The sequence below is a fragment of the Camelus dromedarius genome, chromosome 7 (assembly GCF_036321535.1).
Source record: "Camelus dromedarius isolate mCamDro1 chromosome 7, mCamDro1.pat, whole genome shotgun sequence".
Taxonomy (NCBI): Eukaryota; Metazoa; Chordata; class Mammalia; order Artiodactyla; family Camelidae; genus Camelus; species Camelus dromedarius.
The window spans coordinates 10,118,367-10,190,455 of record NC_087442.1 but is presented as its reverse complement, the minus strand read 5'-3'; the positions used below and the strand labels follow the sequence as shown (position 1 = coordinate 10,190,455).

General features: G+C 43.4%; 2 protein-coding genes across 2 annotated transcripts; both read right to left on the bottom strand.

Annotated features, from left to right (window-relative positions):
* Window positions 1-30,651: 30,651 nt before the first annotated feature.
* Window positions 30,652-31,279, bottom strand: LOC105105578 (TRPM8 channel-associated factor 2). The gene is given in 2 exon segments (XM_010999381.3): window positions 30,652-30,969; window positions 30,971-31,279. Coding segments are annotated over 2 exon segments (627 nt in total).
* A 6,334-nt stretch (window positions 31,280-37,613) lies between these two features.
* On the bottom strand, window positions 37,614-62,397 carry LOC105105500 (TRPM8 channel-associated factor 2). Its single transcript, XM_031455536.2, has 8 exons — window positions 62,325-62,397; window positions 60,206-60,839; window positions 44,759-45,750; window positions 44,389-44,486; window positions 43,188-43,401; window positions 42,609-42,848; window positions 40,707-41,044; window positions 37,614-38,151 (listed from the first exon to the last, which is right to left on the bottom strand). The coding sequence occupies exons 2-8, from the start codon at window positions 60,826-60,828 to the stop codon at window positions 37,873-37,875; spliced, it is 2,784 nt and encodes a 927-aa protein (XP_031311396.1). The 5' UTR covers window positions 60,829-60,839; window positions 62,325-62,397; the 3' UTR covers window positions 37,614-37,872.
* Between the last annotated feature and the right edge of the window lie 9,692 nt (window positions 62,398-72,089).

The following is a 72,089-nucleotide window of genomic DNA, read 5'->3' as shown; positions in this document are numbered from 1 at the left end:
CCCACTTCTGGGACCGTGGAGGTCCGTTTTACCACACAGAAATGAATGCATGATCATTGTGCTGTTAAATTTTGAAAAGTGTTCTAGGCCTGAGGGTGGGTTACTTTATCTGCTTGGGTAAATATTAGCATTTTTACTCTATAAAAAATATAATTGTTTTCAAAATTTATTTTTAAAATCAACATTTCCCATGAAGTCGGTTTTAGTAGGTTTGAAAACACTTGTGCTACAACATAGTAAGAGGGTTCCCTCAAAGGCCCAGAAGACTCTGCTTCTTGTGGGCCACAGACAGAGCAGGAACTCAGCAATGGGGCAAGGCAGCTGCATGGATGAGCAATCAAGGCTACCGCAGTTTTGTCAGGGTATTTTCATGGTTCATTAAAATGAAAAAAGAAAAAAACACTAGTAAGGAAAAAACGTTGGTTTCTTGGGCCAGCTACCTTCCAGGAGAGAGAGCTGCCGATATCTTTGGAACATTGTCTCAGAAAGCCAGAGGCACCTCAGAAAACCCGTCACCTGTAAGAGTTGTGTGCATAATTTTGGCTTCAGGACCTTCTTCCAGTGGGACCCTCCCCCAACGCACCATCCTACTGCTTATCCCTGAGTCTCCAGAAGGGACTCCTGTTTGCTGAGAAGAGAACAACACATTACTAGATGAAGTAAGAGAGAATGCACAGGGTTCAGCCAGCCCAAGGCTGGGCTCTGACGGGGGCCTGGGTCTTCTTCGAGGGGAGGCCTTGCAGTTGGTGTATCTGGGGCCTGGGGGTTTAGATGGCCAGGATGGGAGGCATAAATGGAGCCTCTCCTGTCATGTCCCCTTGTTGCTGGGCAAGTTTTTAAGTCCTGTGAAGCAGAATCATTATCACAGGTAACATCCTCTTGAATGGACTTTCTCTTCTGCCTCTGAGAGTTGACAAGATCATATTTCCTTCAATTCTATGCTTATATATTATTCTACAGAAACAAGATATCATTGGATGCTTCTCACCATGAAGACCTCTGTTCACTTGAGACAGAACTCTCCCATTTTTGGATGGGAAAGCTGAGGCAGAAGAGACGCATTGGGACAAATTCATTCAATAAAAATAGAAGCAGAACCAAACAGTCCCGGCCCCTGGAGCTGCCTCACATTTCTCACTCCCCACCCTACCTCAGTGCACCGAAGATCAGAGGGTTCCACAGGTTACAGCACCGTGAATACTGTGTATCCGTGAGTGCTGTGGGGCAACGGATCAGAGCTAAGGAGGGCGGTGTTGTGGGTATAAATGCGTCTCTCACAAGCAGGTGTTGCTTTTGGGCAAACCTACTTGGGGAGCATTTTGATTTCCTTATTTCCTCATTTCCATGCTTTGCTCTTGGTGTTTCCTTCTCTTCCTTTGCCCCTCTACCCTACAAATGCCAGGCTTCTCCTTACCTGGGCTCAGAAAGAGGGAGCTGGACTTGGAGACGGATGGAGAGATTCAGATCATGGTGATCGGAGGTTAGAGAGATGACGGGCAAAATGAAAAACGGCAGACTTCAGAGCTGCAGTGGGCAGATGTAGAGAAGGAGGGCTTGAGGGGAGAAGAATGAGAGACGGAGACGCTGCAGAGCAGAGGGCACCTGGAGGGGGTTTTCAAGGAGTTTCTGATTAGCTGCGTCTGGTCGCCTCTATAACCTTGGCTTGCTTTCTGTCCCTGGAGAGTTGGGGAGGTAGGGAGGAGAGGGTTACCAGAGGGAGGGCAAGAGCAAAAGCATCCTGTGATTAATTCTCTCGCCACAGAATCCCTCCTTGAGGTTGGAGAGCTAGGAGGGCTTGGCACCTATACAACGACTCTGCAGCTGTTCAAAGAGAAACCACTCTTTCCATTTCATACCAACTGCCTGCCCAGAATGCTGTCTGTCCCGCTCTTCCCCTAGAGTATTCCACGCTCCTCTGTCATCACAGCAATTCCCATATGTGCGTGCTGGACCAGGAGGTAGTTCTGGAGCCTGTGGTGAAGTGTCAGGTACCTGACAGGTCTAAGATGCATTAGTTTGTCCAATGTCTAGAGCAGGGAGCTGGCTGCTGAGATGCATGAATGAATCGCATTTTAAGAAAGGCGTGTGTGCAAGGACCCCAAGAAGCTGCACTAGGAAGCTTCCACCAAGGATACTCTTGACCCTGGAGTATGAACTTGACAACTCTGGCAGGTGCCTCTAAATTTGGGAGCTGAAGACTTGCCCTTGATTTTTTGGTTATTATCCTGTGAGTCCATGTGTGTATGTGCACAATATCATAGGCCAGTAGAGGCCACCTGCTCCAATTCATGTACTCATTCATTTATACTTTGATTTACCAATTTCAACGCATGTATATTTAGTATTTACTACGTGCCAGGCTTTGATCTAAATACTAGGGTATAGATCAAGGAGCAAAATGGATAAAAATTTCTGCCTTCATGGAGCTTACGTCCTAGGGAGAAGAGATGGACAATAGCCAATTCGGGTAAACTATAGGGCATATTTGAAAGTAAGTCCAATGGGGAAAAATAAAGGAGGAGAGGAAATGTGAGGCGATGACATGCAATTTTAAACAGGGTATTTGAAGAAGGCTTTAGTGAGTAGGAGATATTTGATGCAAAAGTCAAAGGAGGTAAAGAAGAGAATTGTGTGGATATCTGGGGTAAGAACATTCCAGGAAGAAGAATTAGCCAGTCAGAGGTCCTGAATGAGGAGCAGGTCTGGTGTGTTTGAGTCACAGTGAGGAGGCCAGGGTGGCCAGGGTGCAGTGAGTGAGGACAGTGGCAGACGAGGTTAGAAAAGTGGGCGGCCAGTAGCATGTGCCTTGCAGGAGATTGTGAGAAATTGTCTTTTACTCTGTGTGAGATGAGGAACCATTTGAGGTGTTAAGGACTGAAATGATATAAAAAGATCACTCTGGCTGCTGTGTTGAGACCAGGCTCAGGGAGCCAAGGTGGAAGCAAAGAGATCAGCAGTACAATAGTCCGGGTGAGGGAAAACACGATTTAGATGAGATTAGCGGTAGCTGTAGTGAGATGTGGTTGGATTCTGAATATATTTTAAATGTAGAGCCAGCAGATCTTCCAGCTGGGTTGGATATGGGATGTGAAAGGAAGAGTGGGGCCAGAATGAGTTTATTTTTTGCCTGATCAACAGGAAGGGTAGAGGTGTCATTACCTGAGATGAGGAAGGCTTCAGGTGGGGCAGGGGTGGAGAGGAGTGATCCGAAGTTCAACGTGGGGCATATTAAGTTTGAGATGTCTGTTTGATGTCCACATGGGTCTGTCTGATTGGCAGCTGGACATATGATCTGCAGTTCACGAGGGAGGTTCAAGTTAGAGGTAGGTATAAATCTGAAGTCATCAATTACGGTGATATTTAAAATCATGAAACTGGGTGAGATCATTATGGGAATGAGTACAGTTAGAGAAAAGAAAGGGTCCCCAAACTGAGCCCAGGGAGGCTGCACAGTTAGGAATATGAGAGGAAACCAGAAAGGCAGACTGTGGGGGAGTCTACAGTCTCCAGTTGCAGCTGAGTAAACCATATACTTGTGTCTGCTTGTTGCTCAGTTTGTGCGTTTTCATCATAGAGTATTTACCTGGAAGCTGATGTCGTGGTGTAGTAGGATGACTTCCCCCATTGAAAACAAACAACTATTTCAGTCCCTATGTAATTTCTTCTGTTAAAGGTAATGTGGAGGGTTGAATGATGGTCTTAGCGGGAGCAGTAGACCTTACTCCTCCCAATTCCTCTTCATCCAGAGGGAGTGAAGGCAGAACCCAAACCCCATGGAGACAGAACTGGAAGCAAAAAATTCTGGGTTCTAAAATACCAGGTTCCTATACCAAATTTGCCTTTCTTTTTTTTAAACTACAGTTACTTTAGGAAGTAATTTACTTTGTCTGAGCCTTAGTTCTCATGACTTAAATATAAGAATAATGATAAACCCTGTGTCTAATTAGCAGATTTTGTTTTGACATTTAATTTTTAACAGCTTTACTGAGGTGTAATTGAAATACAAAGAACCATACTCATTTAATGTGTGTAATTTCATTAGTTTGGACATAATGCAAACACCCATGACACCATCACCAGGACTGAGGAAATGGACGGACCGGACACTTCCCGGAGTTTTCCTGGGCCTCGCTCTCTCTTTCTCTCCCTTTTCCTGGGTTGGGGAGGAATACTTAACATGAGATCTGCCCTCTTAACAAATTGTGAAGGGCACAACGTTGTACTGTGACCTGTGAGCATGATGTTGTACAACAAATCTCTAAAATTGATTACCAGGCGTAACTGAAACTTTTTACCCTTTGAATAACAACTCCCCTTTCCCCACGTCCCTCAGCCCCTGGCAACCAATATTGTATTTCTTCTTCTGTGAGTTAGACTCCTTCAGATTCCTCATGTATGTGGAATGAAACAAACTGATCTCTCTCCCATCTTAAAGAAAATCTTTCTTGATCCCATTTTTTTTCATCTAGTTACCTTTTTTTGTGCACTTGGAAAAATACCCTCAAGAGAGTGATTATACTTTCTGTCTGTATTTCTTCTTCTCTTACTCTCTTTTTTTAAAAATAACACTTTACTGAGGTGTGATTTGACATGTAAAATGCTGTTTGGCGATTTTCAATGAGATCTTACTTATGAAAACATTTTACACATTCTAAAGTACTTCGTAAATGTCACTTATAATTTGCACATGTTGAAGAGCCATGGTCGATGTACTTTCCAGTGCAGAACTCCATCCTGCCTTTCCTTGCCACTGAGCTTTCAGCAGGTAGAGAGCCCTCTCATTCTCACTCTTTGTATGCACATAGTTTCCCTGTAAGGTGAGAAGCAATTGGGAAGAGACTCCGTCTGGACAGGCCTCCTTGGTGATGAGGACTCACGGATGTGATGATATCATTCAGAAACAGCAGTGTAGTCATGGTTCAGAAGTTTGGAAACAGTGCCAAGAGGATCTTGGACATAATTTCAGGATGTATAAGCCCTGACCTAAAGCAAAATGTACCAGTGACAGGAGTTTGGAGTTTTATACATAACATTTTCTTTGGCTGGAGTCTGGCTTTAATTGAAGAGTTGTGTCAACACAGGCAATTGTCTCCTTGGGCCCAGGGATTCCTCAGAGTGCTGGTGCCTCTGTTCCCTCTTGGAGGGTTGGAGTGAGTGTTCTCAGACTTGGAATCATGTGGGGTCCGTGTTTGAACAGAGACTGGAAATACTTACATCATCTCCACATTCTTTAACCATTTGTCACCAGATTGCAAATTGACTGGAGGGATGCCTGCTTCTAGGGAGAAAAGATAATGCTTCTCTCTGACTTCAGCAGAGAAGCAGTCACTTAAGTCATAGGATTTGATGAGTATCTATGGCCCTAAGGAGGAAAAGTTAATTTCTTTTTGGGCTTTGCTTTTTTTTTTTTTTTTTTGTAAATTTATTGAAATATAGATGATAGAAAAAGAGCATTAAACTTAAAGTATCAAAAATAAATAAAATTATAATGCTATATAAGGAAATCAAGAGCATACGAAAGAAAACAGATCATAACCAAAACCTTAAGTTGATTTTCTGAAAATTCTAAGAAGATGGATAAATGTCTGGAATTTTCACCAAGGAAAAGTGAGAAAAGATATAAATGAACTAAAAAATGAAAAAGCAAAAGTTAAAATAGATAACAGCAGGGATTAAAAATAATAAAGTAATATTATTGAAAAGTATTTATGGATGCAGTAGACACGTATCTGAAAATAAAAGCCTAACTGGCCCAAGAACACTAAAAAAAGATAACAAATTTTATTTACAAACCGGAAATGAGAGTCACAGACAGAAAACAAACTGTGGTGGTTACCAGGGAGGGCGGGGGGGTGGGGTGAGGAGGGGTAGACCAGGAGTTTGAGAGTAACAGATACACACTCTATACATAAAACAGATAAACAAGAACCTACTTACAGCACAGGGAACTAAATTCTATTTCTCGCAATGAGCTGTAATGGAAAATATTCTGATAAAAGAAATATATGTATGTATATGTACAACTGAATCATTTTGCTGTACACCTGAAACTAACATTGTAAACTGACTACACTTCAATAAAAGGTAAGAATTTAAAAAGAAAAAAAAGCCTAATTGGCCAAAGAACAAAAATAAAACTTGGATAGAATTATAATCATTAATGACATTGAGTTGCTGCTAAAAAGATGACCTAGAGATCATTCTAAGTGAAGTCAGCCAGAAAGAGGAAGAAAAATACCGTATGATATCACTCATATGTGGAATCTAAAAAAAAAAAAGGATGTTATGAACTCATCTACAGAACAAAAACAGACTGGTAGACATAGTAAACAGTCTTAAGGTTACTGGGGAAAGGGGGTGGGAAGGGATAAATTTGGGAGTTTGAGGTTTACACATGTAGCCACTATATATTAAAAAAAAGTTTCTGCTGTATACCAGAGGGAACTATGTTCAATATCTTATAATAACCTTTAATGAAAAAAATATGAAAATGAATATGTGTATGTATATGCATGACTGGGACGTTGTGCTGTACACCAGAAATTGACACATTGTAACTGATAGTACTCCAATTAAAAAAAAAAGGTAACATCTCAGTCCTTCTCAATCTCCCATGGAAAATAATTTTACTGGTGGATTTTACCTAAGTTTCAAGGTGAATATATAACAAAGTATAAATATAATAATAACTATAAAAATATTATATAGATATACTATTAAGTATATAATCCCTATATATTACATTTTTCCAGAAAATGAAAAAAACAAAGAAAAATTGCCCAACTCATTTTATGAGGTTTGTATAATCTAGGTTAAAATAACTCTCATAGGTATATTATGTAAAAATATGTATACTAATTTTATAGATGGAAACCTTTTTTAGTATTATCCAAGGAAATTTAATATTTTTTAAGAACAGCATTTTTATGAAGTGATACTTTTCCCAGGAATACATAGATGATTCAACATTAGAAAAATCTATAAATTTACTATCGCATTGGTTGACTAAAGGAAAACAGAGTCATCTAAACATACACGGAAAAAATGATGAGAATTCTTAGAAAGCAGAAATAGAGAGGAACTTTGTAACCTAATAAAAACTATACTTAAAAAGTCTACAACAAATGTTATGTTTAATAGATAAATCTGAGGCGTGTCTTCTAAAGTCAAGAACAGGATGCCAAGTGTCAATGACATGTAGCTGCACAGTGCGTATAATTCTAGCCAGCACAAGGAGGAGGAAGATAATCGTTGATATGGAGGGGAACACATTAGAATTATTTGCTGATGATATGATCATTTACATTTAAAGTCCGAGAGAATTAATGAGCAAATTGGTCACACCAATAAGAAAGTTTAGCAAGATTTCCTGATAGAAGATTAACATATAAAAATAAATAAGGTTTCTCTAAAGCAGCAATAATCGATTCGAAAATATAATTAAAAAAAGATGCCATTACAGTAGCAACATAAATAAAAAAATGTATAGGACTTAAATTAACAAAATGCACATAAACTTTGTAAAGAAAAATATAAGACTCTAGTAAAGGACTAAAAAGAAAATCCAAATAAAGGTAGACATATACCATGATTAGGAATGGATAAAAATGCTCCATTTCCTTGTAAAAATGCTAACTTTTCCAAGTTTGAGATATATTAAGTACATTTCCAATAATAAGTACCATAGGAATCATGAGGCAAATTAGTATATTGTTTTAAAAATATATATAGAAAAAATAGACCCTAAAATAACTTTAAAAGATTAAAATTTCAAACTAAGGTGAAGAGGAGAGATACTGACATACTGTAAAGCAACAATTAATAAAACACACTAATTTTTGTGTAAGAAAAACAGGCATTTGGTAAAGGATTGGCACTTTGGAAACAGACCCATATTTTTATGTGATCTTGTTAAAAAAAATTGATGGATTTGACTAATTAAAAATAAATATTTTGGTTAACAAAGGACAACCAACATAAGTAGAAATAATAGTCCAGGAAGTGGTACTTGTATCATCAATGACAAAATGGTCTTGAGCTATACAAGGAAGTATCACTAATTTTAAAAAACAAGAATAAAAATGGACAAAAGATGTGATTAAGCTGCTCAAGAAGAGGTCTGTGAATGAATGAGAAGTCATTGAAGAGACTGTCACCATTGTTTTTAGCCAGAGATAATAACATTTAAACAGCCACACTGTCCCTCTGTTTTCTTTCTCCACAGTCGCTGCTACAACGTGGGTACTTAGCCTTCATTTTATATCTTCACATTAGCCTTTCAGGATCCAGTTATCTTTTGTCAAGAAACAAAAGCAAAATTGTCCTATTTCTCAATGGATTTAAATAAAAGTTACTTATCATATCAGTTACAATGCAGAATGAGACATGGAGAGTAAGAAGCTGGATTTTCGGGAGAATGGTGGCTCACGTGCACATATTGCTTGATTCCACACGTTCTCACCGGGCAGGTCTGAGCCAAGGACCGTTTACGGTAACTACTTGCAATTTGTTGGAAAACATAACCCACTGAATTTTTTTCCCCTGGTTTTTTGACGTTTAAAAATAAATATATGTGATACTTTTTGAACTACTGTTATACCTTAGTTTGTGAAATAACATATTCACCAAATGTGAGTTTGAGGCTACAACCCAGCCCCAGCCAGATGGTGTAATACATTGAGCGTCATGCCTGACACTTATGAGATGCTAAACAAACAATTAAATGAAACAAGTAAGCAAGAAACAAAAAACAAGCAAGAACAAATGAGAAACCCATTTATAACCATATATTAGCAAAAATTAAAGTGCCATATAATATAAAGTGCTGATGAGATTGCGGAGAAATAGGAACCCTCTTGTATGTGAGTGGAAGTTATTATGGAAAACAATTCAAAATATTTCTCAAAATATAATGATGAGTAAAAGTAGTAAGAAAAAAATGTAGCATAATGCCAGGTATCTTAATTAAACACATAAGTGGGTACCTGAATAGAATATGAAAAGAAGAACCACACATGACTGACAATGTTATTGTGCCACAAAGTGAATATGGGCAGGTTAGCTTTTTGCCTCACTCCCTGAGGCTTAGTTTTTCCCCTTCTCCCCTGCAATCAGTGGGAATGAGAAAGGGTATAATTGGTTATAGTTAATTAATATCAGATTGTGATAGATCCTTCTCTTATTATCCAGTCTACTCATCTGAGGTCTATGGTATCATCAGTTCATGTCACCATTGTTAACAAATTTCTGAGATTACTTAGAAAACCCAAAATCACCTTTGATGATTTCTTACAATAAAGACTGAGCAATGTGGGGGTCAGGGCAGTATTTTCAACCTCCTTGCAGTCACATAATTAGTTCCCTTAAAGGAAGTAGTACTGCCAAACCTTGTCCCTATTTTCCTGTCCTCTCCTTTTCTGCTGCGTTTTCAATGGCTTTAGCACTTACATTACAATGTACTAACCGTATTTCCCATCCTTGACTGTTTCCACTCCTTTGTTTAACTAGTGGCAAGGAGATGATTGAGCTTCATGACTGAGAATCACTAACACTCCTCTAAGACATGATTTACTAAACCTTTTAACTAGTTGTACCCTTGTTTATGTAGTATGATGTATTTTTTATTCCAGTTTCACCCGTTCCACTAGCTTACTTTCTGACAAGACGTCTACTAACCTTTCCCAATACCAATGCCTGACCAAACTTCAGCTGGGTTCCTACAGCTGCTTGATAATAGTTGGCTCATTTGCTGATAAAACCTAAGAGTTTCTCTGTCAACCAACCTACTTCTGTTTTTCTTAAGCTTACTTCTGCTCACTTTATTCTTAAACAGATATTTCTTATTAATTACTACTATTGTTGCTCCCTCTAATTCCATTGCTACATACAATAGCTTAGAAAAGTTCCTGGGATGTAGCAAACACTCCATAAATACTTGCTGCTATTCTTACTACCACCACTCCTACCAACCACTACTAGAAAGTCTCCTAGAATCGCCATATGTCAAACGATTGTTACATGTTAAGCCTGGTGTCACATATTTTACGTATGTTGTCTCAACTTAATGCATCTTCACTGAAAACATTGAAATCATTCAAGAAAAAATCTTTAGCCTTTTCAAAGTCAGTGACTTTAAATTTTGAGCCCTCCATTATCCTTTTTATCTCAGAAAGGAGGGGTACTCTTCCTCTCCAAGGCCAACACTTCAGTAAGTATTTTATCTTCAGTCCTGTCCGTCACTCCCAGTACCGTGTTCTCTTGACTCCGTAGATTCTCCAGTCTCTCTCTTTCCACTGTCTCCTTTCTCAGCTTTCAAATATGCCTGGGTCTACCTAACTAGTCTTGAAACCCCTCAGGTTTGAACTTTTTTCTGTATAAGATTTTATCATATTTTTCTCCTTCCCATCATTGTACTCTTTCTTACGTAAGTTTTCAGTCTGTCCTACACCTTCATCTTGCCTGCATTCTATGTTCCTGGAACCCACCTCTATCTATTTCTGATCTAATCATAGTTGGTAATGATTTCCTAGTTACCAAAACCCTCTTCTAACTATTTATTCTCACAGATCTTTTTAGTGCATTTGCCCCTTTGACCACTGTACCCTTGAAACTCTTCTTTGGTTTGTATGATAGGACAGATTCTTATTCTCTTGCACCTTTCTGTGCACATTCCCTGCCTCTCCCTGCCTCTTTAAGGCCAGATGGTGAGCATCGTGTGAGGGCACCATCTGAGGGATCTTGGAAGCAGAGCACGCACAGAAAGTCAGGGCTGGGGCAGCAGTAGGGTCATTATTCATGTTGTCTGTTGTCAAGGGAGAAACCAAGAGTACACAGAAGGCAGAGAGAGGTGGAAGGTTCATATCCCTGGCATCCACTGAAAGCTGAGACAGCTGCAGTTTTAGGTGAAATATTACGAATGTCCGGGCATGGTTGAGTAAAAGGTTTACAAAAACTGATGGAACTGAGCAAGGAAGGGCAGAAGGTGTGCAGTTGGCAGTTGGGTGGTTGACAAGCAAGTAGGTAGGTTGGTGGGCAGAAGAACAGATGGAGAACAGAAAAAAAAGGATAAAGAGAAGGGGCTTTGGCATCATTTACTTACCTCCTCCTGATCAAGTTAATCCTGCATTGGTCTTTCTCAGGGGCCTGGGGTTAATGACGGTGTGAAGCAGCAGACTGAGTGATTGTGAGTGTGGGGCGAGGACGTGGTAGGGCAGCCTGATTATTGGCAGTGGAAAGAGTAGGACCTTGTAGAGGTTCAGATCCTATAAGCAAGACTTGGACCATCATCTTCCTTCTTCTTTAATAAACATCCACACATCTTAATAGCTTTTTATTGTAGAAATTTTCATATGTACATAAAAATAGGATAGTATCATAAGCCTTCATGTGTTTATCACATTCAGCAGTTGTCAACATTTCCCCAATCTTGTTTAATCTATCTTTATACCCTTTGGATATTTGTTTTTGCTGCAATGTTTTAAAGCAAATCCAGAACATCCTATTATTTCACCCACAAATAATTTAGTGCATTCACTTGTTTTGTATCTAAACGCCTGCATACTATTACATTTTTCGCTTCTGTGCTACTATTCATGTAGCTCTTCTGATATGATATTTGAGTACCATGTGAGTCTTAAAAAGGAGCAGTAGTCTAAAAGCCCATGTAATAAGGACTCTGGAACTAGTATCTTCTGTCTCCTTTAAATTTTGTGGCTTTGAGGCCCCACTAAGGACTAGCCCTCATTCCTTAAACTAAAGCAAAGTATTCCTTTCTTAAGCAGTCAGCTTGGTTTTTCGCGTGGATATTTGTATTTTGGGTAAAAAGGGCGTCGCCATTTAAAGGTCAGGAAGGATTTGTATAGGTTTCTAGCGGAAGGTAAGTTCAGAAAAGGACATAGAGGTGAGGTGGTGCATGTCATAAACTGTGTTTTGTGGAACATTAGTGCTGAGCAGATGTTCTTAGGTTTTTGTTGAAAAGATGTTGTGTGGTCAAATGCATTTTGAAAATGCCAATTGAAAAAAAATTCGTCTTGATTATATATTCAGACTCTGCTAACGTGCATGTCAATGAAGAAGGGGGGTTAGTAGGTAGTATTTCATTTTCTTAAAATGAAGCATCTGTTAATATCTAAAGAGCATGTGTTTCTCAGCACACAGTTTAGAAACACCAAGTTAAGAGTTGATCTTAAAGGATATGGAGAGTCACAGAAGGTTTTTCTGCAGGAGACGAAGTGACATGTCACCAGCATTAATCTGTGTGGTTTTAAGATGGAATAAAAAAGGAGAAAAGGGGAACAAGGAGAAGGTGAAAGGTGGAGTCCTGAGAGCCTGGTTTTGAGCGGTGGGTGTGTGAATGGGAAAAAAAGAGCTCACATTTGGGAGATAACACAAAGAAAGAATCTTCAGTTTCAGTAGAAAACTGAACGGGACCGGTGAGGGTGAGGGATAAGTCAAGGGCTTATTCTGAGGTTTTGAGTGTGGGCAAAATCTGTGACCGTTGACAGAAATGGAGGCATACGCAGAGAGAGCTAGCGAGCTGGAAAGGATGCTGAGGTCAGGACTGAGCTCACTGAGCTGCACGTGGCTGTTCAGGTGCTGGTGCACAGCAGCTGCTGGTGTGGGTTTAAATGTTTAGGAGAGAGAGGGCAAGGCAGGATGTGGAGGCTTGGAAATTTTTGTGGCAGGATGGAAGGCTGGTGTTGGCTCTGTGTAGACTTTATAGGCAGTGGGGTGTGCTGGAAAGAATAGTGTCTGGAGTCAGAAGATCTGGTTTCTAGTTCTGCCTCTGCCACTAATCCTTTGCACTTTGGGCAGATTATTTATCTTGCGTAACCCTCTCTCTCTCAACAGATAGATAGATTAGAAGATGATAGGTAGATAGATAGACATGCAATTAAAGATGCCTATCTCAAAGGACTGCCCTGAAGGTTGAACTAGATAATGTTTGCGCAGTATGAACTGTAAAGGGCTTTAACAGTGCTAGTTACTGCTATGAATGACAGGTCCAGGGAGTTAGGAACCTAAAATGTAAACCCCAGATTCAGAGGTCAGTCCCACACCGTTATAGTTCATGTCTACACAAGTGCCAAGATCTGTGGAACTGAACTCGCTTTGGGGAAGGTAACGCAGGGCACAAGTGGGCAGAGAATAGAGAATAGGTCGTAGCAAGGGATTCTGATGGCAACGATTAGAGATCTGCTCACTGGGAATCTGGGGCATGAGGGGGAAGGAGCCAGGGTGCCCTGTATGAGGGAAGAAATCCAGGCAGCAGGCCTTCTTTCTTGGAGGAAGTGAAAGATAAGGACACCCACTCCCCTGGAATGCAAGAGCAAGCCTGGTGATGCCAGGCAGGTAGGTGACTGACAGCCAGAATTCGTCTCAGAGTCGGGGGCAGAGCACACTTAAGGAGGTCCTTCAGTAATAAAAATAAAATAATAATAATTACCACTAGCGCTTACTGTGTGCAGGCACTGTTACAAGCTCTCCCCTCATACTGACTGAATGACTCAGTCCTCAGACAACCCTCTCATTAGCCTTTTGCAGATGAGGCAACTGAAGCCCAGAGGCGTGAAGTAAGTGTCCAGGTTCACACAGCTGGTAAGTTGCCGGGGCAGGATTTTCCGGGAGCGGGCTGGCTTGAGAGCCTCCCCTTTACCTCGGGCCACAGCTACAGTGTTGGGAGGGAGAAAGGACTCCCTGAGGGGTGGCTACCCCATGGCACACCACGTTCCCGGAGTCTGGGGATTCTTTTTTTTTTTTTTTTTTAACATTTTTTATTGATTTATAATCATTTTACAATGTTGTGTCAAATTCCAGTGTTCAGCACAATTTTTCAGTTATTCATGGACATATACACACTCATTGTCACATTTTTTCTCTGTGAGTTATCATAACATTTTGTGTATATTTCCCTGTGCTATACAGTGTAGTCTATCCCTGTTTTTCGTGTCTCTAGAATCTCCATACCCCTTTCTGACGTTGGTCAGTGTATTCACGATCACCGTGAGTGTTAATCCTGCGACAAACGGTGGCTGGCTTTCCTCACTCTAGTGGAGTCTCTGTTATGGATGCAGCGTGACAGAGCAATGCAGAGTGGGCCCTGCGCTCCGGGGAGTCAGGGTCCGAGGCCTGGCTCCACTTGGTGGTGGCTGTGTGCCCTCAGCTGTCACTTAAATTCTCTAAGCCCCAGTGTTGTCACCTGTTGCTCTAGGCTAGTTGGGTGTGATGATTCCATGTACAGGGTTTGGAGTCAGATGCTTTGAGTCCTGACTTGGCCTTTTGTTAGCCACGTGCCATCGGGGAAATGATGGACTTCTCTGTTTCCCAGTTTCCCCCTCTATGAAATAGGCATAATAGCAGTCGTACCTCTGCTACAGGTGGGATGTAAGTGGAATATTAGCCTGATACCCGAGCACGCACAGAGGGTGCTCAGTCAGTGTTCCCTGTATGTCAGTTTACAGGTTACAGAGAGGGTGGCGCAGTGCTCAATCTGCAGTGGTGAGTCCAATGTACGGACAGAGTAAGCCCTCACTAAGTCTCATGTTAGCATCTCCTTTATCCTGATGCATTTATCGCAGAATGGCAGCAGTGAATAGTCCACGTTCTTTTCCTTGAGGGCTGACGCTCTGCATGTTCTCAGTGGGCGCCGTATGTCTTGAATTTAGACGGCCTCTAGATAGAATCGAATCTAAAATTCAGTGTTGTTACTGATTCCAAAATCCTGAGAGAAATTTTTGTCTTAGAGCTCTTGGCTGCAGGCAGCATCTTCCCAGCTCTTTTCTGTGGTCTCATCTGGAGAGCTCTCCTGTCCCTTGCAGCTCTCTGAAGGCTCCTCAGCAGGGGGCCTCAGCGCTCAGAAGCAGCCCCACTGGCCTCCCGAGTGATGGCTGGCAAGTCAGCTGCCTCTGCTTGCTGTTGGCTGAATGTCTCCTTGTGAGCCCGCTTCGTGAATCTCACCACAGTCCCTTCCTTGTCCTCAAGCTCCTGGCAGGAAAATACACTTCTCTTCCAGTTGAAGTTTTATTTTTATCAAAGTTAAAACATAATTATGTAAGGCTGAAAAAAGTATCTGTTCCTACTCTGCCCCTGCCTACCTCTGACTTTGGCTCCTCAGTCCTAGTGCTTTCCATTATTTTTTTAAGCTGGTGTATTTAAAAACAATCTTAATCTGTAATTAGTTGATTTTTTTTTCAGTTTTACATACCGTTTCTCAACTTTCTACTGTGGAAGAAGAGAATTTGGCTTTCTTACACTCCTCCCCAATACAAACGCACACAAGACAAACACACATACTTCCTTTCCCCGTAGAATAATTACGTCCTGATCTTGGTGCAGAACTGTATTCACTGTGCACGTTATTGCAATGATGTTAGTATTATTCATGCATAAGCCATAAATTACACTATTATCACCAATGTTACATTTCCTTTCTTGTAAAACTTTCCTTTCCCCTAGAGTTAATAATTACCACATTTTTGTTTGTTTGCTCAACTTTCCGTGTACCGACCACTACCTCACCTCAGAGCACTGAGCCCACAGTGTCAATCGCTGAGTACATTTAAGTAGATTAGCAATGTGTCAGTCAACCATTGTCATGGGGATGTCCCTCCTGGAGCCCCAGACGCCTGCTCCCACGGGGCTGGTCGGTCTTTGCTCACAGCACAGCTGTCCTTTGGCACCGCCCTTCTACACACCCCAGGGATCACCTTCGCTTTCTCTGGCGTCCCTGTCTCCTGCATTCTCAAGTTTTCTCTCTCTCCTGTACTGCCTTACTGGTTGGAGAATATCCCTCTAGAAACTTCCTAAATGAAAGGAATGTGGGAAAAGAAAGTTGTTGTGGTCTTTCATGTCTGATAATGCTTTACCTTTCTGGACAACGGAGCCATACTTTGAGGGGGTGTAATGTTTTGTGCTGAAAAATCCTTTCTCAGAATTGTAAAGGGTCACTCCATTGTTTCTGACTTCCAGTGTTGCTTTTGAGGAGTCTGATCGCATTCTGATCCTCAGTCATTTTCCTATAACCTATTTTCCCTTTTTCTCTCTGAAAACATTTGAGGTCTGCTCTTTGTCCAGAGTAACCTGACATATCATGGCACTGAGCCTTGGTGTGGGTCATTTTTTAAAATGAAGCATGAGTGCCTTGGTGGATTCATTCAGTCTTGAAACTCATGGCCTTTCTTTACAGGAAGTACTCATTTATTGTGTTTTAGATAATATTGTTCCCTTCTCCTTGTTCTTTCTTTTTGGAACTCCTACTCAGGCATTGAATCTTCTGGGCCACTCCTCTCTTTCTTCCTTCCTTCCTTCCTTTCCTTCTTTCCTTCCTTCCTTCCTCCCTTCCTTCCTTCCTTCCTTCCTTCCTTCCATATGTATTTTCGCTAGTTTTTTCCTCTATATCTTTTTGCTTTACTTCTATAAGTGAGATTTTTCTTGACTATCTTCCTGTACTTTTATTGAATTTTTCATGTCTACTGTCAACATTCTGATTTTAAAGAACATTTAATTCTCTGACATTTCTTTTTCTTGTGTGATGTGATGCTCTACCTGAGGGATGCCTTACCATATGTAATTTCTCTGAGGAGACACATTGTATGTTTTTCGTAATACTTCTCTTTCTCCTGAGATTTGTGTCTGTGTGTGTCTTTTCTCTAGTGTTGGAGGTTTTTAAGATGACTGGTACATCCTAGCTTTCTGTCATATTTGTGATGAGTCGATAAAGACTATTTAGAAGCACAGTATGGACAGACAAAGCTTGCTGATGGGTGGGCTTCAGCGATCGAGTGGTGCCTCTGCTGCCTCAGCAGGGGACCTCCAAGTGTCAGCGTCTGTAAATTTCTTCTGCTGACTGGTCAGTGTACTCAGAAAGAAATTCAGCCATCTCTAGCGTGTAGAGTGTAAGTCTGGGTGCCAATTGCTAGGGTGAAGGGGATCCGAGGGTGAGATGGGGAAGAAGCCTCACTCAGTGTCGCTGTTTTCAGTGTATACTCACTACCCCTGCTCTTGGATATGCAGGATGTCCCCAGGGACAGAGTTCCTAGAGTGCAACCTCCCCCGCCTTCACCTGGGGTGGAAGAGGGGCAGCTCGCTGGCTGTAGGGATCTAACTGCTTCTGTGCAGACTTTTAAACCAGCCCTTACGTTACTTAGCTTTCGAACTCCCCCTCTTCCCCAATTCCAGAGACTTTCTAATAATCTGCAGTATGAATCTAGCCTTCAGGACAACTGTGTTTTTAGCATAGGTTTCTGTTTCTGAGTCTGTGAGGTTGGTTACCCATCCATTTTGCAAAGACTAAAATTTGCTCTTGTCTCCACTCCTATTTTCTTGATCCTTGAAGATTTGTACCTTTTGTAATCCTTTAATTGTCATTTTAGTGAGGAGTGAGAGGAAGAAGAGGTGAACTAACGTGGTAAATCTCATGCATAAGTGGAAGTTTTGTGAGAAGGACTTCACCATCTTCTGTAGGAGATGTGTGACTACCCAGTGTGGAAGACAATCATTTAAAAAAAATTTTTTTTTAAAATTTTCATTCCTGACAGCAGCCAGATTTGGTTTTAGGATTTAACTCCGTCATAATCAGATGAAACAATAACAAGGACCTTTTCTCTTCTCAGGGGCTGGGCATGTGGCCCGTGCTGAGCCAGATTGTTTCTTCCTCTTGAAATGTGAATGTTCAGGAGATCTAAGACAAGTCTGAAGACATTTGCCATTCATCCATCCCATCCATGGCGTCTTAACTAGACTCCTTCATCTGTTAGCTGGTTTTCTTGCCTTCTGTGCTTCAGAAACTACCTTTATTTATGTTTATTTCAAATCTGATTCTGTCGGCTTCCAGCCAATTTTATATGCTTCTGATAATGTTTCAATAATTTCATATTTGATTTTGTCTTTGCTCCAAGGTGGTATGATAGTTTGCATACCTTTGATTGGTGAGAATCTGCTTCATTACCCAACCCTGCACATTCTCAACTGACTAAATTTCCTCTAAATTCTTGCGCACTGACCAGTTCTTTCCTCAGTTCAGCTCTTTCAGGTAGCACCTTAATAATGTAGCTAGTAGCAGTCAGTTCATCTTTCAACATTCTTCTACAAAACATCTTCGCCTAATGCTATAATTTCATTAGTGATAGTTTGAGTTACACGTCACCATAGTCAACATCTGTGCCAAATGTTTTGCCTCTGTATAATACATAACAGCATTTTTTCAAGTTTCTGCTGACAGTCTCCTTGAAGCCCAAAGCCAATGCCACATATTTCAAGTTTTTATTATGGCAGAACCCCACATCTGTGTATCAATTTGTGTTCCAGTCAGCTATTGCTGTGTAACAGACAACCATAATTCTAAATGTTACATGACAAGATCATTCTTTTTTCATCGAATTTCCTTTACACCTTTGTGTAAGTTGATCATTTATGTATGAGTCTATTATCTGGATTCTACTCTATGTGTCTGCCCTTCCACCAACACTACACTGTCTTGATTAATATACTTTTATAGTGAGCCTTGATATGAGGTAGTTTAAGTCTTCCAAGTTTGTTTTTTTCAAAATTGTTTCAGCTCTTGTAGTTCTTTTGAGTATTTTTCCTGTGTAAATTTTAGAACAACTTATCAATTTCTACAAAAAAAAATCCTGCCATGACATTTAGATTGCATAGACTCTATAAAACAATTGAGGGAGAACTGACATCATAACATTAAGACTTTCAACTCATGAATAAGTTATGTCTCATATTTTAGGTCTTTGAAGTCTCTCATCAGCTTTTTAGAGTTTTCAGTGCACAGGTCAGAAACATATTTTGCTAAATTTTTGTGTTAAAATACACCAAAGTATTTTGGTTTTTTTGGTGCCATTATAATGGTGCTATTTGAAATCTTTCAATTCCCACTATCTTAGTGGATAAAAGTAGCCAATAAATAAAATGTACATATAAGTATGTCAAGGGATAATAAGTGCAGTGACAGAAAATAAAGCCAGATGAAGGAGAAAGACATGGGGGTGCCATGCTATTTTATTTGTCATGGTCAGTGACTATTTCTCTTAAAAGGTAATATTTGAGCAAAGTGCTAAAGAAATGAGAAATAGTAGGGGAAAGAGCATTCCAAACAGAGGAAAGAGCAAGTGCAAAGGCCCTGAGGCAGTATCATGTTTGGAACTGGAGAGGAGAACACTGGGGGAGGAAGAGTGGTAGAGATGGGAGCTGGGAAGTTGCTGTGTACTGGCCATGGATTGCTTTATAGGCCTTGGTAATGACTGGATTTTATTCACAGAAAGGGGAAGCTATCGAAGTGCTTTTGCAGCTGAGTTGATTTGACTTACACTGTAAAAGACTCAGAGTGCTGTGGGGAGAACAGAGCATAGGGAGGTAAGATGGAGGTAAAGGAAGGTATTGCAAAAGTCCAGGCAAAAGTTGGCGGTAACTTGGTTTAGGGAGACAGCAACAAAGATGGTGAGAAGTGACTGAATTCTGCTTTTGTCCAGCAGGTACAGCTGGTCAAATCTGCTGATAAATTGTATGGGGGCTCTAAAGAAGGGAAGAAGCCAACCCCTACTCCCTATCATTCCATTTGGTGTATTTTTTTTTAACATTTGTAACATTTTGAACATTTATAATTATATCATGTATTTTTCTTTCCTGTTTTGTGTCTTACTTAAATACTAGAATACGTACTTCATGAGATCAGAAACTTTGTCCACCTGTTCTTGGCTATATCCCAGCTCCTAGAAGAGTGCCTGGCACTTACAGACACTCAGTACATATTTGCTTGTATGAGTCAGTGAAAGGAAAGGAATTTGACATCTACAACGAGTCCCTAATTTATTTTTGCCTATTCACTCTCTAATTTCACTCCTAGGAGTCTATTTTGAGGAAATCTTCACCAACACAGAGACTTATCCCCAGAGATAGACATCAAAGCAACTGATTTTAATAGTGGAAAATCAAATACATCCTAACTGTTCAACAAGAGGAGAACTGGGGGACACTGTCCAAAGCTTCAAGGAAGACTCTGCCCACGTTCAGGGCAGGACAGTCAATGGTGGGAAACAGCTCTGTCTGCCAGGGCTTTAGCCTCCAGAGCCCAGCAGACCCATGGGCACAGGACTGTGCCAGCTGGATGGCAGGGTTATGTCAGTTCCCTTCAAATCATGCATTCTAATTAAAATTCTTAAAGTCTCCAGGGTTTAATTTAAAAAGTTTCACGGCAGGCTTTGAACCAATTCCTGGGGCCTCATTATTGTCAACTCTCTCCACCACGGGCCTGTGCGGAGGGACTTAAGGGAACAGAGAGAAGTGACTAAGGGAAGAGAAGTGTATATGGTAAAAAAAAAAACCCAGGGAAAGTGGGGGCAGAGCTTTAATTAAAACCCAGCTGCGCAATTTGCATCAGTGAGTTTAACCCCAAGAATGCGAGGATAGCCTTAGGAAATAATGTGGGGATGTGGATTTGCTTGGCCCCTCAGAGGTAACACTTCCCATAGACCTCGAAGTACAGCTCCTGGTAGGAACGCACCTTCCTGTGGGAATTCATCCTTGTGTATGCAAGCGTGAGCTCGTTGGCATGTATGATTTTACCAATTAATGAAACCTACATTTATTCCGAGTGCTGAGTGCTCGGGAAAATAAATGAGATACAACCCCATTTTTTCTCACCAAAGAAAGAATCTTTTTTTTTTTTAACTTGCACAACAGAGTTCTGAGTCCTAGTAACCGATCTTCAGCATATTGATTCCCAAATCAAAGAATTTCTGACCTGAAAGATAATCAGAGCTATTTTGCCTCCTTATTTTACAAATAAAGAAAATGATGCCTGGAGAGTACTTCAAGGTAGTAGAGAAAGGAAGAGAATGCTTTATTTTTCTGACCTTATTTCAGCTCCCTCTCCATGATTTTGTACTGTTTTCTCATTTTTTTTTCTGGATTTATTTATTCAGTAAATATTGCCTGAAAATTTGTGTGCAATGCACTAGTTAGTCACTGGGGAAAGTGGCACACAAAGACGAAACAGGAATGAATTCTGTTTTCTAGAGCTGTGTCCTCTGGATGTATGTGTTCTCACACTCGTTCTTTCTCTCTCTTCCTTCTGCCTGACTCTAAAGCCAACTTTAGGTGGCCAAGATTTACATTATCAGGAGCCAAATAGAACCTAGTGCAAAGGAAAAAAAAATATAGTTACTGTTTGGTCTTCCAGACATTCCAAGATTTGGGTAGAATTCTTGGAGAAAGAGTCTATCAGATTGGCCTGGGGATTGTACATTTGTGTGTATATCTGGTGTAGCACTTGGGGGTCTTGGCTGGAAAGCAACAGAAAAGAAAGCCTTGGCTAACTTCTGCAGGGAAGAAATTTACTGGAAGTAATTTGGGCAGCTCTCATAACTAATGGTGTGTGTGGAGAGACGGGCCTGAATACACTAGGAACTGGATCTACATGTTCGGGAGTGCAGCAAATATTATGCTACAAGAAGAGTTTGGTTAGGACGTGGCTGCTGTGGTCACTGGCCACTGGATGTCACCAACAGAATTAACCCCATACTTTACACTCCCTTTGTGTCATCTGCTTGGTATTCGGTGTCCCAGTGGGCATGGCTGACTACTTGTGAGCTCCAGGGTTGAGGGCCTCTTCAGTCCATGTGCTTTGAAGAAGGACATTGTCTTCCACAGAGACTCAGACTGTTTGAGGAAGACCCCAAACAGAATGAGAATCCAAATGCTGAGCAGCCAAAAAAGGAAAAAAAAAAAACTTAAAAAAGCCCCTGTGTTTGTTTAAAATTAAATAGAATGAAATGAGTTGAGAGCAAAGAGGCAATCTGTATGAATCCAGTCAAATTTCCACTTTTTCACCCATACAAGGATTCTGGATATGAATTAGTAAGTACTTTGTCAATACAGATTCATCCCAAAGATACACTGAGAAGTAAGGTGCTATCATTAAGGGAAAAAAGCCCAGATGTTTTACTATTATGAAAATAATCTCTGAGTTAATTACCTACCTTTAAAAGAAAAAAAATCTTTTACGCATTAGTCTCTTAAACACCAAGCATACAACAAATTTCAAATCCAATTGAATTAATAGAAGATGACTTTGGTTGATCCATGAATCATGTTCTATTGAATCTCTTTCCTATTACTTGAAAACTTCTTTATGATTTCATATAGAACTAGATTTATCTTTTCCCCCTTTCAAGCACATAAGTCAGTTTCTCCCTTCATACTGGATTATTCACATCTTCATCTTAGAAATATTCTCTGGTATTTCATCATCTTAAAAAACAAACTTTTCTCTTAGTCCTTTATCCCTCCAGTTACCACTCTTTCTTTGCTTCCTTACTAAGAAAAATGTACCAAAAGTGCTTTGAATATGGATGTCTCAAATTCCTCACCTCCTGTTCTCCCCAACCTACCCAGGTGTTTTCTGACTCAGCCACCACCTACCCTGACAAGATCGCCAACAGCCTCCCCGAAGACTGATCCCAAAGTTCCATCTCCAAACTTCACTTTACATGACTTTTCCATAAGCATTTAACAGCAGGACTGTTGACATCTTCCCCCTCCTCTGCTATAAAAAATATCTTCTTTTCCACAGTTCTGTGATAGACTATAATAAATTTGGGCTTTCCTCTTATCTCACAAAGCTAGTCCTTCCCAGTCTCATTTTCTTGCCTCAAAATAGTGGCTTACAGCATTCTTAGTCTTCTTCTTCTCCTTAAGGAATTCAGTGTGGTCTAAAGCTTTGAATACCATCTATATTCTAATGAGTTCTAAATTTGTATCTTCAGACTTGACCTCTGCTCTGAAGTCTAGACTCATCTATCAAACTGCCTATCTAATATATCCTCTTAATTCTGTACACCAAACCTCTAAAGTCTAGACTCATATATCAAACTGCCTATTTAATATTTTCTCTTAGTCCCATACTCTCATTTCCCACTGTCTCAGTTAAAGGTACGGAAAACACTGAGGGCTCACGCCGAGAGCCCTAGGTGTCATCTTTGACTTCTTTACCTGTTTCCATCACATCCTCTTTATCAGCTTAGTCTATAGGTCCACTCTCAAAATATAGAGGGTTATATTTTCTGAAAATAATGACTATTTTCCCCTTCATTTCCAGTGTGTCTATTTTTCTTGCCGTAACGCATTAATAAGGACCTCCAAGGATATGCTGAAGGTAGCACTAAGAGTGAACGTTCTTCTCATGTTCTTGAATTTAATGTGAGTGCTTCTAACTTTTTGCCACTTAGTATAATGCTTGCTAAAGGTTTCTGGTAGATATGCTATTTGTTATAGAAAGTTTCTTTAATCATGACTAGGTCTTGAATTTTTCGAACTATTTTTTGTTATGATTATAAAGTTTTTCTCTTACAGTCTATGAATTAAGTGAATGTGCTAGATATTCTAGAATTGAATCGTCCTTGCATTTTTGAGATTTCTCTGTTCCCCCAGTCTGCCTTCTCTGGACGTGGAGAGCGTAGCCTCTCTTGCTCTGTAAACCTCTCTGTGTGGGGCAGGCTCTCGGTTTTCTTTTGCCCTGTGATACTATCTCCTTGGATCTCTTAAGGGCCGTCCGATGCTGTGCTAGAGTTTTAGAAAAGGTCTTTTCTTTCTAGTAATTAAGGGCTGGGAGTTGAGGAGGCTGGTGCCTGTGCTGAGGGTGCCACCTTGAGGACAGACAGGAGAAGACCGGAGTCATCTTGGTTGATACAGAGAGACTTGGGGTCACCCTGGTTTAGAGGAATGTCCTTGACCCAGAATTTAATAACATATAACAGGCCTGGGGGAAGTGATAATTCAGAGATAATTAACATTGTCAAGTTCAAGTGAGGAGAGAAAAGAAACAGGTGTGGGAAGAAGTGAAGACAGAGACCATAAAATGTCAAAGCCTGAGGAATTTAGTTACAAACTAATTATATGTCTTGAAAGTTTCCAACATCAGCCTCCACAAAAATTTTCCTGAAAACATTCTCCTAAGTGCTGAATCTTGAATATATAAAAAGGGTGGGTAGAAGACCAATGGAAAGTTCCCTCTTGTCCAGTCTGATCAGTAATGTAATCAAAATTGTTGTAGCTTGGTATGAGGTAGGAAAAAAAAAAGAAAAAACTGAAGTCACATTACAGCTTCCTTCTAGAATAATGGAAGAATTTCTTGGAATTTCAGTAAATATCATAGGCCTCTATGAGACACTTAATGGTGACAGGTGTTGGGAAACACCTGTCCGTCAAGTACCTGTCTATTACAAATCCCTATCCATCCAGAACTCTTGATGCGTTAGGAACTGCACTGTGCATTCAAGATAAAGCTCTGAGAAACACAGACATCAGCCCTGCCTTCATGAAATGCACGGTCTGGTGAGGTAAGAGAACATTAAACACACATTAAATGCGAACGTGATGAGAAGTATTGAGTGAAGCATGGGTGGTGTGACTGCAGGTAAACAGTGTGCACAGCCAGGACACGGCTGGGCATGGTGTTCCCTCTGAGAAAGGATTTTTAAGTTGAAACCCCAAAGAGGAGACCAAGAACCAGTGGTCAGCCTTTCTGACTAGACTCCTCTCTTTCCAAAGCTGGGGAAAAAAACCCAAAGTCTTTGTCTATCCTCTCTGTCCAAAGGTACCTTTAAAAACAAGACTGTTTGGTTTCAGAATCACGGAATTCTACAGGCGAAGGCCTTGGTGACCATTGGTTACCTTTACCATCAATGGAAAACTGGCTTGTGTTATCATTCACTGGGCTCATGTCCTGCAGCTCACCCACGATGAGTGGAGGAAAGAGATTTGAAACCAGGAGGCATGTCCCCGGTGAGGAAAGGTAGGAGTCACATTTGCTCCAACAGCAAACTGGAGAGCACTTAAGAAAGGGGAGTTTTTAGTTGGACTTTTCTGATGACAAGTTAATAGGACCTGAACTCCAACGGGTAAAAACAAAAGGAAGCCGTTTCTTGATTCAAGAAACAGAAGTCCGGCAGTTGACCTCGAGCTTGAAGCACTGCTAGATCTAGATCCTTGGACAGTATCCTTAGGGACACAGAGCTTTGATTTGTCGTTGTTTTCCTTTGTGTGGGTTTTATTGTCCATCAGGCTCCCTTTTGTGTGAAAACGATATTGCAAGGCAGCTCCTGAACTAAATGGCTCATAGAAGCTGTGATCTCATTAAAAAAATTCATTCTTCTTCTACCAGTGACTTTACTACTTATCAAAAAAGGACACGGCTTGGTTCTATTTAAGTCACGTGAACATCTGTGGCCCAGTCACTAGGTCTAGGGGGTGGAGTACTCTGGTTTTCTGTGTGGTCTTGTACTTACTTTATATTGGGAATGCTGTGGTCCCTTGATTGACAACCCCATTCCAATCATGGAGAAGGCAGAGGCAGTTCCCAAGAAGAGGGTTCATAGAACAGGTGAAAGTAAAGTCGTCCGCTGGAAAAGGGGCAAATTAATTAATTAATTAATTAATTAATTAATTAATTATTGCTCTGTCAGCTTATATCTGGCTCTTGTAGTCAGAGGAATAGTAGCTATGGTCATATGTTCTTTCAGTGAAGGACACTGCATCTGGAATCTAATAATCTGTTTCAAATTCTTGCTCTGCCATCTGTCACTTTGAAATTTAAATTTCCTTGTGTGCTAGTGAAGATGATACAGGCACACGTGGCTTAACAGTACTCCATTCAGCATGGGTTTGCAACGCTGATCCTCCAGCACGGAAACCCCTGACCAAAAAGCAGCCATGTATGCCTTACAAAGATTTCCCCTGTCTGCATGAACAAGCCAATATTTCTTTTGTTTGCTTGTCTTGGTCTATCTTTCTGGCACTGACATCAAATTTTCTCGGATAACAGACTTTAAATTGTCAGTGAATTCTCTAAATGTTCCCCAAAGGGGCCACAGTGGATGTTTGGTAGGCTGTGTGGCAGCTCCCATCTGTAGAGGTGAGATGGATGCGTGTGGTCCTCTATGCTACGGGAACAGTTCTAAAGAATGCTGTGAGGGTAAATATATAACCATACTCCCCTCCCTCCTCATGCATATGGAGTATATCTTCATGAAATTTTTAACTATTATCACGCTAGAGATTTACTTTCCAGGAACACATTCTCCTGCTTGGAATGCCTGTAATAGTTCCTTACTCATAGGGTCGCTGCAATCAGGAAATGACTTAGTCCAGTTAAAGCATTTACTGGCTGGCACACACTGAATTCTCTACCATGCAGTTGTTTTTATTCATTTGCAACAAGTTTCTGTTGACCACCTACCATGCTCAAACCATGCAAACAAAAGATATTTGTGAAATGTATGACATAATTTTAGGATAAAGAGGAGGGTGCTCTAAAGGCATCCAGAGAAAGACATTCCTGGGGTTAAGTCTCTGAGTCTGAGCAACTCTGGTCACCCGATAAAGCAAATGTAAAACACTAAACAATCAAGAAACAAATCTCAGGATTAAAAAATAAAACTAGAGAAAACATGGTTGAGTTGTACATATTACTAATTTTGAAAAATCACTGTTTAATTTAATCTCTGCCTTGCGAAAGAGTTAGTATAGTCTGAACAAGGTTGAGAAAAATATAAAGTTGGAATTTGGGTTGATTACATGAGGATTCGATCTTCTGCATCCAACGATCTATTTTAAAGTGAACAATTCTTCACTCCTTTCTAAAGATGCGTATGATTTCATGGGATTTTCTTGCCTCCCAGGCAGACAGACCAAGCTGTCAGCCACTTCCTTCTGGACCGGCCAGCTCCAGGCCTCAGAGAAAGGAACTAGTTTCTTTGCACCTTTTCAGAGAACTTCTTCACCGACAGATTCATCTTGCCAGGCTTGTCTTTGGGGATGTCAGACAGGGTCTTTACTCAGCAAAGAGCCGGATGAAGGGCTCCCACCCAAAGGCCTCCAGGAGCTGGGAAGAATGAGGTGTCTAGTCTATAGAAGCCACTCCCCCTCCACATACATGTAAAATTACACGCTATCCTTCGTTATAAGCCACCTTTAACACTGGTTTAATTCTCACCAGTGGCTCTGTCCTTCTGCATTCTCGAATATGTTCACTCTGGTGACTGGTGTCATGTCTCATTCTGCCTCCCTCCATTTTCAGAGATTCAGTCTGTGCTTGTGTATCACCTGGTCCGTGATAGGTTCTCAGTAGATGGTAGTTACTTTTAGAATTATTATTTCGCTCACTCCTAAGCTTAGTGGTAAAGATTTTAGTCTGATTTTGGTGAGGGTACTGTCTCATCTTGTGTAGCTGAGAAGTGGAACCCTTCCATTTGAAAACACACATACCACCCTGACGTAATGAGATTTTTATTCTTTGTCGAAGACTTGACTCTTGGTAAGTCTGCCATGTTGCCTTACGGAGACGGACAGTTAGGTAAGGAGAATGCATTCTTTGTGGATAGAGCTAGGATGGACTCAGATAATAAGAGAGAGAGGTGCTCAGGGACAGTTCCTGGCAGGCCCCTGACTTAGTTAGTCAGGACTGTAAACTTTAGAGCTGGAAGGGACACAGTGGCCCATCATTTAGGAACCTATGACCCTGGAGAAGCACTGCCTCGAAGACAAGCTAGTGTCTCAACCATCGCTACTGTCATCCTTTCATTGTTGCTCAGCTGCAACCACAGACTGAGCCATTAGGAGATATCTGATACTCATTGTGATCAACTTATTAAATACGTTTAATTATATTTTAATCAGTTAAGTTAAATTAACAAATAAGTGGCAATGTGGTGTCACTCGAATACAAACGAACATGGGGGAGCAAGCAGATAGTATCTCAAAGGAACATACTCAAGGAAGGCTTCTTGGAGAAGGTGACAAATGACCTGATTTTGTAAGATGAACATTTTTCCTTGTGTATAAAGAAAGCAAAACTATTTCAGGGAGAAAGAGCAATATTTGCAGATGTACGGAAACATGAACCATGGTGATGTGTTCAGAAAACTGTAAACAGTTTGGATTTGAAAGAATAAAAGGCTGGGGACCTAGAACTCGAAGCAGGAGGGTAAGGCAGGGCCAGTTACTGAAGAGTGAGGCATTCTACCTGAAGGCATCAGAGTGTTACTGAAGGGTTTTTAGCTGAAATGTGTGGTTTGGCAGCACTTTGGAAGATTGGTCAGTTGGGATTGTGGGCAGAAGCAGGGAGGCTAGAGAAGAGGCTGTTGGGATAGTTTGGATGGCAGATACCAGGGACTTGAATTTTGACCATGTGGTGGGGATGGAAGGTGAGGAGTCAGGGAGGTGGCTGCCTGGCCTGGACTTGAGTCTCAGACCCAGAGTGATAGTAGTCTAGGTAGGGAGCAGTGAAGGGACTCTGCCCCCAGGGGCTTTGCATTAAACTTGTAGATCCAGCTTCTGGCTGGCACTGTGACTGTTTCATGCTGATGCTCAAACAGATTACTTATTACTGAGGAATCTCAGAGTGTTTGGAATTGTGGACATCCAGAGACAGTGTGCTGTGGTGCCAAAAGCACGGGGAATTGGAGTTAGAACACTGATCCTGAGTTCTCGGTCTGTCCCTTTCTCGTCAAGTGTAAGGTTGATGGCAAATCACTCACTTAAGCCTTCAGTTTCTGCACTTGTGAAATGACGATTGTGATAATACATCCTAAGTGTATTTTATACGCCTGGCAAGGATTAGATGGGAAGATGGAAGGGAAGGTTTTTGAAAAACATTGCACACGTATTATTTATTTTATAATGAAACCAAGACTCATCCACATTTGGAGCTTGAGTAAGAAGATACCATTTTGAGAAGTTTGCTACCAGGTCACCTTCCCCAGCGTATGTCCTTACAATGCATCGTTAAGTGAGGCGACGTTCTTGTGTTCTGGGCTATGAAGATAACTCAGGAGGAGCCATTCTGGTTTACATTTGGCAGAGCTGGGAGTCCCCCTCAAGGTCTTCTGGCCGGAGTCTTGTTGTCTTGGTGCACTTTTCACAATGACTCTACTCACTTTTATTTATTTCTACAAAGGTCTGAGGTGGGAGAGAGGAGTGGGAAACATGTTACCCATTTTAGACGTGTACAGCCTGAGCCACAGAGGGACACTACCATGCAGCCACCTCCCGTGTCCAGAGGAAGCGGTGCGCCTGTGACAGGGCGAGGGGTGATGTAGGAGCTGTAAGGGTCTTGAGGCTCCACCAGAATGGTGCACGGCTGTGGGGTCTTTCGTCCCCGTCTCCCTCCGTTTCTGCTCTGTACCTGAAGATAGGCTTCCAGAGCCATCCAATGGTTCCAGTCACTCAGGGGGGCTCCCGGGTCCATGTGCATTTTGACCCTCCACTCTCGACTTTGAGGACTCAGAGGAGAGGGGCCTGTGCCCTTGGGGTGTCCAGGACTGTCTCACTCACACAGACTGATCAGAGGTTGCACATGGCCTCGCTGGTATGGGGATGGATAATCCATCCAGAGTGCCACAGGTTGGGGCCCATCTCACGGGAGAGACCTCAGATGCCTTTGGACCTTATGATCTTCTCATTAAAGAATACAGGCACCGACTGCACATGGCACATGATGGGGTATCCATAATACATCCAACCTGAAGGAAGCAATAAGGAAGAAGAAATGAAGTGATGTGTGATGTCCTTATAGATTGTATTTCCTCTGTCGTCCCAGGAGACCCAGAACATTTTAAGTAGTCCCAGGTTAATCAGAAAAGCATCTGACTTTACCTTCCTGTCCAAGCTTATGTGCAGCCTAACTGGTCTTTTTCCCAGTTTCTCTAAGTTTTACATTTTCATCCCTACTTGATCCTGAAAAGTATATGTACACAGAATATAACTATTAGCATTATCATACTCTTTTTCTGTTTTGCAAGGGTGACTGTTCCTATGCATGACAAGAGAAGCTATGCTATAAGCAGTGCCATGGAATACTATTCATCTGTGCCAAAAAACGAGGTGGATTCACATACACAGGGGAATTAGGCAAATGAGGAAAAACACTGACTTACCTTCTTGGGATTCAAGTCAAATTCATTTGCTCCAATCTAATGGTTACGAGAGACCCCATCATTTGTCCAAGTTCTCTCTAATCTTTGCAAACAGAAGGGACCCTGCTCCACGGTGGAAGGAGATGTCAGGGGACCGCCCGTTGCTTCATAGCCATCAGCTCTTCCATCAGCTCAGAGATAACCCTCCCCGAGTTGTTCCAGAACACTCCTGGGCAGAGAAGCCCCCGAGTGTAAGGATTAGCCTGACATGTTCTCCCTGCCATCCCTGGAACACACTGACTCTCAATTTCATTCATTCGTCAGTGTTTATTTGGTGTCTGCTGTATGCCAGCTGGTGCACTACACGATGCTAGTGATACCAGGGTGCTAGCGGTAGACAGTAAGCAGAACAGACGTGATTCTTGTCTCTATAACCCTTGTAGATGTTCTCTCCGCTTACCAGCACTCTCTAACTATTCAAAATTTGGAGACACGATAGTAAATAAAACAAAACAAAAAATCCTGCCCTCGAGGTGTATAATGCTCAGTCCATAGGAGAGAACAAAGAAGATATTGTCCTTTATTTGTCAGGGGCCATTGTTATAACTACATTAGTAATTTGTAGTGATTCCATTTCATACTGACAGGTTTCTCCTCTGCTAGACTGGAAGAGCCTTAAAAATAGGGAACAGACCGCTATTTAACGTAGATCCCGTTCCCCACAGGGACACGTTACTCACCCGACGTGGAGAGGGTCCTTGGGCACCTTCTTAGAAACCTTGAGTTGGCCTCTGTCCCCAAAGATGTCCATGAAGTACACTCCGACCACACTGGTCACCTGGTTCCCTGGGACCTTGGACAGCACCTTGTCACTGCTGTGCTGACTGGCCCAGTACAAGGCCTGGCCCCCGATGAGCAAGCCCCCTCCACGTTTCACAAACTGGATCAGCTCTGCAGTCATGGTGTCATCGTAGGCAGTGATGCAGTAAACCCCCAGGGGTTCTCCCGGTTCTGGCTGAACCTGGGCCTCAACCCCAGAGCCCTGCAGGATGCTGGGCTAGTGATGCCAGGGATGGGTGCGCTCCAATGGGAGCCCCACGTGAGGGACAGAGCCAGCCCACTGCATTGAGAAGAAATGGGGCCAAGCCAGCCTCCAGCAGGTAGCCCTCGTGGGACACAACCACAAGGCGGCCTTGACCATAGGAGGAGGCGGCAATGAGGACCTGGCCCTGGTCATTCACCATGACTGGGAAGGCGGCCTCTCCAGTCAGAAGGAGTTCACTGGGGATGGGGTCTTTGGGGACATCCCAGCTTGTCACTCCAGACATGAGGGCCTCAAAGGCAGCAGCGGGAGTTGTCGCCATGGTTCAATCAGCTGCAGCAGAAGAGAGCAAAGACTCCAGTATAGGGAATGAATGAACAAAAAATAAATGGATAGTACCAGCTGTGCAAGTGTTAACAGTGAAAAAGATGAGTAAAAGTTTAGTAATTTCAGTATTATTATGAAAAATAAATAAATGGAGAAAGGCAACAGTTGCCTGCTCTCCCATGGTGACCTGCCCCACAGAACTGCAGCCAGGCTCACGTCGTGTGTGCGGCTGCCTCTCCATTGGTTCCCCAGGCTCTAGAACTCTTCATACAGATGATTTCTAAGGGGCCTCTCCCTCTTGATTTATTTTCATTACTCAGACGTTACCTACGGAAGACATTGTCTGTCCCTTCCTCCCGTTCCCCAACCTAGGTTTTCTTCCTGGCTCTGTCCTCTGCCAGCTCAGCTGTCCTCTCTTCTAGCGTCATTTTGCCCATTTCCAGTTATCCTTCATTTGTGGCTGCTACAAATGATCCCCATAGTTTATCCATATCCTGAACTTCTCCAGTGAACATAAATTCTTCATTTTAATCAGCATATGGAGCACTGCACTAACCTGCTCCAACTTTGTATGTAGAAAATTGAACTCATTTCTGCCTTCTCAACTGTTACTCTTCGATCAAATACTTCAGCTCACCTTTCTCATTTGCGTAAGGAAGATCATACCAGCCTTGAGGATTTTGAAGTGAGGGTCGATAGCATTATTACATGTCGAGTCTTTGCCAAGAGCCTGGCAAGTTACACCATCAAAAGCAAATTCCTGTGCTTTCAGCACTTTTTTTGGTTTCTCCAAATGATAGGAAACAGCACAGCCTTCGAATCATGATCAGCCTTTTCCTCTCTCCTCTTTGAACGTCCAAGTTGATCATCAAGCTTTGTCAAGAATCTGTCTCTTTCATTCCTGTCGCCACTAACCTGCTTCAGGTTCTTAGTACTTCGTGCTTGGACTGACCTGACCTGGAATCCTCAGTTCTCATAAATCCCCCTCAGAGCTGCACCACAGGTAAACCACGAGTGCCTCTTTCAGCCTGGGAGTGGAGGTCTTGGGGTCCCCCCCATCATGGTCTTTCAGCTTTATCTTCTGCCATTTCCAGAGCAGAGACTCTGTCCACTTGGGAAATGTGAACATGGCCTGTGATGCTAGCCTCTTTGTTCTGTAGGACGCCATTTCCTCCTTCCCTCCCCTTCTCTTTTGCCAACATTCATTACAAGAATTTTAAATGACTCGAAGAAGGCTGGTGAAAAGTTTCTGTATTTATTCTGAGAATAGAACCTTTTTATAGAAGGCCCTGGCGAGGTGGGTGAAGACTCATGAAACATGGTTTCGGTGCATTTTGCAGCTTGGATGTGAGCAGCAGGCATTTGGTTGAGAGGCATGGTCTGCTGACTTCTCAGCCCGACAAAACACTACCTTCCCCCCTGGCTTTTTCCAATCACCGAGGCTGGTGAAGAGGGGGAGAAATTGTTTATCATTTTGAGAAGCCAGGAGGCTTGGCATAATATTTCCATTTTAGCACTAGCCCAGACTCTGTGGGCTATTGCAGGTGACTGGTTTTCAAAGTTTAAAGATCTGGTCTCCTCTTTGCAAATTTAAGGAAAGGCAGGAGTTTTCTGTAGGATCATTGAGTCCCTGCAACCAAAAAGTTAGCTAACATCCTGCCCAGTAGGTGTGTCCTTCGATCCATCATCAGTGTGGTGGCAGAGGCATATGCAAAGGTCTTTTTATTTGGATGAAGCAATCAGTTGCTTTGCTTAATGAATCCTGGGAGAGTACTTTTCAGCCTCAGAAAAAAATATTTCAGAGACAATAGTTAAATGTTTAGAGAAAGATAAAAATTAATCTCCTGCTTTGCTTGAGAAGAAGCTGAGGAGGTAAGCTTGGTTGGAGAAAGTCTTGGAAAAAGAGATAGGTGTATGATATAAGAGCCATTGTGGTTTCATCAGAGGCTTTAGAGATAGTTGACATCTGATTCCCTTTCATCTCAGAAAATCAGGATCCATGAAGAGAGAAAGAAACGTGCTAGATCACCAGTCTGATGACAGGTCCCGGGTGGGCATGGGGACAGCCACGCGGGGGCAGGCGTCCTCCACTCAGTACACTAGCCTGAACACCTGTGACTGGGGCAGTGGAGCTGCAGGTAGAGGAACAGCACATATTCCTGTTCAGAAGTAACTTATGATGTGGCTGCCTTAAAGCCAAGAAAAAGTTTTCATTACAAAACCAAAAAATGAAATTTTCTACATATAGCCCCTGGATATTTTCTGAAAGTTTAAACTTCCCAGTGGGTGGGGAGGGAAGGACTTGAGAGCCTTTAGGAGAGGGTGTGGAGGTGGAAGCAGTGAGAATGACATAGGAGATGAACTGACGCTGAGAAGGTGAAGGCGTTCTGTGGGCCCCGTGGGGATGGGTGACTGTAGCCAGACTCTGTAAAGTGTCCCCAGGGAGGTGGGAGTCTAAGGGGTGAGGGAGGAAGAATTTGGGTGCTATGTCTAGAGAAAGTGGACTCAGTCTCTGTAAAGATGTCCTACCTTAATTAAGTAGCAGAACCACTGCTGAGACCATGGAGAGTGGGCATCTCGGCTGTAGCCATTGTGGACCAGGGACCAGAGGGAGACTTCCTGAACGTTTTTTGCTTAAGTACTGAGCTGAGATTGAAAATTCCCCAGTGCTTAACAGACAATGAATTTCCTACTAATCCAAGAGGACGTAGGCTCAGAGTCAAGTCTAATTTGATTGAAAGAAGATACAGTATCTGACGTTTCTCCTTTCGCGATTGTAAAGGTCATGAGAACAAGAACAGATTGTGACCTGCCACCACGTGTGTGACACTCTGAACCCGATAAGGGACGCTACACCCACGACACTGACTGGATGGTAGCTCTCCCCTCACACATTCCATATGTAATTGGAAACCACACCATATACTAAACTGTAAAAGAAGAGCAAACAAAATTCTGATTTTTTTTTTTTGGTGAAAACTTCAATTTTTTTTTTCAAAAACAAATGTGAAAATTCTTTTGAAAATGACTTTTGTTTTGACGCCTCTTCTTTGCTGCTGCCCCAGCCCACCCGTTGGATCCAGCAGGTCTGGGGACAGAGCATCCTCTTTCACCTCCCCAGGTTGCAGTTTTCTCACCTACCGTGTAACAGGACGAGGTCCCTAAATTCCTCTCAGCCCTGATGCTCTGCCTATGGCAGCCAAACAGACAAAATCAGACTCTTGTCTGATACGACCTAACAAGGATAACTGTGGGAAAAAACAAAAGAAAGAGAACCAAAGAAAATCAGAAACAGAAAGCAGATCAACAGGAAAGAAACTTCTCTCGTGCACTTTGGGCACCTGGAGGCTCCAACTGAAACACTTGCATTTATGTCTTTCTTTGATCCAAGGACCCATTAGCTCACATCCTGTCAGTGTTACGTTTAAGCCCTAAGCACAGAAACCCCAGTTCCATCACACAAAGAGAGAACTTCAGAGAAACCTTCCTCCCTCCGTGCCTGCACAGCGGGGACATTCACGCTCCAGAAGCAGTCGGAGAAGCCCATCTGATTGTGACTGTAGCTCAGGTCTGGTGTGAGAGGCGTCCGCCATGTAGGAGGGACGGCGGGATGGTCTGGAGGTGCTGCACAAAGGGAAGAGGATGTGATGATCTTTGGGAATATCCTTCTTCCTGCTCCCTCTTGGGACAGTGGTGCTTGGCTGGGAGACCTCCCAGAACACCTGAACGACACCCAGTGGTGCTCCTTGCGGGTCTCCGGGTCACTTCTCTCTGCATCTGGGTCTGTTACTGGGACTGAGATGATTCAGACTCTGAGGTTGTCTCAGCCTCCAAGTGTGTTCTCCAGATGCCACCATCATGATATCACCACCATCATGATGGTATTTCCCTGTGGTGAGCAAAGGAGCCTCTGCAAAGCTTCTGTCACCTTTGGTGAGAAACATGGACCAAAAAAATGACAGGAAATGGTGGCTGGCTGAGGAAAGGCCTTTAACAAAATGAGCAAAAGCAATGAGGTTGGTGACTGCTCTGGGCACGTCCTGTCTCAGTGTCCTTGGAGGAGGCTCATCCTTTGGGTTTCATCTTTGCTCTTTAATCCTCGTCTAGGAAATTGAAATACTGCTCCTGACCAGACAGGGCAAGACTGACCATTCTGAGCTGGACGACTGCCCTCTGATAACAGTCCAAAGCGATGCATCCTGGTGCAGGGCATGGCCAGCTGCTCTGGGGATGCCTCACAAGCCACCTGGGGTCGGTGCTGATGGTTTACAAAGAACCATGGCACTGAAAGTCACTTCACCAAGAGCTAAAGTTTGAAAATCCATACACTGGAAGCTAGGGTTCCTAGTGATTAATTTGCTGGATTTATTTGTTCCTTTTAGCATTTATAAAAGGTGCAGCACTTTGTGTTAAATGGGTGTGGGTTTTGTTTTTGTTTTTGTTTTTGTTTTTTGTTTTTTAGAGGTTGTTTGGTAACACTTTGAGACATAATTCATGTACCATGCAATTCACCCATTTAAAATGTATATAATTCAGTGGTTTTTAGTATGTTCCTAGAGTAGTACAATCATTACCACAATCAATTTTGAACATTTTCATTACCTAAATGGGGGTGGGTTTTGATGGATTATGAAGATATTTGTCTAGTTTAAGTTTCAGCTAGTTTTTAATTTATGACAGACTTTGAAAGACTTTTCAGTTGTTCTTTTCACCAAAGCCTTGCTACTGTAGCTGACAAGAGGTGGGACAGAGAGAATGAACTGTCTGCTTGAGAAAAGATAGAGTAAAAAGTGACCACTGAAAAATGTATGTATCTTAAAAGTTAACGTAAGAGAAGAAAAAAGACTGAAAATAAATTGAACTAAAATCATATTAAGTTAGAAAATAATAGTAAAATAACACCTCCCCTCCAAAGCAGAAGAAATGAAATAATGAAACTAAGAGGAAGTTTTATTTAAATAGAAAGAAAATGGAAAAAATTCCACGAGAATAATTTCACTGTTGCAGCTGATGGTCAGGAGCTGTAAGGTTTTCTGTATGGCCACAAGGGGGAGACAAAGAGCAACATAGGTGACCCTGGAATCCATGTCTATTTATTCAAGATAAAAATCACTTTAATTCCCTTTAGCAGTGCTTGTTATTTAATTTCAACAATATTTTCCAGACGTATGAGGTTCTGTGGTTCCATTTAGTGTGACCAACTGCCAGTGCGTTAATGTTTTGAAATGAATTGCCCATTCCTCTAATAAGTCAGTGGCTATATTGGGCTCAGGGGACAAAATAGAGCCACAGTCCTTTTACCTCCTTTAAAACTTTGAAGCAGCCACTACTGCTTCCCTAAAGTACCACTGGGTGATTTATGTCCTTCGAAATTTACACAATTTGCTAGGACTTTGGGTATTTCAGATACTGAGCTAATAACCTACAGGAATGTATGCTTCCCGTTGACCCTGCTCTCAGACGTGAGGATGGAAGTTTGCATGTCCTTAAGAATGAGCGAAGAACACTTGGATACAAGCCCTGCGTTGAAGACAAGCTTCCTCTAGGACTCCACCAAGTTGTCATTTGAAGCATGGGAGCTTCAAAATCCTCCAGACTAAGGAGGTGGAGTCTTAGGTATTGAGGGATACGTGCCTTAGATGAATGACCCTGGTGGTTAAATATTCCTGCAGGAACTAGAAAGAGCCTGTTTGGGTCTTAGCAGTTTTCACTGGGCCATTCTGTGACTCAGCAGTCATACACACAGCTCCCTGCAAGCAGAGGTCCAGGCCGTAGCAGACCCAGTAACAGAACACAGTGTAGTGGTGGCTCAAAGTCTGAGACAAGAGGTCAACTTCTGGAGCTGGACATGTGGCCTCACCGCTTGCTAGCTCTGTGTCTGCCTCTCTGAACAACAGAGATAGTAATAGTTACTGTTCTGTAGGACTGTTGTGGGCATAAATGAAAAGCATTCACAAGACTTCCTGGCAAGCAGCATTTAATGATGATTCACCAGATCTGCACTGGCATCCATGGGAGCAAGTGTGCTCTGGAATGTGGAATACTCTCTGAGCGTCACAGTTACGGACAATTAATTCTGAACTTAGACAGAGCCACCGTCTCTCTGTAACACAGACAGGCTCCAGCTTCCAGAGAATGTGTGGAAAGTCAGGTTTTGTCTCGGTCTCTATGGCAACCTCTTAAACCCAGCATTTTTCGTTCCTTATCTCTGGCTTCTTGGGTAAGAACACCCGTTCTGGAGTTGAGTTGCCTGGGTTCAAGTCCTTGCTCTGCCTGTAAGGGAGGCTAACCACACGCTGGACAACCAGGAAATCAGGAGCAATACCCTCTTGGAGATTAAATTTCATGTTTAATAACAATTCAGTAGTGAACATGGGATAAATCAGAACTTTACTGAACTTACATTTTCTAGGTGAATTTTTGTTTAAATTATTAATCATTTATGGAGGAAAGTGCCACAATTTTTTAATTGCAAAAGCCCCGATTCTTCTGTGATTTCAGAGGTAATTTAACATCCCTAAGTGACTGTTTTCTCATTTGTGAAATGGAGTAACTCAGAGGTTTGTCGTGAAGATTCCACGAGGTAACTCATAGGAAGTACCTCACACAATCCTTGGGGCATAAAGACTGCTCATTAAGCATGGGGTTTTCCTCCCACCCAGGCAGACAGGCCAGGCTGTCAGCCACTTCCTTCTGGACCGGCCAGCCCCAGGCCTCAAAGAAAGGAGCCAGATTCTTCTGCACCTTTTCAGAGAACTTCTGCACCCACAGGTTCATCTTGCCAGGGTTGTCTTCAGGGATGTCAGACAGGGTCTGGTACTCAGCAAAGAGCTCGGTGAACGGCTCCCACCCAAAGGCCTCCTGGAGCTGGGAAGACAAGGGAGGGCAGGGTGAGGCCCGGGGGTTAGTGGAAGTCCGTGCAGCATGCATGCCCACGAGTGCACTTCCCTCCCGGTGCTTCTTCCCCTCAGTCATCCACTAGCTTCATTCACTTCTTCACTCGCCCCTGTCTCCCCTCTTACTCCTGCACATAAATACAACCCTGCTGGCTCGTTCCACCCCCTGGCCACGAAGCCTGTACCCCAGGATCTAGTAGGGGACTTCATGAGGATCCTACTGTCCGAAAAGAGGTAGATGCTCAATAAATGAGAGCTGTCACCATTATCTGAGAAAGACTTATATCCCCAGTTCCTTCGTGTTCTCCCAGGCACCAGACAGGTTTGTGCCTGACTGAGATGGGGACTGGGACCCCAAAGCTGGAAACTTCCAACAATTTTCAGACATAATAAAATCCTTTTTTTTTTCTTTTTTAGCCATCTCAGACCTGTGACTGTTTTCTTCTTCGTGGAACACTGCCTTTGGGATGAAACAAGGAAGAAGCAGGTATGTCACAAGGGGCTCAGCGTGGGAGTGGATCAGACTTTATAGGGAACAACTCACCTGAAAGCCATGGACAGGAGGCCCTTGTTAGCTAAGAATACAGAGATTTAGAATTAGCGGGGATCTTGGGGTTTCCAAGACCTCACTCCCCCTTTGATGGAGGAGAATCCTCTGACTCTGGGGTGTAAAAGCCTGAGGACAGATGACACTTGGATCAGCGCCCTCTGCTCGCACTGCCTTGGCCTTCGACGGTCCTCCTGCTCATCACCGTTAGTTTAATACATCGACAGATGTGGCACTTACTACACAAGTAACATTTATTAAATATCTGCAATGTGCCAGCTGTAGTGCTAGGCAAGAGCTCTTATCCTTCTGGAGGTCCCTGGCCAGCGGGACAGACAGACAGATGTGTAAGTAAAGAAATTACAAAAAAAGTTGGCTTGTCAAGGAGATGGCGTCAGGAGAAGAGGACGATAGAGCTGAATTGTGACAGGTGACTTGACAGGTGAGAGACAAGATGTTCAAGCACGTTTCAGCTGCAGGAGGGAAGCATGGAGCAGCCGAAACAGTGAGACGTGTTCCCAGTGGGGAGCAGGCGGGTAAACTGGAGGGTAACTGTGGAGGTGGGAGACTGGGAGTTGGGAGGGAGGTACTGGTGAACGTCTGATAATGAGGGGCCTTGTGCGCCCAGCCGAGCAGCTTCTGCTGTATCCTGTGTGCAAGGGAGAGCACGTGACGAGGTTTAAACGTGAACCTGCAGGCTGTTTTGGCGGTGGCGTGGGAGGCGGGCTGCAGGGCGCCAAAGCAAGATGCCAGAACACCCGGAGGAATGATGGGGAGTAGACCCCCCGCAGGTGGGGAAAGCCAAAGGTGTCTGTCTGTCCTCAGACCAAGCCTCAGATTCCAAGATGAGGGGGGTCTCTCCATAGCTTTTGCAAAATGATATCCAGGGCTCCCTGGTGAGTCGGCCAGTGGGTAGAGTGGAATTAGGGCTTTGTCTTGCACTTCAGTGCCGACTACCACGAGTGTCTGCTTCCCTGCAGACCCTCAGACTGGTTCTAGAAGAACCCTGAGCTGATGCAGTGCAAAGTGATCTCATTGACTGGGGCTGTCTCACACTCACTCTTCAGAAAAACGAGTGAAAGAAAAAGAATCAAAGCGGGGGTTATGGAAGTGCAAAAGTCTGGGCTTGTCACGAACTCCTGATTTCAGGTTCTGGGGCCATCATTTACATGTGTGACACTGGGCAGGATGCCCACGGTCTTTAACTCGATACGTGCCTATGAAAAGCGGGCCGTGCCCACTAGAGGGTCACGGCACACAATGTAGGGGACCTGATGTGGGGAGCGGCTTTGATGACTTGAAAGTATTAAAATTCAAAGCAGGATGGGCGAGGGGACAGGGATTTACGCTCATTTCACAGGCAGTCAACTTGCTTCAGGACCTTGGTGCTCTCCCGAGTTGGTTATTTATTTACTCATTTCAGAAACATTTTGGGTTCAGGTGGGTGATGGAATTCTGAGAATCTTGTTACCAGATTTATTTCCTACGAGGCTGTCTTAGTAATGCAGTTGCCCGTAACACGTCACTGTAAGTAACTAAGAAAGAATGCAATACTTACTGGACCCGTGAAATTAAGGAGAGGGAAAACAAAGCAAAACAGAGCAATTACCGTTGCTGAAACACTTTGGAGGGGACAAAGGACAAAAGCAGTGCGTGCGAGAGCTGTGGCTCAGTCTCGGGGAGTCTTACTCAGCAATTCCGCCCTTAATCAAGAAATCCGGGGCTGTGTTTCTCTCTACTTACTTTCTTTCATAACACTTTGCACTTCCTCTTACTTGTCATTGTGAAATCATAGGAGGTGAGAGGCACAGGAGTCACTGTCTCCATCTCAGAAACGTGTAACCAGAGCAGCACCGCCGTGCAGCCAGGGGAGCTGGTGGGCCCAGGCTAGCAGGGGTGGTTGGATCGAAGCTTCTACCTGACAGAAAGGTCTGGCCACCCCCACCCCACCCCAGTCTCCCTGAATTTCTGCTCAGTACCTGTAGATACAGTTCCAGAGCCGTCCACAACTCCCAGTCATTCAGGGGGGCTCCCTTTCCCAGATGTGTTTTGATCCTCTTCTCTCGTTCTGGAGGGCTCAGATCAGGGTGGGCCTGATCCCTGGGGATGCCCAGGACCGTCTCGTGCACGTAGACTGACCACAGGTTGCAGGTGGCCTCGGAGGTGTGCGGGGGGAACTCCCACTGCCAACGCTGCTGGTTGTGGCCCAGCTCGTGGATGGGTCCCCACAGACCTCTGCTTCTCACGCCTGTCTCATTGATGAGCTCCTGCACCGACTCCAGGTGGCACATGATGGGGTACCCTGCGTGCATCCAGCCTGGGGACACAGGACAAAGAGTGAGGAGGGGGCGGGGGCACCTGCCCAAACCCATCTCCCTTCGTTCCTCTCCACTGTGTACATTTCCCTCTCCATCCTGGCTGTCCCCAGTAATTCCAGAATCTCCATGCTGATTGGAAAGCAGATGCTCTCTCTGACTTGGTAGAGACTGAAGAGACCCTACCCTCTTCCCAGCCTCTCACTCTGGCCCTGGATAGTCCTGTCAGTCTGGCCCTGGAGAGTACCGTCACTCTGGCCTTGGATAGTCCTGTCAGTCTGTCCCTGGACAGTCCTGTCACTCTGGCCCTGGACAGTCCTGTCACTCTGGCCCTGGACAGTACTGTTACTCTCTCTATAACTCAGTGCTTCATTTTATGTGATGTTCCCTTGTATGTGAGTTTGCGATGTAAGGTATTGTGTCTAAATTTGAGATCCTTGAGGCTAGAACATTGCCATTCCTTCTCCCACATAAACCACTGTTGTCCAGGTTCATTCTCTTTCATATCAATAATCTTGTCTTTTTTTAAAAGATAAGAAACCAGGTCCAGAGAAATTTTCTGCACGTTGGAACCAGACGTCCTTATTTTTTTTAGCTGCCATTCTTTCCGCTAAGCCAGTCAGTACTTCACATAAGCCTCTTTACTCTCTTGTTTCGTTGCCAACTCTGACTTATGTTTGAAGGAGGTTCTTCTGTTTTAACTTCTCCTTGAAACATCGTCACTGTTCCCTTGAGCTCCTGGTACTGATTTTTCTGTGACTGTTCTGCCATCCTGTGAAATCTCACCTTGTAGATGAACATGATTTACCTTTTCACATGTAAACATCTTTTTATTCCCATCAAGGTCCATGTCTTGAATGTCTTTTTTCTCTTTACTGGTAAAATTATGTCTTACACATATTGGACATTAGAAAAAGGCAAAATAAAATTCAGCAGAAGGAAGGAAATAATAAAGATCACAGAGGAAATAAATAAAACAGAGATAAAAGCAATAGAAAAGATCAATAAAACTGAGAGCTGGTTTTTTGAAAGGATAAACAAAATCCTTAAGCCAGGCTAACAAGAAGAAAAGAGAGAGGACTCAAATAAGCAAAATAAGAAATGGAAGAGGAGAAATAACTGATTCTACAAAAAAAAATCGTAAGAAAATACTATGAAGTTATATGCCAACAAACTGGATAACCTAGAAGAAATGGACAAGTTTCTAGACACATACAGCTTGGCCAAACTGAGTCAAGAAGAAACATAATTTGTACAGACCAATCACTAGAAGTGAAATAGAATGTTTAATTAAAAAGACTCCCTACAAACCAAAGCCCAGGACCAGATGGCTTCACTGGGGAATTCTACCAAACATACGAATAACTGACCCCTAACCTTCTCAAACTATTCCAAAAGACTGAAGAGGATGGAACATTCCCAAAGTCATTATATGAAGCCACCATCACCCTGATACCAAAACCAGATAAAGGCACTAAAAAAAAGAAAATCACGCCCCCCCCCCCAAAGGCAAAATGATAAATAAATGGTGTCCATAGACTAGGAGCCTCCCCCCGGGGTACCCACCGGCTGAGAGCTGCACGTCAGCAACAATCCTCTCTGGACAGAGGAAAGGGAAGGGCTGGGCTGCCAGCCTGGCTATGGCCTGCATCATCTCATCCCAGAGGCGGAGCAAGGGCTCGGGGTCGTCCAGGCCCCTGAGGTCTGCAGTTGGCAGTGTCAAGATGATGTTGTCTGTTGCCAGCTCCCCCCAGGGAGCCGGGCTCTCCTGGATACAGTTCCTCCACTTCTCCAGGGACGTCTTACCTGGGAATAAATACCATGGATCCTGTCACCCACTTCCTCAGGTTCCCTTGAGCTGAAAAACACCACCTGAACTCCCGGAGGAGGACACTGAAATAATGAGCGATCATCACGTGGGGCTGCATGCTGCGAACTGAAGGACAGGCCTCTAGACCCTTCCGCCTGTTCTGCCCTGAAGTCTCTGTGGACACAGAGTGTACCTCACCTCCTGCCTCCACTTCCACCTTGAACAGTTCTTCCTCCTCCTGGCCACCAATCCTCTCCCTCCCCTTCGTAGCAGCAGCCCACAGCTACTGCGGCGTCCCCAGATCTCCCGCCTCCCTCCACGTTCAGTCCACTCACCCAGCTTGTAATACGGGGCAGGCACAGCTCTTCTGATGGTGACAGACACAGGGCCCAGTGTACTGCCCTTGGGCACGATGACATAGAGAAGACCACCCCAGAGGCAGGCGACTGTCCGTGTGGTCCTATCCATGCTGCACTGGTAAGTCACCACGGGGGCTCGAGACAGCTTGCTGGCGCTCGTCAAGTCATCGGTGTGGCAGCCAACCTGTACCTGGAGAGGGGATTCCACCACGTGTGAGAGGAGCTGGGTCTCTGTGCTGTGGGTGTGGGGTTGTGTGTGGTGCGATGTGGAGGGCACGTATGAGAAAAACTCCGGCTTCCCCTTCCTGTGAGCTGTGCATGCAAGTCTATGAGATTTTAGCACTCCAAAAGGCATACGGACCGCAAGGTATGGAGAACCATTTTTCTGGGGATTTAAACAGCTCCACAGTGGACCATCATTGGGCGGACCAGGCATAACCCTGAGGCTGATATTGACCAGGGTCCCCGGTGCCTCTGCAGCAGGCGCCAGGGCCCAAGCCCATGTCGTTATTCTGATGCTGGGAGTGAGGCCTAGGGGCTCCTCATCCCCACTCTGTGTACAGAAAGGAGGCCCGTCCAGAGGCAGTGGGGTCTGGGCTGAGCCGGGAGGACTGGCTCTCTCCTCCCTCTCGGTCCCGGCCTCCCCTCCTGCTCAGATGGATTGAGTGTTGTTTGGTCTGGAGCCCTGGGGCTGCTTTTCGTAGGTTTAATGTAGGTGAGCTCAAGAAAGGAGACTGACACAGAAGAAACCCCAACTGTGGTGGGAAGTGACCCCCCCAGAACGGAGGCAGGAAGAATTTAATTCTGCATGACGGCCTATTTTTGTGAGTGATGGGATTAAGTATACCCTTCAGGTGTCAAGGTAAAGGGGTTTTAAGACTCAGGAAGGCTGAGCTGGGAAATGAGTGAGACTCTGCACATGTGACAGGTGCTTTCTCCTCACGTCTCTGTCAGGAGGTGGAACTCTGAGGGCTTGTGTCTGGGCCTGGATCTGATGTTAGGAGCTCTGGCATCTTCAGCCACTGGCCTGGGCTCCCTGTGACTTAGCCGTTCCATCTGTGAAATCTGTGACACGGGCAGAACGATGCCCGGCACTCTTGGGAGCACGGCTGCGAGCTGGATGAGAATGCAGCAGCTCTGTGGCTCTGAGATGTGGCAGAGGGGGTTCTGGTCTTACCTTCAGGCCAGCAGAGGCCGCAGCTTCAGACAAGGAGACTTCTGCATCTTGTCCATTATGGAGGTAGAGCCCTGTACTCACCCAGGCATCCTCGCTGCCTGAGAAGAACCATAGGAGAGGCTGAGTTCTCCCCCGACCTGACTTCACCCCACCTGGAGCCTCACAGCCCCTCCCAGGGCTACAGCCCTGCTCTGCACACCTCCGCTCATCCATGCTTCTTGCATGCATCCTTCCTAAACCCTAAGCAGAATCCCAACCCCAGTTCCCTTGAAAGTACCTGACAGAATGGAGCTGGCCTGCCTGAGCTTCAGTGTCTGCGTGCCCCGGGAAGCCTGCTAGCCACATCTTCCCCCAGCCCCGTCTTCCCTACCTGGGTTGCTTCCATCGATCTCCACCGTGATGGGGTGATCTGAGATGGACAGACTGGGGCTGCAGGACCAGACCCCAAGCTCCTGCGCCAGCTGGGAGCAGTCATTGCCGGAGTGCGCCAGCTCTGTGGCCAGGTAGAGCACTGCCGCCTCGCAGGTGTCACTGGCAACTGGGTTTTCCCGGCTCACAGCTGGGAGGCCCGACAGGCGCAGAGTCTTCCGCAGGAGCCGGTGCAAGGACGCATAAGCAGGGACCCCCTTGGCCGGAATCTGGAGGAAAGCTGCACCATCGACTCCCAGTCTGGCTAGCCAGCTCTTTTCCAAGTTCCCACCCCCATGATTCAGGACAGCCTGGAATTCAGAGAGCGCCTTGCGGAAGTGGTAGCTCTGCTTCTCCGGGGAAGGGACAGGGAAGCAGCCTGGGTTCACTGTCTGAGCTAGGATACTGAGGCCAAAGCAGTTGAGGATGACGTTACCAGGGAAGCCAGCCAGAGCGGAGCTGCCTGGGTTCTCGGAGGCCCACCACCAGGCCTGGCCCCCGATCAGCAAGCCCCCACCCTCGGCCACAAACTCCTGCAGCTGCGTAGCCTCCTCGTCACTGTAAGCCACACAGCAGTAGACACACAGGTCTCCCGTCAGATGGGGCTCCAGACTGCATTCCAGGCCATGCTCTGATAGCAGGGCACACAGGTTTTCCAGACTTGTGTTCACCCCAACTTTGCCCGTCTGGCCTCTGGCCAGCCAGTGCACAGCATTGAGCAAAAAGGGCTCCATCTTGGGAGCACAGAGCATGCCTTCGTGGGCAGCTAAGACCACCCGGCCCCGGCCATAGCGGGCAGCTGCCAGGAAGCAGCCGAGCGAGGCATCTAAGCCCAGGGGGAAGGCCAGGGCCCCGTGCACCAGCAGCTGCGAGGGGATCACTCCCGTCTGGATGTCCAGCTCTGTGATCCCTTCCAGGAGCTGCTGCTGATCCTGCCGGGGATCCTCCCCACACCTGCAACAGGGACAAAGGAAAAGGAGCAGAGGAGCTGCAGTTAGTGAACCACTGAAATGAGTTCACTGAACAGAGAAATCTGTGTGGGTTCAAAGATTACAGAGTTCATGCCAATCTTATTCTTACTAATAACATTTGAGATTTTAGTATGTAATACCATTTATTGAGTGCAAGGCATATTTTTTTACCTTTTAAAACAATTGATGGCATATCATTTAATTGGCAGTTTCCTCTTTAAAACTAAAATTTAAAAAATTGAAATAAAATAAAATAATGGTGCTCCTTAAAATAAATGTCATAGATTTGATGAAATGCTGAAGAGTGAGGTAGTGGCTTTATCTGCACATTTTAAAACCCACATTCCCCAAGTAAACACTTCCAGGAGTTTGTTCTTTCCATGTTAATCGACTGAGTGTTGAATATTCTGCCTTGAATTTCAAGTCTTTAAAGTACAGGCATACCTCCTTTAATTGCACTTCGCTTTACTGAGCTTTGAAGATACTGCGTTTTTATTTTGTTTTGTTTTTTTACAAAGTGAAGGTTTGTGGCAACTCTGTGTCGGGGGAATCTATCAGAGCTATTTTTCCACCATCATTTGCTCACTTTGTGTCTCTGTGTCACATTTTGGTAACTGCATATTTCCAGCTTTTTTGTTATTACTATATTTGTTACGGTGATCTGTGATCAGTGATCTTGGTGTTACTATTGTAATTGGGCATTTTTTTTAGCAATGAAATATTTTTACATTAAGGTAGTTCAGACATAATGCCATTGCTCACTTAAAAGAGTACAGTCTAGTGTAAACATAACTTTTATATGCACTGGGAAACCAAAAACTTGGGTGACTCGCTTTATTGCGGTAGTCTGGAACAGCACCCTCAGAATCTCTGAGGTGTGCCTGTAACTAAGCTTTCAGATGAATTAAGTTAGAAAAATAGATCTGTTATTCCTTTAAAATGTAGTCCTTCTTATACATTTCTCAGAGAAGCGTTTCTGTAAAAGAAGGCAGCAAAAAACATCAAAGCCCCCTCTCCACATGCTGCTTCTGATCTACTGTTTAATACTAAACTTGAAGATTTATACAAGCCAACTTAAAAAAAATTCTCACTTAAATCTGATAGGAATATTTACTAATTTGTGTTGAGAAATGACCAAAATGTAATGAATTCAGAAATGATTTTGTATTTCAAGAATTTTTTAAACCCATCTGTAGATACTTTAAACGTCAAACAATAGGAAATTGGTTAAATAAGGTATGGTTAACTAAATAACAAACCATGCACTAATTTAAATAATTATTAGATATTATTAGTAAACGCTTAATAGAAAAAATATAAAAATCAGATTCCAAGATACTATGCTCTAAATAAGCCGAAGTTTGCAAACGAAACACTAAAAACAAAACCCACAAAACCAGACATAGAAACAGTATCTAAAGTACATTTATCAAAATGTCTTCAGTGGTCATGTAAACTAGTAGGGTCACAGATTAGCTTTATAAACCTTACTGTCTCATAATAAAAATAAAAAATAAAAAAAAAAAAGACTTACTCATTCGAATAGCAAAACATTACCAAACTAAAGCCCCCTTGTAGAGTTTCTCCTTAGTTTCTCTTCAGCATGAAAACGAGGACATATCATGGTTTAGTTTTGTCATCTCATTTTCAAACTAACATGGCAAATGTCAAAAGGTTTCAGGCGTCAGTTTGGCCTGTAGCTTTTTTTCTCCCTTTAGAGACTTAAAGACTTATTTTGTGGAGTAATGATGTTGAGTTACAAGACTCAGCTTGTAGACTTAGCTCCAGGTGTTCTTGCAGAATCTTCTGACAGATAAGGTCTCAGCTAATGATAGGACATCTTTACTATGGAGAGCCACGTTAATGCCACCGGTGACCTGCAGTTTACACGCATGTGCTTATAAAACTGTCTCACTGCTGCCATGCAGCTGAGCCAGCCACCGGGGGGCTCTGGCTCTAATCAGGAACGATCTCGCCTCCCCTCCGGCAGGGCAGCCAGAAAAGCCTTCCTTCTCAAAGCCACCACTTCCTCATTTGTTTCTGGGAGAATTCAATAAAGATGACCTCCCTAAACTGGCTAACATAGTGCCTTCAACACATGTTAGTGAGTATTTAAAATATATAAACACATACAGAATATTTATCTGATAATTAAGCCCTTTGTATCTGATAAACAGGGACCTTAGTACCAAAAGGTCACTGTTATGGGTTGAGTTGTGTCTCCTCCAAATTAATTTGTTGAAGTCCTAACCCCTAGTACCTCAGGATGTGACCTTATTGGAAACAGGATCATTGCAGATGTAATTAGCTGAGTTAGGATGAGGTCACACTGGAGAAGTCCTCATCCAGTATGCCTGGTGTCCTTATAATAAGGGGGGGGTCTGGACACAGACACCAGCACAGGGAGAACACCATGTGAAGTGAGGACAGTGCTCAGGGTGATGCTTCCACAAACCGAGGGAGGCTAAAGGTGGCCAGCAAACCCCCAGAAGCTGGGAGAGGGGCTTGGAATAGATTCTCCCTCACAGCCTCAGAAGGAACCAACTCTGCTAACGCCTTGATCTCAGATTTTCAGCCTCCAACTGTGAGACGATAAAATTCTGTTAAGTCAACCAGTTTGTGCTGCCTTGTCACGGCAGCCCTAGGATGCTGATAGGATCACAGTTCTGAGCACTGATCCACGTAGAACACCCTCGGTGTAGGCAACATGTAAAACCAGTCTGGATGTATCCTAATATTCTGGACTTACTTTCAGAAACACCGATACTGAATCAGAAGGTTGCTCTGGGGTAGGAGCACACTCTGTTTGTCTCCGGTTCCAGCAGCACCCAGTGTGGTCCTGGTGGGGAGACACTACCTAGCAGCAGTAAGACACGCCATAGAAACGAGGTGGCAATTATGTCACATTAACCTGCAAGGGGACTGGAGCAGCCACCCCAGCTGCACTGCCTCTCACCTCTTACCTCGGCTTCCTCTGCTGAAAAAAGGACTCACCCCCTCATTAAATATGTGAATACACGTGTGTATATGTTTGTATTTACATGTTTGTGTATACATATATACACATATGCACAGAGACCTGTGTGCACACACAGACATGTATAATACCTGTAGATGATTATATGGACGTGGGGAGAATATGGAAGCTAACACCCTGGGTTGTCAACACTGGTTCCCTGGGAAGGGCTGGTAAGATGGTGCACATGGTACCATGAAGGAAGAGCAAATAAAAACCCGGGATTTAGCCATACTGTGGCTTACTATTTACCAGTTGAAAACAACAGGTAGACCTAGGACAACTAACATGGATAGTTCAGGATGAATCCACAATAAACTGACAAGGGCATTCTGGATTGAGTGATGGAGAGAAGGGGCTGGTATTGAAAGAGATGCTTAAGGGGCTTTTGTCTTGTCAGTATTGTTTCTTTAAATAAGGAGAACCTATAAATACATTTCTCGGGTAATTAACAAATTTTAAATGTTAAAGTAACTGATGGAAAATAGAAATAAAAGCATAGTCTACAAATGTACTGGGAGAACTTAAGTAGAGAAAACTAGGTCAAATAGAGTAGAAGCCAAAAAAAAAAAAATTAAAAAGAAACAATTAAAAACAAAATAAGAAAACAAGACGACAAGAGTAATACATTTGAATTATCAGTATCTCTGAATGGATTACATTTTTATATGAAAAGATAGATGCTCTCAGAATGGGCTGAAAACATCTAGGTACAAACTGCTTATAAAAGACACACTAGAAACTAAATGCCACACAAAGACTGAAATGAGAAAATCAACAAAGCTGTATCTGGAAAATACAACAAAAAGAAAGCAGAAGTGCCAGTATCAATATAAGATGCAGTTGACCTCAAAGAGGAAAGAATTAAAGATGACTATTTTCTATGAACAGAAGTTAAGCTTTCCAAATACACAATTTTCATTAACTTTCATGGGCCTAAAAACAAAGTGCTAAAAGCAAAAACTGCTGCACAGAAAATTAAAACTTGATGAATTCATCATCGCATTTGGAGATGGTAATGGATCTCTCAGCATCTGATGGACTGATTCAAAAATGAAAGGACAGAGATCATTTGAGCAGAAAGACTGACAAGCTTGATCAGAACCAGAAGACAACAGTGCTGTATCTTAGAATCTGAGGACGAGAAAGTGAGAGCCTACAATGCTGTACTGTCAGTCTGTTTTGTAAACATAACAGAAGAATGAAGACATTCTGAAACATGATACATTAAAAAGAGTAAATTTTTACAACACACACACAGGCAGAGACAAGCAACTGAGATGATTCGTATCAAACTTCTAAGAGTGGCTGCCTGAGTCCAGGGGATGAGCCCAGGAGTGGTGGTGTGAAGGGGCAGAGGCAATTTGCTGATCTCCTCTGTACATTTATGTATTGTTTGTATTTTTCGTAGTAAGTTTGAATTAACTTTGAAATATTTTTGTAAAGAGATGAACTGTTTCTCAAGATAAAAAGAAGAGAGAAAGAAGGGAGGGAAGAAAGGGGGAGGAAGGAAGGAAGGACGGATGAACAAGTCAGCATAGAAGATGGGATGCTAAGTAATTCTTAACAGATATTTGTATTTACCAATATTTAAAGCTTTTATAAATCTGCATTTACAATATTTAAGTCTGGATAATAACATAACGGAAGTAGCTATTATGTAATGAGGTTTAAGATATGCTAGGCATTTACACATACTGCTTATCTCTTTTATAGAACAAACCTGAACCTATTCTTGCTTTCATAGATGAGGCTTAGAAGAGTTGGGCAATTTGTCCCATGTTCCTTAGCTGATAACCAGCAGGGACAGGAAGCAAACCCAGGGTGGTTTGTCTCTAAAGCCAGTGGTGGTGTCCACACACTGGAAATCTCACTCTATTACTGAGTCTTTCGATGAAGCCCACAGCAGCCGGGTGTGCGGCAATCAACAGGTATATTTTGTGCAAAAGAGGCTTTAAATTGACATGAAGGTGCGAATGATACTGTATTTATGCAAATGGAAAAGCATGTGTTTCTTCAGAGCTGGAAGTGCAAGAGAAGGCACTGAGGAGGGAAGGAAAGGAGAGATGGCGGTGTTTAGGTAACATACCAAATCACACCTGAGCAAACAGGTGATGTGGGCGATGGCTTTCTGGATGGAGACTTAAAACCTGGCATAGCGATTAATGACAGCAATGACTGGGGAGTCCAGTGTGAAGCGAGCTGCTGGCATTGTCACCATGCCCTGGCCTTGTCTCCTCTCTCCCTCATGGTGGACACTTGACTTACTTCACCAGGCGTGTTTGGTTCTTAATTTGTTCTCTTCACTCTGAAATCCCCTTTTGCATGTCCTTCTGTCTCTCCGTTTATTTTACACATATCTTTAGGAAGTTCTGTTATGCTGTGAAGCATTCTCAAGGAATGAATGTGTATTCATTCATCTATTTATTCACTAATTACATAATCTACAAATATTCTATTCTGTTCACTGGGCCACATTTTTCTTCCAGGCATAATTGATTCTGTTGTCTTTCCGTACTAAATTTCTGTCTCTCTTACATTTCCCTTTTAAATTAATTATCGCCTTTTCATATAGTTACTGTACAGATTGTTTTCACAATTGGCACGAGCAGATCTTTGCACATCCTGATATCGTATGGGTGAGCTCTTACCCAGGACCTGTCTGTATGTAGATACACACCATGTCCATTCACCCTGAAGTATATCGGGTCTGTATAATGCTGCTTTCGCCTTCTTGTCACCTGAGGTTTGTAGCACTAACTGAAGGGCAGAGATCATCTGGGGCCTAATACTGTCCTTGCTGGGGCCTCGTTCCTCCACTCTTCAGGGACCTAAATCAAGGCCGACGCCACCCACCCAGGCATGGAATGCACTGGAGGGGTTCAACCCACCCCTGTGCTTGGCAGATGGCAAACACCAGCGTCCCTTTCTGCCTCCACCTAATCCTGAAGGAGCTCGGCTGCTTTTACACTTGTACTCACCCAATCTGCTCATTCTTGTGTCATGAGAAGGCATTAATGACACCTCTTGCATTTGTGGGTTCAGCTTTTTCCCTTTGGTTGTGCGTCATGGGTAGGCACAGTGTCAGGAGAGGCCGCACACTGCACCACACCTCAGTCACCTGGCCCTCCCGCTGGCCATGAAGCCGCAGTACCTGGGATCAGCATCAAAGCCTCCACACTCAGCTGCTTGCTCACTAGTTATCATCCACTCAGTCAGACTTGGTGGGAGGGCAATTCTGGGATCTAGGCTCATTTCACACTCCCTCTACCTGGAAACTCTCTACTTAGGGACCTTGAATATGAAAACAGAACCATGCTGCTTACAAGCTGAGAGTCCTCAGACAAAGACCTTGCACTCAGCGGGGTTGTGGTGGGGATCGAGAGAGAGAACACATAATCGTCAAGAGAGGGATAAACCTAAGCGACTAGTATGTATTCACTTTTATATGAGCAGCTCCTAATATGTTCTGCACCTTGCGGGTTACACCCCGTGTAAGCATAATGAGCTGTTGAGCCAAGGTCAGTGTTTCCCCCAGACTCTTCTCTGTCTTTGGATCTGGCTTTGCATATTAAAGTGTGGGCAGTGTATATAAACTTAGGTGTGCAGCCAGCTCTTGCCCGTGGGGATAAGACCCGTGAGAGGATCTTTTGTTGGTTTTTAGAGACTGCTCCTTCCCTCGGCAGACAGGACAGTTCCCTTAAGGAGTTCCAGAGCCTCCCTCGGGGATCTTACATTAGCAAGCTTGTTTGATCAGCCCAGGAGCCTTTAACCCAGATTTGCTGGCAGGCAAGGTCACTGAAAACTTCAAAGGAGACATGCATGGAGGAGGCAGGCATCTGAGCTGAGGGCCTGGGCTCAGTGCAGGCCCTTTTAAGACTTTAGAGTTGATGGGGTTGGTCAGCTCCAGCTCAGTTTTGGGCTGAGGGTGGAGGCCCCCGGAACTCAGCACGTTCCATGACGTGAAGCTGTCTGTAGTCTTAACCCTGGTGTCACAGGCCACCCTTTCTCTCCTATGCTTTAGAATGTGTGTTTGTTCACCTATTTACTCATTAATTTATATGGTCTGTAACATCTGTTGCTCTCTGCTACGTTTCGCACACCGCGCGCTGAGAATAAAGCAGCACACAGCGGGCAGGGTCAGTGCACCCGGGGAGCTTCAGACTCCGGAGGGCTGGACACGCACTGGCATGTACGCAGACAGGGTATTTACAGATTGTGGTCACTGATGTTAAGGCAAGAGACGGAGAGAAGTGAAACTGGAAGTTTGGCCCTGGGGTCACTGAGGAAGGCTTTTCTGAGCAGGGTGTTTGAGCTGAAACTGAATAAGGACAATAAACTGGCTTTCCAAGAGCTGAGGGCAGATGCAGAGTGGGAAGAGAAATCCCCAAACCAAGCCTCAGACTTAGCTTGGCCATTGAGCTGCCAGGCTATTTTTTTGACTAACTGCATTTCTAAGTATCTTAGTATTTTATAAGATAAGAAACTGTAAAGAAAAAAATGTTGCCATTCCAGTTCTAAAGGGTCAAGCCATCAGCCACCACAGTCACCCACCTACAGGGCACCCTGAGAGGAATTCAGGATGGAGAAAACCCGAAAGCATTCCAGCTTTGGACTTACTGGCCCCTAGATAGTTAAGATGCACATCTAAGGAAATATTGGACATGACCCCAGATTCTTGAATCTTCCCCGACAGAAAGGCACTCAAATCATTAGCTTGGGATGCCTGTTCTTTGTCATTAGCAGTAATCTTTTGATGTTCAAAGACATGTTTTTTCCCAGCAAAAAAAATTCATGTATATATCCTGGCGCCTCCCTGACCTCTTCAGAGCCGTTCCTCAGAGCTCTCTAGAGCCCATCTCCCAGGCTATAGCTCTCAGTAAGTCCCCAGATAAAACGTAACTCACAACTTTACGTTGGGGTGTGCTTCCTTCAGTTGACAAAACCTAACGTTGCACTTGCGGCCTCTGCACTGAGGGAGATTTCTAAAATTCCTTAAAGATGTGAATGGCTGATTTGTCAGTTACAGCCCCTCCTCAAAATACCCAAACCAGAAGATAGCTAAGTACTCAACTAAAGGAAACAGCTAAAACAAATTATGGAACATATATTGTGGTTAGAAATTCGCCTTGAGAAGATGACTTTTAGAAATAGGAAAGTGTCTTTAAGCAAAAACAAAACAGTGGTACTATGTAGTCACAACTAGCAAAGATATATGACAGTGGAAGATGGGTGAAGGTAAAGATTTTGTTGGGGATGTTATGAGAAACTAAAAATATTCAAATGCTTAATGTCATATTGCTATTTCAGTAAAAGTTTTACAAATAAGGAAAACTGATAATGTGAAAAAATTATTTTTATTAAAGTATAGAACAAATACAGACTTAAATGCTACTATAATCCCAGTGCCTAAAATAGCATTTAGAATTTAATAGGCACTCAGTATATTTTAGTTGAATGAAAGAATGGTTATATAGATGGGCACTAGAAAGAGGGAAGGAAAACTGATATTTAAGAAGATTTGTTTCTTTATACATTTTGTTGCTGAATTAATGAAGCAATTTAAATGATGTGAGGTCAGAAAAAGTATGATTTGAAGACCATTTTCCTACTGTTTAAGGGTTTACAAGAAGGCAGAGAAGTAAGGTAAAAACTTTTCCTCCCCAGGTTATAGATAGACAATTTGGAGATAACAAATGTTTAAAGATAAAAATAGTAAACATCCATCAACTTATCACTAGAGATACAATATTAATATTTTTCTTCTGGTGTTACGTATTTCACCTACATATGCACACATTTTGACATCATTTGAATTTAGTTTTATACCTTAATTTTGTCTATTATATTATGAATATTTTCTTAGTCCTTCAACTAGTCTTTGACACATGATTTTTAATGGCTACATAATTATTCACTCTATAACTCTAGGATATATCATAATAATTTAAGCAATGTTCCATTCATGGACACAGAGTTCTCCCAGTGTTTTAATTAATAGCAAAAATACTATTTAAACATTTTCTATCAAATACTTGCCTCATAGCCCAATTTCTCCTCCTGTCCAATCCTTTTCCTTCCTTCCTCTCCCCTTCTGATGTTGACGTGGAGTGTATGCCCTGACAAACTTCCCACACACTGGTCTCTGTCTCTGAGCCAGCTTCCTGGGGAACCCAGTTCTGGGGAATTTGGTAGTCTTTAGCAAAATTACATTTGCATTTCTCCTTTGACTTGGCAATCCCATTTTCAGTGATATGGCAAAAATATGAAAATATACGCACAAAGGCATTTGTTACAATATATATGCAACAGTAAGAATACTAGAAAAATTTTTAGAAAAATACTTGAAATTTGAACGTCGGTCAATAAAGAACTGAGTAAACTATACTGCATCTATACACTATATATAAGAAAATATATAGTGCATATCTCTGTACTATTATAGAGCCACATCCAGGAAATCATTTTTAGTAGAAAAGTAAGGGGGGAGGAGAATACACATAGTACACTATTGCCTTATTCAGGAAAGAAAAGGACCCCAATGTGCATGTGTGTGTGTGTGTGTGTGTACTTATATATAAACAAATTTTTTAGAAGGGGAGTGAGGAAGGACATTATACGAAGGGGACAGGGCTAGAATATAGGCTCTTGAGATTTTACTTTGGATCCACATGACTATTTTACATAGCTATAAATTAAAATTAATTTGCAAAAGTATTTCTGAAAAGCACAAGTAAAATAACCAAACGAATCTCCATGTGTATTTACTCAGTGGTAGAATCACAGAGAAGAACTATTCTAAGTGACTTTAAGGATGGTTATTTGATTTTAGATAACCTAATAAAATATGCCATAAGGATAGAAAGAACTAATAGAATCTTTAATTGTGCTGGTAGCAGTACATTTACTTTGCAGTTGTTATGTGTGTATTGTGGGATAAAGCAAACGAGTCATGATGTTGCTTTCTCACAGAACTAGGATTTTTCATCATGGGATAAAAGGAGACACAGATCTAAGGTTGCTGAAATTAAATAAAACTTTGTAGCTCCAAACCTGAACCTGAAATATCAGTGTGAACTCTTGATGTATTTACTTTTAAAAATACTTATTTCCTAGCTCTGCCCACTCAAAACACCCAGAAATAATCAACCCAGCGGATTGTGATTTCTAAATACCATTTTCCACTAAAAAATGAGGGCTTTTTGGAGAAATGGCTGATCTTGGGTCTGGGGCAGGGAATGTGTAACATGACACGGAAACTTCTCGTTACAGTAAAAATCAAGGAAATCTATTCAGGTTAGGTCAAAAAGATTCAGTAATCAACTCAAATAGGCTCACAATGACCAAACACAAGACAATTTTGGCATTGATAATGATAATAAATGAAACAACACATTTGTTATGTGGGTGTGTTTCAATCTGTGAGTTCATAATGATACTAAAAAAGTTTCAAACAAGGAGGGGAGGGTACAGCTCAGCGTTAGGAGTGTGTGCTTAGCACGCACTAGGTCCTGGGTTCAATCCCCAAGTACGCCGTTAATAAAAAAAGAAAACTAATTACCTCCTCCCAAAACAAAAACAAAACAAACAACGAAAGTTTAAAAAAATTTAAAAATTTTTTTTAAAGTTTCAAACACAATGGTAACTGTTGGAATATACTAGGGATCCAGCTCAGTATTTTGAAAATGTTAAAAGGAGTGGGGATGGGGAGGATCAAGCATGTATCTTGCCTTCCCTATGTAAATTATACCACGTGGTAAGCAAATATATTCTGTCCTCGGTATCTGTACATCCATGCATTCCGCCAACCCTGTGTCCCTTCCAGTCTGGGGTTGCCTGAATTCATGGATGTGAGACCTGTGCATAGGGAAGATGGACTGCAACTCTGCCACTTTATGTAAGGGACTATGTCTCCTCAGGTTTGGTATCCACAGGGGTCCTGGACCCCCCCCCCCAACAGATATAAAGGAACAATTGTAGCTGACGAAAGGAAGTTTGTTTTTTTTTTATAGAATATTCCAAAAATATTAAATAAAAGGAATGCTAGAATTTTAAACCTGCCATTTGATAACCACTAATGAGTTCATGGATCAAGGGCTAGGCAATGACTGTTAGACTGCTGACGTCAGGAGGAGAGAAACAGACGCTACCTTCTAACCCAAGGAAGTACGTGCTACCACCCAGGGAACAGGCCAGAAATTCGAACATGAATCCGATCAAGCCGCTCAACCAGGGTGTGGGAAGCTTTTTCTTAGCAGCTGGTTATAAACATCTTATGCTTGGGGGCCACACATCCTCCACTGATGCTACTCAGCTCTGCCGCGGTGGCTCAGACACAGCCACAGACAGTACGTACACACGCAGACCCATCTGTGCTTCTGTAGAACTTTAGTTACAGAAACAGGGGGCTGGCCCACAGGCCATAGTTGGCCAACCCCTGCCATAGACTCTAGATCTAACTTCAAATTTACGAAAAATACAGAGGACAGAGGAACACATTCAGTGAGACCACAGGGATCCAGTCAGCAAAACCCAGACTGAATTCTGAAGCAAACTCTTAGGACAAAGTACCTAGTTTCTTCAACAAAAAGGCAGCAAGAGATGAAAAGAGCTGGAAAGGAAACTCACACCTTGTATGAGACATAAAAGTAATCAAAACATTTGGGTCTTAATTCCAACAAACTGAGAAAAAAATGAGATAATCGTGGAAATGTATAATGATATTAAGGAAGTATTACTTCTTTTAGGTGTGATAATGGTGCCTTGTGGTTATATTTTCAAAGCAGTTTAAACCTTTAGAGATACATACTGAAATACAGATGGAATATGCCTGCGATTTGCTTCAAAATAATTTGGGGTGAGGCAGGGGTGGGGCTATGGCTGAAATTCGACTGACTGTGAGTGGGCTGGTTTTGAGGTCAGATGAAATGACTCCATGGGGGCTGTAGTATCTCTATTTTTGCATACGTTTGAAGTTTTCCATAATTAAAAGTTAAAATAAACACAAAATATATCCCAGATTTAGCGGCAGAGATGAAATATGTAGGCATAGATGAAGAAAAACAGGTTTTAGTTTGCTGGACAGGAGTCCTTTGGAACAATTAAGAGGAATTAGATTGATGGGGTTTAACCTGTTTGTCCCTTAGAATTAGAGTCAAAGACAAGCTGGAGTGAATCAGATCTACCCTGCCATCTCCGAGAAACCCATCACCTCCCAACCCTCTCAGAGGGAAGGAAGTCCAAGTGGGCCAAGGCGTGGGGCTGAGGGCCCAGGGCACTGCAGGGTGCTCGTCAAATATGTGTATGCCCTTCCTTGTAGCAGAATCTTGATTTCTTCAGAGATGCCAGTGCCCATTTAAAAATATTCAGCCCCTCAGACCCTCTGGCAGTTAGCTGAGCTAGTTTTGGCCACTGAAATATAATAGGAGTCTTTTGATCAAGGCTCCCAGAAAATACATTATTTTCTGCATTAAAAGGGACATATTCAGCAGGTGTACCCATTCTAGCTTATTCTTGCCCAGGTGTAATTGCAGTGCCCGAAGCAGCAGTAGCAATCTCGTAACCATAAAGGTAAAAGTGACACACCACGATGGTGGGGGTGGAGAGAGAGGATGAATGAATCCGCTTGAGCGAACCTGGGAGGTCACGAAGCAGGGAGTCACTGCCCAGGCCTGCCCTGCCTGGACTTCATGTTACGTGAGAAAACAACCTCCTACGTGGTCAGTCCACTGTTGTTAAGTCTTCTGTGACAGTGACCCAACACAGTGACTTACTGATTTAACAAGTTCCCTAAAACCCCAGATATCCCGAACTAAACTCCTCACCTCTAATCTGTCTTCCAGTCGCTCACAGCTCCTTAAGCGGCAACGCCCATCCTGAAGGCATTCGACCACCAAAACTCTTGACTCCTTCCCCTCTTACTGCATATTCGGTTGAATAGCCAAGCCTGCTGGGCCCAGAAACTAACCTCCAGCCCCTCCTTATGGCTGCAGTCCAGGTCACCATTTCTCATTTCAATACCTCCTGAATGGGCTCCTGTTTCAACCCTTGCCTCCTACAGTCTGTTCTCCACCATCACTCCATCAATCAAGGGTTCTTTTTGGATTGTAAGTACCTTATGTCAACCCTCTTCAAAATCCAAAAATGCCTTCTCATCTCGCTACGGATAAGAGCTAAAGGTCCACCCATGGACTTCCAGTTCCTGTAGGACCTCAGCTCCAGTCCCCATTCACTCAGCTCCAGTCACACTGGCTGCCTTGATGTTCCTGGAATGAACCAAGCGGGCCTCGGCTTTAGACTCTCATCTTCGCTCCTGGCTCTGCCTGGAACCCTCTTTACATATTTGGCCCTATGGCCATTTTCTAAATTCCTTCAGGTCTCCTAAATGTCACCAGACCAGAGAAGACTTCCAAGCTGGCTACCGGCTTGTTTGCCCTCAGATCCTCTTCCCACTCTTGTCTGTCAGCTGCGTAGCAGGATCTGCATTTCCTGGGCCCTCAGCTTCTGGTAGGTTCAGCCCATTAGAGGCAGAAGAATGGAGGCAGGCAGGAAGGAGGAAGGGGTCAAGGGATGTGTCTCTCTCCAGTCTGTGTCTCTGGCCATCACTGTGTCTTCTCTGAGACTCAGGTTCCACCATGCAGCTCCTACATACATCTGGGGTCCCAGCTCCCACTGGACAGGCCCAGCACCACCCCAGGCTCCACCAGGCGGCTGCAGGACCTGGCCTCCAGGACCACCCCCACCTCCCTCTGTGGGTCCTGTTGCTGCTCATCTTTCAGTTACCGTGCTGTCGCCTGTGCAGTTTTCAGCTCGTGGATCACCGGTTTAGTTAGTTCCCCATATTAAATCCCTTCTGTTTGAAACACGAACTAATCCTGACCAGGCCTGATTGATAAACCTTCCCTGATGACCTTAAACAAAATACCCTCCACTCTACTTGCTGTCACTCTATCACTTACCCTGCTTTACTTTTCTTTAAGCTCTTATCAACACCTGCTAGAGTTTGTATCTGTTTCCTTAACTGCCTAATTCTCCACTAGAATATAAGTGACAAGGCAGCAGGGCTCTGTCTGCTGCATGGAGCCTGGGACATGGTACGTGCTCACACAAGGGAGCAAATGCTTTCTCATTCCTTTAAGAGATGCACACACTCTGTGTCTCAGGCACCAGACACGGGAGACAGCGTGGCAAATATGACAAGCTTTCCTATTAGACTGATTGTCACTCTGGCCACCAGCAGGGGTTGCAGTGAGAACCCAGCCCCTCTTGGGCTTCAGTGCATTTTAATTATCCTGTTTTTCATTTGTGGTGGTTCTGAAAAGGAGTGAAAAAGTATGTGTATTAAAAGTGGACGCTCACTGAAGAGGGGGATCAAATGTATTGTGAACATGTGTCAGACTCCCCATAGGGAAACACCACTCACCTGACCTGGAGAGGGATCTTGGGCACCTTCTTAGAGACCTTGAACTGGCCATTGTCCCCACAGGTGTCAGTGAAGTACACTCCGGCCACACTGGTCACCTGGTTCCCTGGGAACTTGGACAGCACCTTGTCACTGCCGTGCTCATTGGCCCAGCACCAGGCCTGGCCCCCGATGAGCAAGCCCCCTCCACATTTCACAAACTGGATCAGCTCTGCAGTCATGGTGTCATCGTAGGCATCGATGCAGTAAACCCCCAGGGGTTCTCCCGGTTCTGGCTGAACCTGGGCCTCAACCCCAGAGCCCTGCAGGATGCTGGCTAGTGATGCCAGGGATGGGTGCACTCCAACGGGAGCCCCACGTGAGGGACAGAGCCAGCCCACTGCATTGAGAAGAAATGGGGCCAAGCCAGCCTCCAGTAGGTAGCCCTCGTGGGACACAACCACAAGGCGGCCTTGACCATAGGAGGAGGCGGCAATGAGGACCTGGCCCTGGTCATTCACCATGACTGGGAAGGCGGCCTCTCCAGTCAGAAGGAGTTCACTGGGGATGGGGTCTTTGGGGACATCCCAGCTTGTCACTCCAGACATGAGGGCCTCAAAGGCAGCAGCCGGAGTTGTCGCCATGGTTCAATCAGCTGCAGCAGAAGAGAGCAAAGACTCAGTTTGGTCAGAAAAAACGAACGAGTGAAAATTCAAACAACTAAATGCATTCATATGAAAACCACTTGCCAGGTTCCCCAAAATATGCCAAGCCCTGGGGGTGTGGCAAGGAACACAACAAAGTCCCTGCTTTCATGAATCTGATACTTGAGGTGGAGAGGGACAGTAAATAACTCGTTAGATAAACAGATAAAATGCAGCAATTAATAATTGTTAGATAAAAATAAAACAGGGATGTGATATCGAGCAACTGGAAAATTACTTTCGATTGGGTGGCAGGAGAGGCCTACATGAGAAAGTGACATTGAAGCTGAAACCTGACATTTAAGTCATACATACATGACATAAAGGCCCTTCCCTGCTGGCTTCCCCTCTTTCCAGGATTTGTCCTCCCCACGTCCTCACTGCAGTGCTGGGCTCACTGCTCAAATCAGCTACCTGCACTCAGGTCCATCTGTCAGGCTTTGCTTTGGGGAACGGTGTCAACAGACAAACACCAAACCCTTCTGCTCTGTCTGTCTCATCCTTCCTCCCTCCTGTGTCCTACACCGTCAGCCGCCTCATTTAGTTCATCTTCTTTCACCAGTCTCTCCACTATTGGTCCCTGTGGTTTCATATGGTTTCTGTCCCCAGGATGTATTCTTATCTACAGCCATCTTCAAGCCATCCGACTCACATGTCTTCCTAATCAGAACCCTCCAGATTCATCTCTCCCCTGAGGGAAAAACAGTGCCTCCCCCAGAATTTAAGCCTCCAGGGTCTGTGCTCTCCAGATTTTTAGACTTTTTCCCTTTCCCTTTCTCCTCCAAATCTTTAGTAGGCTTGGCTCTCTGAGCACTCCCTGTATTTCCAGGAAAATTCTAGCTTCTTTTTTTCTCTTTTAACTTCCTTCCCAAGTACTACCTCTTTCTTAATATTGTCTCCAGGAAAGTGAATTCACAAAAGAGCACCGGTCCCCAGCTGGAGAATGGAGCCAGTGCGTGCCTGACCTCAGCTTTCGGGAAAAGGCAGCGGGAGGTGAGGAAGCCTGAGGTTGAGTTAACTGCCTCTGACAAGCCAAGAGAGGTCTTTCAGGAATTTGAGCCTCCCTAGTTTTACAAGAAAAATAACTAAAAAACCCCAGAAAAAAATATGTTCTCAGTACTCTGACCCCAACTCTCTATAGCTGCGTGCACGCGCGCACGCACCCACCCCCACACAAGCACCCTCCACGCCATCACACATCATTTATCAAATTCCTGACCCACAAATTCAAAGAGGTGACAGAAAAGTGTTTTGAGAAAAGTAGCAAAGAGCGAAAGAATGGTGAAACGAAATAAAAACATGAGCCTAAGAAGAGACAGACACCCCGATTGCCGCGAACGTTCTCAGGCCTGCGTCTGGCACCTCGGGGCGCACCACCGTATCCAGGTGCTGGCCCCCGCCCCTCCCCGCGGGCCTGCTCGGACCGGCGAACTTACGCTAGGACCGCAGAGGTGCGCAGCGCAGGCTGGAGAGCGAGGACTGGGCAGGGGCGCGGCGCGCGGTCCAGACCTGCGGCCGGGCCGGGGCGGGGCGAGGGGCGGGGCCCCGGGGCACCTCCGCTAGGCCCCTCCCCGCCCGCTGCACCTGGGGCAGCGCCCTGCGAGGCGGGTTCCCTCGGCCTGCGGGGCATCGGGCCCGACACCGCCCCTCCTAGACCCTCCGAGGGTTCCTGCAGTGCCAGAGGAGCTCCGCAAAGTTACTGTCACACTTGGTGAGGAACATAAACGCCAGGTCTCCAATAAATCAGACTTGGGGCGGACAGTCCCCCAACGACGACGTAACTCACGGCCGAGGATCTGCCTTGGCCCCTCATGAAGCCGGACACCCTCCCCTCCGGTCCTGGGGTGTGGCGTCCAAGAACCGCAGCCGCCGCGTCACCCCCGTCCCGGCCGCTCCCGCGTTGAGGGGCTGCCTCCTGGTGGTCAGCACCCGGCCGTGCGCCCCGTGCCGGGAAAGATAAGCGACGGTCCAGGCAGCTCAACCAAGAGAACCGCGTCTGGGAGTGTAAACAGAAATGCTGCCCAGTGATGTGTCTTACAGCGCCAGGCACGTCCATTCCAGCTGAAACTATAGAGTGGTCGCAGCCTGAATTTCTATCAAAGAGGGTTGAGAAGGTCAAAATCAAGGTGCAAGAGCTCTGGATTTGGCCGAGAATCTGATTTTGCATAGCCTTGATCAGCAGAATGCTATTTTTACTTCTAGGGAATTTTTGTTTTTTTAAGGGGAGAGAGGGTACAGGAAGGGAGCAAGGGGTAGGGGAGTGAGCGTTATGCCTTGAGGGTGATTATGGAGAAGGGGGCTTTGGATCCCTGTTTTTTAAATCTCTCCCTCCCACTTTGGGGTTACCACTGGTTATACATGTAAATCATTGCACTGCTTATAAAGTTACCAGATGTGTCTATTTTTCTTAAAGGTTCATGACTGTCTCTTTAGAAGCATTATTTAAAGGCAGCAGTTATTCTCACACCCTCATTGAATTTTAGCACTTCGCTTGTATTCTCTTCTGTCTTGGGGGCTCATCAAGGCCAGTGTCTTCTCCAGATCTCCAACCCATTCTCTTTATAAAATAGGTAGCATCTCCTCCAGGATCTTGCTGTCCGATTCCTTCTCTTTTTTGTGTTTTCTTTCTGTAAATGTCTTTTTGACTTTTTCCTGGATAAAAACATACCTCTGGTATATTCCCTTCCTTGCCTCTTTGAATAGAACCTGTCATTTATTCCCTGCAGCTCACCCTCTCCTTTGCCAAGAATGAGGCTCAGACGTGGGCAATCCAGCTGCTGGTGCTGCTTCATTTCCTTCCCGAGGTGGCCAGTGGACTCCTTCCCAAGCCCAGGCTCCACCCTTGCCTCCTTGCCTTCAGAGCACGCTGCGTAGTGCTCACTGACTCTTCATTTTCACTCTTTCTCTCTTAAACTAACATAATGGTATATCATTACTCTGTTTCTCTTTGGAACTTTACTAAAATGTATTTTCAGCATAGCCTCTGCGTGTGTGTGTGTGTGTGTGTGTGTGTGTGTGTGTGTGTGTGTGTGAAGGCAAGGATTTCAGAAGAACTTGATAATCATGGTTACTTCTGATAAGTGATTCCAGGGTATTTAGGAATGGAAAACACTTTTCCTTTTCATCTAGTGTAGTTCTTTTTTAATATGTAACTTTTCTTTTTCTTTCTTTTTTTTCTTTCAGTTTTATTGAGATATAATTGACCTACAACACTGTGTAAGTTTAAGGTGTACAGCAGAATAATTTGAGTTACATACAGCATGAATTTATTACGACAGCAGCAAGTTTAGTGAACATCCATCATCTCATATAGATGCAAACTTAAAGAAATAGAAAAGCTTTTTTCTTTGTGATGAGAACTGTTAAGATTCACTCTCTGAATGATTTTCATGTAAGATACAGCATGTTAATCACCTTTATTGTTTTGTTCTTTACATCCCTAGGGCTTATTTATCTTATAACTGGAAGTTTGTACCTTTTAACGGCTTTCATCCAATTTCCCCTCTCTCATTTCTTCCCCCACCCCCAGCATCTAGTAACCACAAATCTTATCTTTTTCTATGAGTTTGTTTGTTTTTGAAATATAATTAACCTACAACACTGTGTTAGTTCCTATTATGCAACATTGTGATTTGATATTTCTATACATTTAAAAATCATCACCATTATGTCTAGTTGTCATCTGCCAATGCACAAAAATATTATGTAATTATTGAATGTATTCTCCACACTGTACATTTTATACCTGTGACTGATTTATTTTGTAACTGAAAGTTTGTACCTTGATCTCCCTCACCTGTTTTCCTCCTCATCCTCCATCCTCTCCCCTCTGGCAACCTCCTGTTTGTTCCTTATCTTTTTGCTCTGTTTCTGTTATGTTTGTTCATTTTTTTGTTGGTGTTTTTAGGATTCCACATATAAGGGATATCATACAGTATTTACCTTTCCTATCTGATTTATTTTAGTTAGCATATTACCTTCTGGGTCCATCCATGTTGTTGCAAGTGACAATATTTCATTCTTTTTTATGGCTGAGTAATACTCCAGGGTGTGTGTGTGTGTGTGTGTGTGTGTGTGTGTGTGTGTGTGTGTGTGTCTGTCTGTGTGTCTGTCTGTCTGTGTGTATAGAGGAGAGAAGAAATTAAACAACTATAAAATCAGATGAATTTATATAGATACTGAATTGGCTACAAATTAAGTGCAAGGTAGCAGAAAGGAAGAAGCAATTATTTCTAATTAATGTATTGGAGAAGAACTTATGGAGATGACACTAAAACTTAGCTCTGGAAAAATATGTATGATCTTTGTGGGGAAATAAAAGTGGAAGTCTTCACAATATGAGGCTACATCATAGTCCATAGCATGGAGATGTGAATGTGAAAAGCTTGGCTTGGGAAAGAGAAAATGTTCATCATGACTGAAGCTTGTTAACAGGACTTCATATATATAATGCTAGCTCTGTGAGGCGTTTGGGCCACATTTTGTACCACCAAAGTCTGGTACACTAAGGAATTTGGATTGTAATTTACAGTCTGGAGGAAGGTTTTTTAGAAATGTTGTGTAGGAAACAGTGAGGTTTATCCCCTCAACATCTATTCCCTGTCCCACCTCTGTTGCCCTTTCTAACCAAATCCCAGTTTTGCAGATAATCTACCTCTCCCCTACGAGATTCAGTGGGAAATGAAGCCATTTCCAGTTCCAGGGGTGGATATGGATTAGCTTGAGCCAAGTGTGTTAACCTGTGCCCTTTGCACTGCAGTGACTGGGTTTTCTGAGTTGTAAATAATAGATTTGCACAAATCCTATCATAATTGTTCAGCACATGCAAGAAGCATACACAAGTCAGAACTGTGATTGTTATCAGTGGTACATCAGTCCTTTTTTATCAAATAGAGGAAAAACTCACAGTAATTCCAGTTTCTCACTGAGTCAAGTGCGGGGGTTACTTTGTGTACGTGCTTTCCAACAGTGGGCTGGCATTAATAGTCACTGGCTTCCTTCTTCAAGTATTTTTAGTTATGAGTTAAACTTAATGTGGTCCCGTATATTCTTTCCATAAAGGGCCTCAGGAATCTGAAAAGGATTAGCCACACTCTAATTCAGGAATAGAGATGGATGGATCCTCCTATGTGCATTTACTGGTATGAATCACTGGGGAGGTTTATTAAGTCACTGTTTAGGATGGTCCAGAACAGGTGGCTACAGCTGTTTTAAGACTGACTGAGTACTATGGTGGCCATGGAAATGTTCGGCTCAGATCTCCAACTGCAGGGAGTGGGTATGTAACTGACAGACAGCCCCAGCAGGTGCTTTCTGGAATCCTTGGCGCCAAGACCATGCTGCCCAGAAGCTCCTGCTGGCCAGTGATTAGGGATGGTGGAGATACTAAGGTGGGCCCATTCCTAGAGACATGGGACTCTTTTGGTGGGTAACTTTGGCTTAAGGGCTCCCCAGTGGCCTTGATGAAACTTTCTGCGGTGCAGTGCAAGCCATCCCTTCTTTGACTCATTCCTTCACAAGGGTTAAAACCACATCACAGTCTGATGGCTCTCCCAGCCCCCTCTGGGTCCCTCTCCATTTTCTCTCACAAGTGTTTCCCTTAATAAATCTCTTGTACACCTGACCTTATCTGGCTTCTGCCTCTTGGAGGACCCCAGCTAACATAAGTACTGTTATAATTATATCTCCTAACATTAAAACGCTCAAGTGTACTTGTTAAAATTGTATTGCGACGGGAGCAAAGAGCAGAGTCATGAGCTTGGGAGTATTTACGAAAGACTTATCCACTACATTTTTCCTTCTTTAGTACATGTATGATAACCTTTATTCAAATTACAGCATGATCTATTCCCAAGGGCAAGTTCCTGCCTGCCTGTTTATTTAAAGCAATGAAGCTGGAGTTTGCTGCTTCTCTTGACAGGTGCCCAGCCCTAACTCAAAGTTATAAAGGTGGTCATATTCTCCCTTGGTGTATTTGTGAAATTAATGTGGGCTTATATTTTCTTTTTGGGTCAGAGGTGTATGGGATACACATGGTAAGGGCCAGCAATATTCTAATCACAGAAGATGTCTTGGAAAATATCACTGCCACTTCAGAGGTATCCAGGCTGAAACTCTCTTCCTCCAGTAACGAACAAGGGAGGGAGCTTCATACATTTCTAAACTCCTGTTTCCAGGTCAGGCATAAAGTTTGATTTTTACTGAAGTTTTCAGCCATCTGAGAGCCAGTGGAACTGACTTAGCCCAAGGCTGAGACAGGATGTTCTTCCTCTGGCTCTGAAATATCAGACCCAATGGGTAGGCATGCAACAGATACAATTTCCTATAGTGGCGCCTACACCAGTGTGAATTATACATCTTCAGACACAAACCCACAAGGGTTGCAGATACTAAGATGCCACAGGGGCTAGTGTATGGGGATTAGGAATCATGGAAGGTTAAATATCTCCATAAGAAAATCCCTACAGAGGAAGACTGTGTCAGAGTTCCTAGTCCTGTGGGAGCAGCAACATTATTATCTTTCTTGTAAATGCAAACAATTATTTCCAAATGGATTTGTGCCAGAGTTCCTGTGACATTAAGGTCTTCCTTCACAAGGCTTTCTATTATATATTGAGACTTGCGATCCTAAGTGTCTTTTAATTTTAACTGAGGATGAATGGACATTATTTGGCTTGGGCAGGTGGGGGAGGAGAAAGGGTGGATATGGAATAAGAAACCAAGAATAACAGCCTGAGTTTCCCACTGCTCTCTCCACATTTGTCCTGATGCATATCAATGTGTAAGACTAAGCGTTCATTGCTATGCAAATTTAGTCATTTCTTTCCAGGTCAGTTTTCTCCATATGAATTTGGTTCCAAATTCCACTTAGATTGGATCCATTAGGCCATTGACAGGGGCCCAGGAATTAGTGTCAAAAAGTATTGTCATGTCTCCTTGGGCATCCAGGCTTTTTGGCAGAGGGCATAGCAATCACTGAGATAAACCCATCTTTCTTTTTAGTCAGAGAAATTTCAAGAGGGAGAAGCTGCAAAATTTACCGTGAAGTGTGTGTTGGCTTCATGGTGTGAGGACAGACATTCAAAAGTTGTGAGTTTCCGTCAGGTCAGTGGCTCCGTATCGTAACGTGAAGGTCAGAAACCTGTGCTCGAGACTTACATGTGAGAGAGTGGCCCTTGACTCTTCTAGGGATCAAATGCATGTCTGCGTTGCTTCTCTCAATATGCCAAGTATGATTTTACCCCTCTTTGCCATGAATTCTTTATGGTTTCTCTAATCATTTCCTTCAAGAATCTGCTCAAAAATCACCTTACCAGAGAGGCTTTCCTGGACCTCACTACATAAAACAGCAACCACACCCATTTGTCCAGTCCCCTGCCCCAGAACACTCTCTTCCCTACCCTTAGTTTTATATTCCTTCACAGTACTTACCATACCTGTTGTATGTTTATTTGCTCATTTTTATGTTCAAACTGGAGCATGGGCAGAGCTTTATTTGGTTTATCTTGTATTTATTTGTTTATCTTGGTATTTCCCGTCCCTGTAACACTAACGAGCATTGCAGTTAGTGTTCAATACATGTTTATTGAATGAATTTTTAGGTGACTTGATGGCTAGACTGGAAGAGGATGCCCAAATGTGGGAAATGCATCTTACAGAAGCCAACATTGTATGATGATTAATGAATGTTTAAGAAACATGTTATGAATGCTTCTTAAAAGAGGGTGGGTAAAACAAGAAAGGCTTGAATTTAACTTAAGTAAGTATTTCTTGAGTGGCTTCATCTAGTTTAGTGCTAAAAAATACTGAAAATCTGGGTGAGGACATAGATCTTTACTACCTTAATCTCCTGTCCCAATGGAGCTCATAAATTTAACAAGGGAAGTTTGATCAGTGAAGAAACAGTTTCTATTACCCCTTTCAACCAAGCTTTATCTATCTAGTGGAAAAGTATCTTTCGGTTTCTGTTTTAAATTTCAGTTCCTTCTGTGTGGCCCAACCATAGCAGTTAGCAAGCGAATTTACATGGATTGGAAAGGTATATTGTTACTCCTCCCGGGTGAAAGCAAACTGCTACCCTCATGACTACTCTCTGTTCCTCCCAGGAATGCTCTGGAGTCTACATTTGAGGAGTGGGGATGTTTCAGACAGTAAGTGAGTGCCCCCTAAGTATTGAGTATGGCCCCAACTTCACTTTAGTTTATAACAAGACTACAGCCAAATTGGGGGACCATCCAGGCACCATCCTTTCCTAGGCGATCTCTTGTGTGCCTTGTTATCTTTTCTTCTAATTTGTCCCTTATGCTCAGTCAACCGACGTGCAGTTTTGAATTTTCTGTAAGGCAAACAAAGGCTTTTTCTCTACTCTTTTGCATTGAGAAAGAAAGAAAGAAAAAAAAAAGAGCAGCCCCTGACACCCAGGATGTCATCTGACACTCAAAGCTAGAAGGAGGCCACGTTTGCTCCTGTTGGACGTAAACAATTTCACAGAACGTAGACATCAGATGCAGTCACTCTGAGACTAGGCTAAAGGAGATCGAAGCAAGTTCTCTGGGCAACCACAAAATACCAAACATACCACTTTCTCGTCTAAAGTAACTGCTCCTTTTTGAAAAAACAGTTACAACTTTAAGCTTACTTTAGTCAGCTCTTGTTAAAGATAAGATTTATTGAGAAACTCAATCATAGAATTGCCCCTGTATCCAATTGATAGCATCCAGTCCAGAACAAAGCCTTGCTTCTTTTGACCCTCCCCTAAACTACCGAACGAAGCCACAACACCTTCTTACTGAGATGGCCCCAGTTCCCCAGGCTATGCACTTCCCCCAGCTGCAATGAGTAATATGTCCAACTTGTTCAACTACAGGTGTGTTCCTCATCTCCGGCTGGAGGGCCCTAACACCATCAACCACTTTACCCGAGGACATTCTCTCCTCTCACCCCATCAAAGGCCCTTCTTTGTCCAGTACCAGAGAAGCTTTATCCAAAAGGTCACTTGGACACTATTGACATGAGTCAGCAGTTTTCCCTTTTATAGTTCATCTCAGAGTTTCCCTTGGAGGACCTGAGATTGAAGTCGGCTCTAAGTTTTGATTGTTTGTCATCAATAAATAAGTTCATAGTGCCAGTCCTTTCGTGATTAGATGTCAAAGGCTCTAAGGCTTATTATTGTTTCTTTTTTTTTTTTAACATTTTTTTATTGAGTTATAGTCATTTTACAATGTTGTGTCAAATTCCAGTGTAGAGCACAATTTTTCAGTTATACATGAACATACATATATTCATTGTCACATTTTTTCCCACTGTGAGCTACTATTATTGTTTCTTTTGTAACAGTTTGGCTCCAAGGCTACATAGACAGCAAGAAAAAGAGAAGCTCTGTTAAAAAAGCAAGTTGGAGTTTCCTGTCCCGCCTCTGTTAACCTTGATGAAGGATAAGGAGTGAGTTTATGATCTCTTTTCAGGTCCTTGGCTCCTGTTTAAAACACAGACTTCACAGATACAACAGGACGAGGCATAGGTCTGGCCTGCTATATTGTTGAAAAGTGGGGAAGGCCTTCTCTCTATGTCTCTAGGGCCTCTTCTGAACCACCTGACTTGATTGTTTTTATACTGCACATTTGATCATTTTGTCCCCCACCACCCCACTGTTTCAGCACCATCTCAGTTCTCAAATTATACTAAATTTGGCCATCTGTAAAAGTGAATTGTATGTCCAAATTTAAGCAGTTCATGCAAAGAAATTTTTAGTACCTCCATATACATATTTCTTAAACAATTATATATGAGTTCCTATATAGTACAGATGAACAGAATTAACTTTCCAATGGCCCCCGGCACACTTCTGTGTATCAGCATAATCCTTGACTCCTGACACTGTCACCACTGGTCAGTGTATAGCTTGTTTTTAATTTACTCATTTATTTATTCTGTTTATTTCTAATATAATGAGCACCGATGAAGCCAGCCACCCAAAATGACACTCAAACATTGACAATAATGTAAACCTCCCAAGCTTTCCTATCAAAGAATTCTACTTTACAGCATTTAAATCACAAGAATTCAAATAAGTAACATTGCTATAATGCTATTGAATTAGACATGGAATTGTTTTTGTGTCTATGTAGCTAGAAGATGTCTGAAAAGTTAAGGGTCACCCCCATCCCTTCCCTACCGTGCTTTAGAAGACTGACTCTAATGTTGTGGGTCAATGAAAGAAATCTATTTCAAAAATGGAAGCCAAGTAGGGGGTCCAAAATCTTTGAAAGAGTAAAGAACATAGGAGTGAAGTCATCTTGAAAGAAGGATGTGTTACTTTTGGCAGCAAGAGTCAACAACTAAGTCTGCATCTGATTACCTACTGGCCTGTTAAGTACATATATTAGGTGAGATTGTGACACTGGGTGGGGACAATGATTTACGTATATTAGAGAATGATCTTATGAAAAGGAGACGGGAGGGATTTCCAATAAATACAGCTGTTGAAGATTGGCAGTAAGGCCAATGCTCATTAGAGAGATCCAGTTGGCCTTGGGAGTTAGACAATAGAAGAAAGTAATTTAATGGAGAAGGAGGAGAGCCACCAAGAGACCAGGCACAGCAGGACACAACAAAACTTTAGAAGATGCCCACTAGATAGTTGACTTTTTCTCCCAACTACAGGGGAAAATAGCTGGAAACTATTCTGAAAACTAAACTGAAATGTGGCAAAGAACAAACCGAGGAGAATGGCAGACAGAAATCCTCTGACACCACCTGGTCTCATACATGACTAACACTTAACAAAACTGTCAGATGAATGGGAGTTCATGAAAGCTTACAAGACAGTCTTGAAATGAATAGAGACAAATATCACGTGCTTTCTCAGGAAAGAACACTAGTTGGCGATCTTCATGAACGCCCATTCATTCACTCAGCAGGAGACTGAAAACCCGTGAGGCGGTATACTTAATCAACAGGCACGTGGTGAGATGGGAACAGGCTCTGTTTTCTGCGGAACACGTGTAGCAACAAGAGGAGGGGTGGTGTGTCTGAGTGGTTGGAGGTTAGTGTGGCTAGAACTACAGAGTCGTGGGGGTATGATGAGCCAGGGCACGTCAGGTGGACCCAAGCACTTAAGGGCTTTATAAGCCATTTTAAGGGTCTTGGTTGGACTGTATCTTGGTCAATATGAAGCCACGGAAGGATTTTTATTTGAATTT

What these genes read in the sequence shown, in the direction of transcription:
- LOC105105500 (XM_031455536.2), bottom strand. Translation starts at nt 60,828, where the DNA reads ATGGCGACAACTCCGGCTGCTGCCTTTGAGGCCCTCATGTCTGGAGTG. An exon ending in TGCCCCGTATTACAAGCTGG is followed by an intron (nt 42,849 to 43,187) that starts GTGAGTGGACTG and finishes ATTTATTCCCAG; the next exon opens with GTAAGACGTCCCTGGAGAAG. An exon ending in CTCTGGAACTGTATCTACAG is followed by an intron (nt 38,152 to 40,706) that starts GTACTGAGCAGA and finishes TTGTCTTCCCAG; the next exon opens with CTCCAGGAGGCCTTTGGGTG.